Source organism: Cynocephalus volans, chromosome 3, assembly GCF_027409185.1.
Source record: "Cynocephalus volans isolate mCynVol1 chromosome 3, mCynVol1.pri, whole genome shotgun sequence".
NCBI lineage: Eukaryota > Metazoa > Chordata > Mammalia > Dermoptera > Cynocephalidae > Cynocephalus > Cynocephalus volans.
Window position 1 is genome coordinate 20,276,927 of NC_084462.1, and position 70,546 is coordinate 20,347,472.

A 70,546-nucleotide genomic window follows, 5' to 3' on the forward strand; every position below is an offset into this window, starting at 1 on the left:
TAAAAAATGGGCAAAAGATGCTCTTGGATTGGAAGAATCAACATTGTGAAAATCTCCATACTACCCAAAGTGATATACAAATTCAATGCAATCCTCATCAAAATTCCAATGACATTTTTCTCAGAAATGGAAAGAGCTATCCAGACATTTATATGGAATAACAAAAGACCATGCATAGCCAACGCAATGCTGAGCAAAAAAAAAATAAAGCTGGAGGCATAACACTACCTGACTTTAAACTATACTACAAAGCTATAATAACCAAAACAGCATGGTACTGGTATAAAAACAGACACACTGATCAATGGAATAGAATAGAGAACCCAGAAATCAACCCATACACCTACAGCCATCTGATCTTTAACAAAGGCACCAAGCCTATACACTGGGGAAGAGACTGCCTCTTCAGCAAATGGTGCTGGGATAACTGGATATCCATATGCAGGAGAATGAAACTAGACCCATACCTTTCACCATATACTAAAGTCAACTCAAAATGGATTAAAGAATTAAATATATACCCTGAAACAATAAAACTTCTTAAAGAAAACATAGGAGAAACACTTCAGGAAGTAGGACTGGACACAGACTTCATGAATATGATCCCAAAAGCATGGGCAACCAAAGGAAAAATGAACAAATGGGATTATATCAAACTAAAAAGCTTCTGCACAGCAAAAGAAACAATTAACAGAGTTAAAAGACAACCAACAGAGTGGGAGAAAATATTTGCTAAATATACATCTGACAAAGGATTAATATCCAGAATATACAAGGAACTCAAACAACTTTACAAGAAAAAAACAAGCAACCCAATTAAAAAATGGGCAAAAGAGCTAAATAGGCATTTCTCAAAGGAAGATATACAAATGGCCAACAGACATATGAAAAAATGCTCAACATCACTCAGCATCCGGGAAATGCAAATCAAAACCACACTGAGATACCATCTCACCCCAGTTAGGATGGTTAAAATCCAAAAGACTCTGAACGATAAATGCTGGCGAGGTTGCAGAGAAAAAGAAACTCTCATACATTGTTGGTAGGACTGTAAAATGGTGCAGCCTCTATGGAAAATGGTATGGAGGTTCCTCAAACAATTGCAGATAGATCTACCATACGACCCAGCTATCCCACTGTTGGGAATATACCCAAAGGAATGGAAATCATCAAGTCGAAGGTATACCTGTTCTACAATGTTCATTGCAGCACTCTTTACAATAGCCAAGAGTTGGAACCAGCCCAAATGTCCATCATCAGATGAGTGGATATGGAAGATGTAGTATAACTACACAATGGAATACTACTTTGCTATAAAAAAAGAATGAAATACTGCCATTTGCAATGACACAGATGGACCTAGAGAGAATTATATTAAGTGAAACGAGTCAGGCACACAAAGAGAAATATCACATGTTCTCACTTATTTGTGGGAGCTAAAAATAAATAAATAAATAAATACACAAATAAACTGGGGGGGGGAGGGAAGAAGACACAACAGTTACAATTCCTTGAAGTTGATACAAGTGAACAGATATGAGGTTGTTGGGAGGGAGGGGGGAGAGGGAGGAGGGAGGGAGGTTTCAGTAATGGGCCACAATAATCAACCACATTGTATATTGACAAAATAAAATAAAATAAAAATAAATAAATAAATAAATTGGGAAACATGGCCAAAAAAAAAAGAGAAAGAAAACAATTCCATTTAAAATAGCATCAAAAAGAATAAAAAACTTAGGAATAAGTTTAACTAAATAAGTTCAAGGATTTTACACTAAAAAGTAAAAACACTATGGAAAGAAATTAAAGAAAACCAAAATAAATGGGATGACATTCAATGTCCATGGATTAGAAGACAGTATTACTACCTGTATTAGTTTGCTAGGGCTGCCATAACAAAGTATCGCAGACTAGGTGGCTTACATCACAGAAATTTATTTTCTCACAATTCAGGAGGCTAGAAGTCTGAGATCGAGCTGTCATCAGCATCGGTTTCTTCTGAGGCTTCTCTCCTTGTCCTGCAGGTGGCCTTCCTCTTCTGGTGTCTTCACAAGGTCTTTCTTCCGTGCCCAAATTTCCTCTTCTTATAAGGACACCAGTCACATTGGATTAGGGACCACCTTAATGGACTCATTTTAACTTAGTTACCTCTTTAAAGATTTTATCTCCAAATATGGTTACTTTCTTTTTTTTTTTTTTTGAAAAGTTAAAAATTCCTTAATATTTTATTCCTGGTACCACTACCACAATTTACAGGGCAATATACCTGATGTAATGAAAAGAAAAAGAAAAAGAAAAAGGTACAGCAGATAAAAGACCCCAGGCATGTACATCTAATTGACACTATGTTGCATTAATCAATAGCTGCACTTTTTGCAAACATGGCTATGACAGTCCTGAACAAGAGGGGTTTCCTGTTTAAGCTGCAGTGACTTTTCTGACTATGGAGCATCGTTCCTTCTGTGGCAGATTTTTACAGTTCCTCTAACGCACTCAGGACGACTGTCTCAAAGTAACCTGCAGCTTTCCTGACGACGCCTCACTCTCTTCCTGCTACGAACTGTAGCCCTTTTCTGCTGTTTTTAGAACCTTCTGCTACCATATCCACCACTTCCGCCACGAGATCCATAACCACCACCACAGGGACTGCCCGAGCTTCTTCCACCAAAACGACCCCCTTTCATGGGTCCATAATTTGATTGCTGCTGTCCACTATAATTTCCAAAATCATTGTAGTCCTCACCACCACCATAGTTACCACCGCCAAAATTTCCTCCCTCATTGTAACCATAGTATCCCTCCACCACCGCCACCATATCCACCACCTTGTTTCCACATCGTGGTCCACCACCACCATAGCCCTCTCCTGCTATGACCAGGACCACTGCCATAGTTGCCACCCTCACCTCCAAATCTATTATATCCAGCATCACCTCCTCCATAACTACCTCGGCTGCCACCACCTCACCATCACCACAGCCTCCTCTTCCACCAAACTTTCCACCACGGCCAAAATTTCCTCCACGACCCATAACGTTGCCAGCTCCACCTCCACGACCTCTTTGTGATCCAGCAGACTGCATCTCTTGTTTAGAAAGAGCTTTTTTCACTTCACAATTATGCCCATTAATAGTGTGGTATTTCTGAACAACAATTTTATCAACTGTATCGTGATCATCAAAAGTTACAAAAGCAAATCCTCTCTTTTTCCATTCTGCCTGTCTTCCATAACTTCTATGGTTTCAATCTTGCCATATTTTTCAAAGTAGTCTCTCAAATTGTATTCTTCTGTATCCTCTTTAATACCACCAACAAAGATTTTCTTCACTGTTAGATGGCACCAGGCTTTACAGGATCCTCTCTAGAAATAGCTCTCTTTGGCTCCACTACACGCCCATCAACCTTGTGAGGTCGAGCACACATTGCTGCATCCACCTCTTCAACACAAGAATAAATCACAAACCAAAGCCCCTGGAACTCTTTGTTTGAGGGTCTCTCATTACCACACAGTCTGTGATTGTGCCCCATTTCTCAAAATGTTCTCTTAAACTATCACCTGTAGTTTCAAAGCTTAGACCACCAATAAACAGTTTTCTCAACTGCTCTGGTTCCTTTGGATCATGGCCCTCTTCCCCCTGGCAGCAGCGGTGGCAGCCGGAGTTGGGTTGGGGGTGAGCAGGCGGTGGTTTTACCTCCATTTTGAGAACAGACTCGCCTCTTCCAACTCGAGTTCAACATCCAAATATGGTTACTTTCTGACATACCGGGGGATGGAGAATTCAACATGAGTTGGTGGAGAGAGGACAAAACTCAGCCCGTAACACTATCCAAAGCAATTCACAGACTCAGTGTAATCCCTATTGAAATCCCAGTGGACATTTTTGTAGAAATTGGCAAGCTCAATCTAAAAGTCATATGGAAATGCTAGGTACCCAGAATAAACAAAGCAATCTTGAAAAGGACAAAGTTGAAGGTCTCATACTTCCCTATTTAGAAACTTACTACAAGGCCGGCCCGTGGCTCACTCGGTAGAGTGCGGTGCTGATAACACCAAGGCCACGGGTTCGGATCCTATATAGGGATGGCCGGTTTGCTCACTGGCTGAGCGTGGTGCCGACAACACCAAGCCAAGGGTTGAGATCCCCTTACCGGTCATCTTTATAAAAAAAAAAAAGAAAAAAAAAAAAAAAGAAAGAAAGAAACTTACTACAGAGCTACATACATTAAAACAGTGTGGTCCTAGCCTAAGGATAGACATATAGATTAGTGAGCTAGATATGAGCCCAGAAATTAGGCTTTATATTTATGGTCAATTGATGTTTGACAATGATGCCAAGACCATTTAATGAGAAAAAGAATAACAAACAGTGCTGGAATAACTGGATATCTGTATACAAGAAAACTACTTAGATCCCTACCTCACATCATATATAAAAATTAAATCAAAATGGATGAAACACCTAGGGCCAGCCCATGGCTCACTTGGGAGAGTGTGGTGCTAATAACACCAAGGCCAAGGGTTCGGATCCCATATAGGGATGGCCAGTTAGCTCACTTGGGAGAGCACAGTGCTGACAACACCAAGTCAAGAGTTAAGATCCCCTTACCAGTCATCTTAAAAAAAAAAAAAAAAAATGGATGAAACACCTAAATATAAAAGCTAAAACCATAAAACTCTTAGAAAAAAACATAGGTGTGAATCTTCGTGACCTTGGATTAGACAGCAGTTTCTTAGATATGATAGCAAAAGCACAAGCAACCAATGAAAAAAAAAAAAAAAAAAAAAAAATAGGGAAATTGGACTCCATCAAAACTTTAAACTTTTGGGCTGAGCCCGTGGCGCACTCGGTAGCGTGCTGCGCTAGCAGCGCAGCGACGCTCCCGCCGCCGCGGGTTCAGATCCTATATAAGGATGAGCGGTGTACTCCCTGGCTGAGCGCCGGTCACGGAAAAAAAAAAAAAAAAAAAAAAAACTTTAAACTTTTGTGCATCAAAGGACACCATCAAGAAAGTGAAAAGAAAACCGACAGAATTGGCAAACATCTGATAAGGGACTAGCGTGCAGAATACATAAGGAACTTTTACAACTCAATAATAAAAAGGCAAATAACCCAATTAAAAAATGTGCAAAGGATTTGAATTGACATTTCTCCAAAGAAGATATACAAATGGCCAATAAGCACATGAAAAAATGCTCAACATCAGCCATCAGGAAAATGTAAATCAAAACCATCATAAGATACCACTTCACACCCAATAAGGATGGCTATAATCAAAAAGACAGAAAATAAAAAGTGTTGGCAACGATGTGGAGAAATTGGAACCCTCAAATATTGCTACTGAGAATGTAAAATGATGCAGCTGCTGTGGAAAACAGGTTGGCATTTCCTGAAAACGTTAAACAGAGTTGCCATATGACTCAGCAATTTTACTGCTAGGTATATCCAAGACAAATGAAAAGAGAAAAACACAAAAACTTGTACATGAACGTTCATAGCAACATCATTCATTATTCACAATAGCCAAAAAGTGGAAACCACCCAATGTCCATCAACTGATAAACAAAATGTGGCATATCCAAACAATGGAATATTAATCGGCCATACAAAGGAATGAAGCTCTGATATACACTATAATGTGGATGAAGCTTGCTAACTATGCTAAATGAAAGAAGCCAGACACAAAATGGCACATGCTGGATTCTACTTATATGAAATATCTTTAAAAAGGCATATCCACGGAGATAGAAGGTAGATCAGTGGTTGCTAGAGGTCAGGGGGAGAGGGAATGGGGCATGACTCCCAATGGGCATGGGGCTTCTTTTGGGGATGATGAAAATGTCCTGAAATTAGACAGTGGTAATGGTATACTTTAAAATGGTGAATTTTAGGGTATGAGAATTTTATCTTAATTTTTAAAAAACTGATTGAAGAAGCTATGTATTGACCAGACGTACCTCTAAAATATAAGTGGCTGGCCGGTTAGCTCAGTTGGCTAGGGCACAGTGTTATAACACCAAGGTCAAGGGTTTGGAACACTGTACCCACCAGCTGCCAAAAAAATAATTAATTAAATATGATAAGTAAAAAAAACCTCACCAAGAAACAGAATGGTGTACATAGCATGCATTTGAACAGGGGGGCGGGGGGAACAGACATACACTTAAGAAATAAAAGCAAAGAGATATTTGTACACCCATGTTTATAGCAGCATCATTCACAATAGCCAAAAGGTAAAAGCAACCCAAGTGTCCATTGATGGACGAATGGATAAACAAAATGTGGTATATCCGTACAATAAATTGTCATTCAGCCTTAAAAAGGAAAGTTTTGCTGGCCAATTAGCTCAGTTGGTTAGAGCATGGTGCTAATAACACCAAGGTCTGGGGTTCTGGCCAGCAAAAAAAAAAAAAAAAAAGGAAGGAAATCTGAAACATGGTATATAACATGTATTATTTTAGACATCATGCTAAGTAAAATAAGACAGTCACAAAAAGACAAATATCATATAATTCCACTAATATGAGGTCCCCGGAGTAGTCATATTTATGGAGACAGAAAGTAGAATGGTGGGTGCCAGGGGCTGGGGGAAGGGGATGGAGAGTTAATGTTTAATGGGACAGAGTTTCACTTGGGAAGGAAGATAAAAAAGTTCTGGAGGTGAACAGTGATGTTTGCATAACAATGTGAATGTACTTAATGCCACAAAACTGTACACTTAAACATGGTTAAGATGGTAAAAACAAAAGGAGAGGGATGGAATATATACTCATGTTTGCTTGTATATAAGGAAACTCTAGAGAGAGACACACAAAACTAAAGTAGCGGTGACCTGGCAGGTGAGAGGCCTGGGTAAAACTGGATGGGTGAGGAACAGCAGTAAGAAAGGGACTTCTACCCCAGGTCTGGGGCTCATCCTGAACCAGCCAGCCGCCAAAACAAAAACAAAAATAAAAAACCAACAACAACAAGAAAAGAAAGGGATGGATGGAGAACCTCTGGATAGCAAACTACAAAGTCGTGTAGGACCGCACTGCAGTGTCTGGGGGCACAGGTGCGTGTGACAGTCACAGAGCAGCCAGGTGGCCGGCATCTGCTTTTGGAGGGTGCGAGGAGGGCGGGGTTGGAGCTTCTTGGGTGGGTGGCAAAATTCTCCTCCTCAATACTTTGCAATAACTCATCAAGCTGTTCATTTTATTTTCTAAAAATGAAAAGGTTACAAGCAACGCAGGACTTCCACGCCCTCCCTGCCAGGCGAGCCCTGCATTGTGGCTTGGAGCTGGGCTGAGTGCCCCCAGGTGTGCTGCCCGGCTGGACAGGCCGTGGCCCTCCGAGGACAAGGGGAGGCTGACTCTGTGGGGTTTGTTCTGGGGAACCAGAGAAACTACTCCCCAAAGCTCATGGCTTCTCTTCTGCTGAAAAACAGCCTGTGCCTTTGAAGGATTTTCTCCAAAACCACCAACGAGGCTTTGTGAGATAACCCCCACCTCCCATAGCCCAGGGACGCCTCCTCACCCCACCTTTTTTGTTTTGGGGATTTTTTTTGGCAGTTGGCCAGTACAGGGATCCGAACCTGTGACCTTGAGGTTATAAGGCTGAGCTCTAATAAACTGAGTTAGCCGGCCAGCCCCTCATCCCATCTTAATTTAAGCACACCTCCAGCACAAGTCTGAACTCATCAAACCTGCTTCTCACCAGCTCCCAAGGGTCTGGCTCCAGCCTCACCTTGAGTAGCCCAGTCCCCCAAAACCCCCTGTTACTAGCCAGTGTATACTTGTGTTTGTCCAGACTTTGCTCTGCACAAACTTTACCAATCTAACCAAGACAAATAATATCTCTCGTAGTGTTCTGCAACTTGCCTCTGGGATCAACTGTGACCAATTCTTTGTTTTACCAGATCTACAATAGATATGATCTACTCTTTTTAACTAATTTTTTTTTAATTTTTATTTTTTGGGGTGATTGGCCAGTTCAGGAATCTGAACCCTTGACCTCAGTGTTACAAGGCGGCATTCTAAGTAACAGAGCTAACCGGCCAGCCCTGGTTTATTCTTTTTAAGAGCTCCACACTGTAACATGTTTTTAACAAAGTAATTTTTTTATTTGCTTTCTTTGTTTTTAAGTGTGTGTGTGTGTGTTTGGGTTTTGAGGATTTGTTTTTTGGCTTTTTTACATCTCAAAATTAAGTTCATCCATGACCATTGTCAAAAACCTGGAAAAAAGCAGAGAATTAGAGAAAAAGAAGAGGTTGCCAGAAATCCTTCCATCTGGAGGGAAGGGTGGCCTGCATTCCCCTCCTGCTGTCCGGGTACTCACCTAATGCATCCTCACTTTGCAGGAAGGATGGGAGAGGCTGCTGGGGAAGCCTCTGATGCTGTATTGGTTCCCCACTGCTAATATTGTGTTAATTATCACAAATGTAGTGCCTTAAAGAAATATAAATTCAGGTGTTGGCTGGTTAGCTCAGTTGGTTAGAGCACAGTGTTATAACACCAAGGTCAAGGGTTCAGATCCTGGTGTCAGTCAGCCACCAAAAAGAAACAAGGAAAGAAACAGAAATTCAATTCCTTACAGTCCTGTAGGTCAGAAGCCTCCCACATGCCTCACCAGGAGGATCTATTACTGGCCTTTTGCAGTTTCTAGAGGCCGCCTGCATTCCTTGGCTCCTGGGCCTTCCTCCAGCACCGTCAGGCCAAGTCCTTCTCACGCTGTCCCCACTGTTCTCCCTCGCCCGCTTCAAGGTCCCTGTTTATTAGACTGGGCCTTCCAGGATAATCCCAGAGAATCTCTGCATCTCAAGGTCAGCTGCTGAGCAAACGTTTGCCTTGTAACGTAACACAGTCACAGGATCTGAAGACTCAGGCACAGACATCTCTGGGAGCTGTTATTCTGCCTCCACAGATGGCCACGGCATGACACTGCCAGGACCCAGGCCCGAGGCCTGTGCAAGAGGCAGGCGGCAAGTCAGAGCCTGGGGCTCCTGGGGGTAACGGAGGCAGCGGCTCAGACCATGCTCTTCAGTGCTGGAAGCAGCCAGCCAGAGGTCGCCGCCCTCCCTGGAAGCAAAAGCAAACTTGGAGGGGTGTGGGGAATCACCTTTCAACAGGATTTATACAAACTTAAATTTCTTTCTGGTTTTTTGTTTTGTTTTGTTTTGTTTTTTGCAGCTGGCTGGTACTGGGATCCAAACCTTTCACTTTGGCATTGTAATATCACACTCTAAACAACTGAGCTAACCAGACAGCCCTATTTCTTTTGGTTTATCTGTATTTCCTAATTTGCATGCCTTAATAATCATTTATTTCCTGGGTAACTAGTAAATTTGAAATCAGGGAACTTAGCAAATAAAAATACCCGTTTGGGGAGCGGTTGGGAGGTAGCCTGCCAGTTCTGATGCCAAGGACCAAGATGTGGGCCAGGTCATCCTGCAGAAAGACGCTAGACCCACACCCAAAATACAGCTCTGCCTCTGTGGTTTCCTAAAGGCTCCTCCCAGCCTTAAAAATACTCATCCCTAGACCCAGTAATTTCACTAATGAGAGTCTCTCCTAAGGAAATAATCCCAAATATAGAAAAACGCTCCGGCGACAGGATATTCAGAGCAGATTTCCTTAGAAGAGTGACTAATTAGAGACAACCTAATTGTCCAACAGAGGGGACGAGCGGGCATATGACAGCAAAGCTATGTCGTTAAGGTGATGGAAGAACTCAAGCAAATGCTGCTGCCATCGCAGTGAGAGCAAAGCAGGCGCCTAAATCGAATGATCACAGCTGATCACAGCACAGACATCTTTAAAGCCTAGAACAAAGACTCAAAAGAACTTTAATATTGGCAGATGCTTTCTCTGGCTGGCGAGAGTCTGGGTGTGAATTTCTTGTTCTAATTCTCTGAACTTTTTAATTTTCTGGAAAGAACTTAATAGAAAAGTTTACCTTTAATTGAACTGGTTGACTGTGTTAACTACCAGTTGTCCCTTCGTGTAAGTGTGTGAGTGTGTGTGTGTGTGTGTGTGTTAATTTTGTGTGAGCGTGTGGCTGTGTGCGACTGCAATCACGTGTGAGTGTGTGAGCGATGGAAACTGTGTGAATGCGTTTCAGCATGTCTGTGTGTGACTGGATGTGTGTAAGAGTGTGCATGTAACTGTGCGAGCACATATGTGCATGTGAGCCAACACGAGCGTGTGAGCACGTGTGCCTGTGCACATAAATGTGGCTGTGTGTGAATGTCAGTGCAGGTGTGTGAGTGAATGTGGGAGTGTGTGTAAGTGCAGATCCACATAAGTGCTTGTGCGTATCTGGGAAAGTGTGAGGTGGGCGGGAAGGGGAACGTGTGTGCTGTGGGTATGAACATATGTGGGTGTGAGCCCGAATGTGGTGTGGAGGTATGGGTGAACATAAATGTGTGGTTGCGAGCATGTAAATGTCGCTGTGTTAGTGTCTGAGTACGGGTGCATGAGTGTGCGGGTGTGTGGGGGGGTGAGAGTGGATGTCGGGTTTGTGCACAAGTGTGTGGGCATGAGCGTGCAGGTGTGAGTAGATGTGTGTGTTGGTGTGTGAATGTGTATGACTGTGGAGTGTGGAGCTGTGAGTGGTGAGTGTGAGTGGCTGTGTGTGAGTGGTGTGAGTGTGTAGGTGTGGGTGTGACTGTTGGCGTGTGTGCGTCAGCATAAGTGTGACTGGTGGAGTTTGTGCTTTCATGGGCAGTGGCGGAGTCCAGGCTCAGCCAGCACCAGCGCCTTCCCAGGTGGGGCCGGGGAGCCCCCTGCACGTCTGGCGCAGTTCAGCTCCCACCCAGGGAGGGGCCTCGGCCAGCCCAGGGCACAGCGTGGCCGGGAAATTGCCTTAGGTAGGTGATGCCAGGAGCCTCCCCCAGAGCAGACTGTCCATCACTCCCAGGATCTGCTAGGCTTGGCCCCACGCTGGACAAGGGATGGTCTGGTGCACAAAGGCCAGACCCCACCTGAGCAGGGGCTGGCGGCCAGAGCAGGGGCACTCAGTGCTGCCCTCAGGTGCCCCGTGGCCCAGGCAGCAGCTGCTGAGGAACAGGCCAGCCTTGGTGCCTGTGTGCATAGGCTGTAGGGGGTCAAGGAAGCTCCCTGCCCCTGCCGCTCCTGCCCCTACCACACCTGACCCTCAGGCACTTGCCCATCCATTCTGCCCTCCCCCCACAGGGATGGAGGGGGTGCCCAGGGCAAGACCCTCCACACACCACTCCCCAAGACAACCACTCTCTCTCACACCATGGAAGCCTAAGCTTCGGTGAAACAGGAAAGCCACCAGCAATATGGAAACTGAGCCTTGGTGAGGAATCATCAAGCAAGGGCCTGGCCAGCAAGTCATTCCCCAGGGCAGGCAAACAGGAGGAATAGCAAACAAGAGGAAGGCTCTTCTGAGAAGAGGGAAAACCCTGGCCCTTCTGCGGAGACCTCCCTGATCCCCAACCCAGACTACAGCCCCTTCCCTGATCCCTGCCCCAACCCTGTCCTGCGGGGGACATCCACTTGCTGAGCCTGGAGCACAGCTCCTTTAATCTCCCAGCATGGCCAGCCAAAGACTGCTGCCCCCTGGAGACAGAGGCGGCCAAGGAAGGCCTGTCAGGCTGTGAGACTGCTCCAGCTCCATGAAGCATCCCTGTGTGGCCTCTTTGAGCAACACCTCACTGATGGCCTCTTTGAGCAACACCTCTCCTTCCCCGACCATCAGGGTGGCTGTGCCAACGTGCAGCTTCACCAAGTCCCCGCTCCCCTCAGCCAACTTGCTCGTTGAGGGCCACCTCTGACGCTGGGGAAGGAGAGACAACATTCACATCTAGCAACTTCTCCAGCAGCTCCAGCCACAGATCTCCCACACGTCTCCTCACCTGGGTGCTGTGACTGTGTAACACACTGATGGGCTGACACTGGCCATGAGGCCTTGGGCAGGGAGATGACCCCTCGAACCTGTGCCTTTCATCTGCAGACCATCAAAGACCCCTCACTCTGACACTAGGATTCTGTAACATTTCCCGCACCCCCTGCAAAGTCACATGCCAACAATTGCTAACTTGCTGTGCAAAGCTCTTGGGGACAATCAGAGCCTCTCATCCTTGCTGTCCCTCCCAACACAGCCTCCATTTCCAAGGCTTCCAGTACAAACCCTCAAAACACATGGCCCTTGGCTTTTTTATCTCCGCTACAAAGAACGGATTTACTTGAGGACGCTTTGATTTCTTTTTTTAAAGGTCCAGCATTTTGACAAAGACCAGGCGGGTTCACACTCCCAGTGAACTCCAAGTGCAGACCCTTGGCCTTTTCAGGGATCCTCAAACATTCATGGCCTCCCCCAGCACAGTGCTCCCCACAAAAGAGGAGCATCCGCTCAGGAGGTGTGTGGGAAACACGAGTTCTCCCAGACTGGGGCCGATGCTCCTGCCCCCACAGTACCCCACAGCAAGGCCACAGCAGGAGCCGGGGCCAGCAGGCCCAGGCCTCATCTCAGGAGGGACAACAGCCTTGGTGGAGATGCTCCTCCCTTGCCATGACCCACTTTCTAAAAATGGCCACAACACTAACTCCCACCCCACGAGGTTTTCTGGAATAAGACCTCAACATGCCTCCCGGTGGGGGGGCGGGGGGCAGTCTATGTCCCCTTCCCTTGAATGTAGTGGATCTGTGTGACTGCCTCCGTCAACAGAGCACGTGGAAGTAATGCTACGTGTTGTCCAGTGCTAGGGCACGTCCTCCTGGTTTTCTTGGGACACTCTCTTGGGACCCAGCCACCATGCTGGCCCATTCATGTGGATAGGATAGGAAGCCCAACCAGCTACGTGGAGAGATCACATGGATAGGCCACATGTGGGCCTTCTGGCCACAGGCCCAGCTGAGGTCCCAGCTGACACCAACATCAACCACCAGGTACATGATTGAAGGCATTTTTAGAAGATTCTGGCTCCCAACTGCTAAATTACCCCCAGTGAAGGCTCCAGACATCATGGATCAGGGGCAAAGCCACCTCGCTGTCCCAGTCTGAATAACTGCCCCATGGAAGCTGTGAGCATCTCAAAACAGCCGTTTTTCAACATGAACTTGGGGAGTGGTTTGTCACACAGTGACAGATGGCACATTTCACGGCTGTTTCTCAGCCTTGGCTCCTCCTCGTCCTTACCTGTAGCCATAATTACAGTCACAAGTGTGGCTCTGAAGCAAAGGCTATGGGGGTTTCTCTCACCTACACCCGTCACCATCTACTCTCCCTTGCTGCGGGACTTAGGATCAGTGGCATGACCCTCCCTTCACGACTCAACTCTCCAACACTGTCCCTTCTGTTTTCTCCCAGCCAGAAGTGAAATGTCATGGGGGTCCCATGGGTGCACGTCAAGCTTTGGGCAACCAGCTCAGACAGAATTGGAAAGGACGGGAGGCTCCTGCCCTGCGCCACTATTTCAGCTGAAGTGACACTCACCTCAAGGACCAAGCCAGCAGGAGGCATCCCCATCCTTGTCACTCTGACGGGTCCTCCCCATCCTTGTCACTCTGTCCCCTGCAGCAGCCCTAGAACCCACCCACTGCTTGAGTCCCTGTTCCTGCCCAGACTCTGGCCAGAGCCTCTTCCTAGAGCCCAGGAGCCATGGTTTCTGCTTCAAACCGATGCAGCAAATACACCAGTCTCAAAGGACAAATACTGCATGATTCCACTTACATGAGACACCTAGAGACAAACTCACAGAGACAGAGAGTGGAAGGGCGGTCCTGGGGCTGGGGCAGGGCACATGGGGAGTTAGTGCTCAATGGGAACAGAATTTTAGTTTTGCCAGATGGAAAGTTCTTGAGAGGAATGGTGGTGGATGGTCACACGTCAATGTACTTACTACCACTGAAAAGAGTTAAAACGGTAAATTTTATGTTATATATACAATTAACCAATATAAAAACAACCATGCTAATGCTGTCCCCGGGGTCCCCAGGAAACACCTAAGCTGACTTGGCCTTGCACTGTCTTTACCATCTGAGCCACACGGCGCCCTCGTGCAGTGCGCAGCCTACACGGCCGCACCGGCATCCCTGCGCCCCTCCCCACCGATCCCATCCTGACCCGAGCAGCCTCTCCCACTCAGCCTCTGCAGCCTGCCCCGGCTGACTCGACCATCGTGTCCTGATGCACGGCCCCACCCCCACAGCATCTGGGGGACCTTTGGGTCTCATGTCTCTATTTGTGCACCTGTTTTGAACCCCTCAGCCCCCAAGCACAACATCTGAAGTGAACGGAGCTGCCTGCCTCAGGCCCAGGGAGGGGGTCACAGGTGAAAGGTCACCGTGTCCCTGCTGGAAGGACCACACAACTGCCTGGCTTTCTAAATCAAGTCCACTTTATTTGAAATTTTCCACATGCCACAAATTTACATGGAAATACCCACTCAGAATGTAGTTTGCTACAGTGAACACTAAGTTCAGGAGCGGGCATCACCGTGCGAAGCCACATGCGGGCAGTTCAACCAGACAGATGGGGACGGGGAGGTTAGTCATCAAAAAGGCAGGTGACATGTAGAACGGTCATTTAGCACCTGGTCACAAGATATAGTGAGACCCCCAAGCCAGGAAAAGGTCTTGCCCCACCTCCATCCCCTAAAATAACACACTGAGCTCAGCTGTTTCTGGGCAAGGTCACACAGAGATGGACAAAAGGGTTGCAATGCAGGGGTTGGAGGGGACACCACCAACAGCTGCAGGTGAGGGGTACGCACACGCACATGAACACACATGTACATACCCGCGCACACATCCACATGAACACCCCTTGCATGCACATCCTCACACCCACTTGCCCTGCAGGAGTACACTCATTCCTGCAGGAGCAACACTTGCACAGCCCAAGGCGGGGGCACCAGTCGTGGACCCTCATCGGCTCCCACGGCCCCACTGCTCTGTGCCCAGGCCTGTGCCCAGCTTCGGTCCCCTTGGTTCAAGTGGCCTGCGGTTCTGGGTCCTAGCACAGGGAGCAATTAAGGGAGGGTGTGGCTGGGCTGTCCAACAAGATGGAGCAGCACATTTTCCATTCCTGAGGAGCTCAGACTGTCGTGGCTGCAGCCTGGGGCCTGAGCAGCAGGCACCCCCTACTGTGTGCACACACAGGCCCACGGAGGGCCTCCTGCAGAGGAGACTTCAGGCCTGTATCCCTACAGGGCCCCTGAAGGGCAGCTCCCAGGCAGGGATAGAACCCGTCCCCTCTGTTGTACAAAAGAGTAAAGAGCTCCCCACCTGGCCTCCCTGGGCTGGACGAGAAAATCACCTGCCCATGAAAATGAGAAAAGCGACCCCACAGCTGAGGGCTCAGAAATGCACCTTTTCCCTGGTTCCCTCAGGTGGCTTCTGACCCAGCAGGCCCAGTTGCTTGGTAATGTGCAGCAGGCTGCAGGATTGCTTGATGCAGACCCACACACCCTGCAAAAGGGTCTGAGGTGAGATGAGCGCACAGGCGGGAGGGGGCAGCGTGGGCGGTCAGGGGTTTTCTCTCTTGAGGAACCAGGGATAAATGCCTGGGTCTCCTCCTTCCCACCTCCTCCCATCTCTCTCTCACATGCACACATGTACACAGCAGACACACACTCACAGGTGTGCACACATGTGCACACACAGGGCACATATGCACAGACACACACGTGCACACACACACACACAGGCGCAGGCATGAGTGCTGACCACGCTCCTCTCAGCAGGCAGCATATGGTCCACTGCTTAACAGCCCGGTGCTGCCAATTGGGGACCATTAGGGTGCGTTCTTTTCCCAATGTAAAATGCTGCAGAATATAAAATGCAATTAACACTGGTGCCAAAATAGCACTTAGCGAAAATAAGCACATTATTAACATCTGGTGAATCCTGTCTCGGATGTAGAAACAGTGGAGATCCTTGCTCTAAGTCAAAGGATTGTTGCAGGGGACACTAAAAAAACAAGGTCTACTGTTGGGGGCTGCTCTCCAAAGCCCTTTGTGCCCCCAGCCTCTCATGAACAGCCCCCTCCCCAGCCAGCCCTGTTTATCGGCATAAATTATGCTACTGGTTAAAACTGCTTGCTCATGAGAACAGGCCATCCAGGCGAGATCATAAAAACACAGTCACAGCGTTTTGGAAAAATTCCTCATGGAAAGACAACTCAAGCTAGGAACTGTTCTGGAGGAAAGGGGGAGAGCACAAAAGCCATGGCACCCAAGCCCCAAAGCCCCCAGGGTTCTGGAGGAAAGGAGAGGACACAAAAGCCACAAAGGCCCCTGAAGGACCGGAATCTTCCAGGCCACCTGCCTCCCTCCTAGGCCGCATGCCCCCTGCCCCTCAGGCTGCAACCAGCCACCCCCTGGCTTTGAGGACAAGAAGCGGTCAGTCCCAGGCAGCCCCACACCACCCAATCTGATCACCCTTGTCTGGTGGCTTCAGGTGCCATTTTAAAGCTCTAAAGAAATGTCCAGATAATGCCAAGGTCCAGGGTTCAATCCCTGTATGGGCCAGCTGCCAAAAAAAGAAAGAAAAGAAATGCTCAGAAATGGGTGAGGTCGAGGGGATATCCCACCACCTTTTGGACCCTCACCTACAGCTATGTGGGACCTTGGCCCTGCCCTGTGGCTTGCAAGATCAAGAAAAGAGGGGACCCAGGTTTGTGGCTCTCAGAGGACACGTCAGGGCTGCGAAGGTGAAGACTTTGGTGTGGGCCTCAGTACAGGGCATTCCTTGGAATCAGCCTGCAGACAGGTCCCTCTGGCAAGGACACAAAGGTGCCTCCGCTGGCTGCAGCCTGGGGCAGGGAGAGGGCGCCCTGTGTTCCAGAGAGGAGGTGACGACCCCACTCATGCAAGAAAAACAGGGTGAGGAGGGAGGAGACCACACCCCACAGATCCACCTGTGCAAAGAGGAGCAGAGCCGCTGGGCGGGGCACAGACTGCCAGACAGACCTGGGGAGGTGCCAGACAGACAAGTGTTTACAGAGGGCTGATCAAAGGCTGTGTTTCCCCCAGGGCTCTGACCCCAAGTACTCAAGCCCCTGCAGTTGTGCATCTGAAGGCATCCTGGACAACCTCAGCCCAGAGTGGGCAGAGCTGCTGAGAACTGCTTGCCCTGAGAACCCAAGGCCCAGTTTACTCAGTTCTTTAACAGCAGGTTAAACTCAGGGACACTGCCACTACTCAGGGTGGGGGCCCATCACCACAGAAACAAAGAAGATGGCGGGCTGGGTCCAGCAGTGACAGAGCAGACGGCAGCCAACAGGGGCACCAACACTGTGAGCAGGGCCTAGTAGGCTCTGCACCCCCAGCCCATGGGGTCCTGGAGAGGCATCCCCTGCAGAGACCAAGGCACCCCAGGCTGGAAGCCACCCAGACGCCACCCGCGGCCTGCTGGGGGCCCATCACCAAGAGGGGCAAAGGCAGGAGTCCAGGTGGCCAGGACCCACCCATGGCCCCTTCAGAAGCCCACCAGCTCAGGGTATGTCAGGCTAGGAGGCTGAGAAAGGCAAAGGCAGCCAGGCTGGGACAGAGGGGAGGCCTCAGACACTGGAAGGTGGCTCTTCATTTTTGGAATAGCTTTAAGTGCTAAATGAAGTTATCTGAAACTGGGTAATTTGGTCACTACTCCAGCCTTAAACATCCTTTCTAGGTTTTAATATTTCAAGTTATTTTAACAAAACCAAATATATGTATTTTTTTTTTTTCCTCCAGAAATACATGCAGACCTTCATGGAGAGCTGGAGTTTCCAAAGCCGAATGCCATGAATCATGTGTGGCCGGTGAGGAGGCCTCTCTCATGAGGAGAAGGCCCTGCTCCTTGGGCTCAACAGCCCCAGGGGGTGCGGGGCAGCAGTCCCAGCTCCAGAGGGTTCCTGCTGGGCCACATACATCATCTGGCTGGAACGTCGCCGAGACATAATTGGGTTAAAATATGTGTTAATGGGAAGAAGCACCCCAAATCTGCAGCCATAAAATTTATGAGCCCCTCACTATGTCACACCTACAGATGGCACGATGAAGCAAGGGGATACTTGGACACATGGTCACTGTCTCAGCAAGGAGAGCACACGTCCACCTAACACATGAGCCGCTGCCCATCCATGGAGCCCGGATGGCGGATGACCACAAACACAAGAGCCAAGGGGACTCTTCAGGACTGAAGCAAGGGGGCAGCAGCCCTGGGCCCACAGCCCTTCCACCGGTGTGCTGGGCATGTGGACAGGGCCGCAAGTACATCCTGGCTAGGCCCGCAGGGCAGCCTGGCTCAGCCACTCCCCACCACGTCGATGGCCCAGCTGATCCCCCTCACGTCATCCAGAGGGTGAACCCTCAACCCAAACTTCACTGACAGCAAGTCCTCACAACAGAAAGTGAGAGGAAACAGCAGGAGCCCTGGGAGCCAGAGTGGGAGCTGCAAGACAGCCGGGAGAGACAGCTTTCTTCCTCCTGTGACAAACCAGGGCTCCTGGGGGCCTGCGGGCAGGCGGAGAGCAGCAGTGGCATCCTCTGGTGACTTAGATCGAAGCAGGCAGCTCAGCCCAGTGCTGGGCCCGGCCCTCTCACCACCACAGGTTTGGAGGCTCTTCAGCCACTCTGCTTTTAAACAAGGTGATCTCGTCCAGGTGCACCATGGGGACATCCCGGATGACGTCGGTCAGGCCTTCATGCAGCAGAGGGAAGATGACGACGTTCAGCGCAGGCCGCTCAGCCTGGAAACTGAACCAGAGACAAGCTGTTAGCAGAGCGAGACCCATGCGCAAGGTCACCTGCAGGAGAAAGACCTGGAGGGACTCGCACCTGCCCTCCCCACTGGCTCACAGGCCTCTCCCTGAGACACGGGCTGTGGGCCTGAGCAAGGGAGGAGGTGAGGCAGACAAGGAGCTGGCCTACAGGGCATCCACGCTGTCCCTGGGTGTGCGGGAGGCCCCCACACTGCACCAGGCACAAGGGTCGGAGGCCGAGGGAGGCCAGCCTGCCATGCGGAGGCAGAGAACAGCCTGTAGGAACAGGCGCTACATTCCAGGCAGTGGGGAGGCCTCCCCAAGGGGCAGCCACGAGGGAGCTGCAGATGCCCTGTCTCTGGCCACACGAGGCCCCATAGCCAGGAAGGAGAGAAAGGACAGGTGGCCAAACCTGCACAGCCACAGACCACCCTCAAGGGGGCACAATCCCCAAGGCAGACAAGGCAGCAACACAGGCTTGGCAAGGAGTGAAAACCAAGGCAGCCTTTCTAGAGCCACATGTGCTTGTCTGACTGTGTGACAAACAACTGGCAGGTGACCCTTCCCTCCTGACCACATCCAGCAGGGGGACTGGCTCTGCTGCCACACTGCAGATGGAAAACTCAAACATACAATTTCCAAGTGTGCTGGGCACTTTGCTAAGCTTGAAAGACCTGACCTCCTTCTGCACTCTCCACGACCCCATGGGACAGCCACAGTCCCTCTGCTGGTCAGAGCCAGAGTGGGGTCCCCTTCCCCATCAGAGCAAAGCCAAGTCAACAGTCCTACCCAATCCACTGGGCCAAAACACAAAGGAAACCCAAGTGCTAACCACAGAAGGGAGGACACAGTGGTGCCCACAGAACGCACAGAAGATGTCCAGAATCTTCCATCCTGTGGGCCTCAAAAGGCACAAGGCAGGAGGTGCCCATACAGAGAACCCTGCCATTTGTCAAAACTAAGGCAAGTCCCCTCCAGCCCCAGCGCCTGCTCAAAGGACCAAGGAAGACGGTGGTCCAGCCTCTCCCTGCAGCCCACCCCTGAGACATATGCAAAGTCATTGCCAGGAAGGCTCTCATAAGACTCAATGTTTTGCCAACAAAGGTGTCAACAAGCACCTCCCGGTTCTGCGTGGCGGTCTGCATGCTGGCAGCCATGTCTATGACCGTAAACCTCAAAGGCAGAGTAGCAGACACGTCCCTGCCTATGAACTTATTGTGCAATTTACTTGATTTGAAACCAAATCTCCCCCAACAGGCATGCAAAGCCTCCTGCCTCCCCCAGCCTCAGGGCTGCCTCACTGAGGCTCTTAACGAGCTGCTGTTAAGATGGGGAAGGGATTCATTTCTCACCAAAGCAAGGAACGCACACAGAGCCCAACAGTCACAGGTGGCTGCAGCTGTGCAGGTGGCTGGAAGGGAACAGCGCTCCAGACACTGGCACGAGGTCCCTGGGCAGGCAACAGGGAGGTGCCACCACCAGAGTTAAACTGCACTTCCTTCTTAGGGCTCCATCTCTAGTTCACTCCTGATGAACTTCGATTTAGACAGTTCCAAGAGCAAACTTACCAGCTTTTTATTTTTAATTTGTAAAATTAAATTATTTAATTTTTATTTTTAATTTGCCTTGGTTCTCAAGGTGCCTCCACACACTGCCTTAGTTGGTATTTGCAGCTGTGAGTCTTGGGGTCCCCGCCAAAGCAGAGGAGGCAGCCCAAGATGTCACGTGGCTAAGCCAGCCTCTCCAAAGTGAAGGCAGGAAGGCATGGGGGAGGAAGACTCACTTCCAAGTGCAGGGTCATGGCATGAAATGAAAGAAATGAAATGAAAAAAAGCTCCTCCCAGCTACTTGCATCTAGAAGCCAGTCTAGGCTGGTGACTGACCACAGGTGACTCTCCTGGACCGCTCCCCTGACCAGGGCTAATCACATCAATAACATAAGGACCTGAGGCTGGCATCCAAGGCGATCCCTGACCTGGACTCGCAGAGAACAAGAACCAAGGCAGTGGGTGCATCTGAACATGTCAGTGTGCAGTGGCCCCCACAGAAGCCTCCTGGGGCCTCAGGGACAGCTCTGTCCTGCACAGTGATGCTGGACAGGGGACACGACTGAGGGAGTGGCCCAAGGCAGGAGTTTGGCCTCCTGGAACTGTGTCTTCGAGGGATCTCTCCCAGGATCCAAAGCCTGGACAGATGGAAAAAAAGGACACTGGCCAGCCACAGGCAAGATCTTCAGAGACCACGCACTTAAGCCCACGCACTGGGGCTTCCCACTCGTTCTGAAACCCAGCACTGGCGAGCTCAGCCACCAGGCTCCCACGGGAGCCAGCAGGAAGTGACAGCTGAGGGGCAAGAGGAGACCAAGGTGTGGGGAGCAGGTCACCCAGGGGGGACAGGGCAGAAAGGCAGCCCCTCCTATAGGTCTGAGGGTGTTCAGATGGGGCTTTATAGTCTTCCATGTAACAAGATTCAAAAAGACAGAGCTTAAGGAGAGTTAACTTATACTTACTCTGTGCCGTTTATAATGCACAAGAAAAATGCCTACCTGGTCGGTGTTATAACACCAAGTTCAAGGGTTTGGATCCCCACACAGGCCAGCCATGAAAAAACAAAGAAACAACAAGCAAACAAAAAAAAAATATGCCAAGGCTATTTGAACAGGGCCTCCAGGCATCCACCAAAAAACTTAGCTACCCAAAATGCCTTCTCTGTGAGCTCCAGGAATCAGAAAAATTTTTTGTTTTAAAATCGTTTTATTTAGAGAGAAAATATCACAGCACATGTACAGAGAGCACCAGCAGCAGTCACAGCGACTCCCAGGACACATGGGGCACAGGCCCCAAGAGGGCAGCACCACCCGCCAGCTCCCGTTTCCCTGCCCGGCCCCTCATCCGTTTCTTTTTACTTTTGTTTTATCCTGTTGTGCGGAACATATTTGCCTACACATATCATAGTCATGTGTAAATGAGTCATGCGTGTTCTATTTCCTGCCGGTCCTTTATGGTTCTTGGTAAGCACGGACAAGATGGGATCACAGCGCAGTCAGGATGGCATTTGTGCTTTGGCTTAATACAAATGCCACACCCAAGCACTTCCCAGGCCCCTGTGACTGTCCTTTCGGATGGCTGGTGCTCAGCCAGCAGGGGTCCCACATTTATTTGGCCAAATCCCTGGTGGGACACAATGAAGGGACTTCATTTTTACTATTATAATGATAAACATTATTGAATACAATATAATTATTTCTGCGTTTTGAAATGTTTTCTCAAAATAAATCACAGACATGGGGTGATTGGTTCAAAAAGGTATGAACGTTTTCACAGCCCAAAAGACAAACCTACAATGGAATCAGATACCCCCATAGGACCACAGTAAGAAGCTGGTTAACGGGCCCACCCCAGTGGGGCTGAGAGCACGCTGCTCAGCAGTGAACAAAAAGGAAGACCTGGGACGGCCTCCCTAACTTTACAAACTCACTCCGCACTTGCCTGAGGCCATCTCAAATGAGCAGAGAGAACTGGCCTGGCCAGCAGGCCGGGCTCCCAGCTCATCACCCACAAGACCACCACAGGAAAGTGACCACTGGCAGCTGCAGCCCTTGGCTGACTGGGCCGGCACTGGGTGCCTCAGGCCAGAACACTATGCACGTTCGTGTGATCCCATGGCAGCCTGTGAGGGCCCTGCTGCACCGAGGACAGAGAGAGGCTCCAGAAGGTTGGGTCCTGCCCAGTTGCCCACGCTGGGACCAGCCCTACATGAGCCCATCTCCACCATGTGAGCAAGGGCGTGGCTCAAGGACCTCAAGGCCTTGGCTGCTCACCTTGTAGTAGTCTTGAGGCTGGAAAGGGCCCCTGGAGGGGCTGGCATGGAACACCAAGCAGAACTGGCTCAATTGTCTGAGAAACTCCCGTCGGTTTTTTGGGGGTTTTTTTTGCATGAAAAACTAGAGAAAAATTCAAGTTAACAGCTTCTTCCCCCCAACAATAAAGGTCTAATGGCAAAGCAAAGTGACATCTTATAGAAGACACTCGTACCATAACAACTACCTCCAAGGAGCAAAAAAGGCAGGCGATAGCCAAGAATGAAATGGCCAACCTGGAGCTGATGAAGGGATCCAAGGTCACAGATGCAACACTGCCTGTGAGCCCAGCGAATGCCAAGGGAGGCCTGAGATAGTATTCGGCATATTTTCTGAATTCCCTGCTAACTCTGGACGAGGGCCAACCTCGAGCAGCAGCTCCTGGAGTCAGCCCATACCCCTGCTTCTGCCTGACAACCTCCCAGCGCTAGGAAAGACACAGAGGAACAGGGAAGGATAGGCCCAGTCAAACGCCCATGTTGGCTGTCGTCGTCCCACTGAGGCACCCCATGTCCCCCAGATACAGGGACAAGTGGTAGAGGCTGCACAGCCTCCAACAATCCACAGGCGCCTTGACCCACCCCACCCACTGTGTTTTCTCACCCAGTCCCCCACCCCAGAGATGACAACAGAGATTTCTCCATGCCCTTCCAGACACATTTCACATATATGCAAGCAAGGAAGTATATTACTCCTCTCTTCTTTTTTTCTAAACACACCCTGATTTCTCAACACTAAAAGACACTCAACATGATGACATATCGAGCTTCCTTGTTCTTGCATCAGCTGCAAATCATCCAGTGACTGGATCATTATAACTTATTTATCAGGGTTGCTGTCGACCTTCACTAAAACCAACAGTGTAGCCATGAGTAACTGTAAAAACCACACATCTAGGTCCACTCATAGAACAAATCCTAGGGATGGGATCTGTTGGGTCAAGGGTGTGGATTTTGATCTGATGCCAGCTCACACTCCACAGAGGTGCGACGATCTACACGGCCACCTACCAGATGACAGCCCCTGTCCCCCACTTCCTCACTAACAGTCTGATTGGATGGAAAATGAAGTACTGTTGTTTTTGCTGTTACCTTTATAATGAAGCATAACACACATGGAGAACATGTGCAAGTGGGTCACGATCGAGGTGGAAGGCTGAGCACACGCACATGAGCAGGACCCACTGAGAGAACACTGGCCACAGGCTGGAGCCCCTCAAGCGGACTCCCACTCACTGCCGCCAAGGACAGTCACAACCTGGGCTTCCAATGGAGTGGATCATTGCCTGCTTTCCAACTTTCTATAAACAGAATTGTTCTCGGCAGAGTTTGTGTTTTTCTTATGGGTGACATGGAGTATTTTCTCTTAGGTTTAGAATTGGCTGTTCCCTTCCTATGCGTTCATATCCTCTGCCTGTTTTGAATGGTGCTGTTTTTGTTCTTATTAATTTCTAGGATACTAATGAAATCAGACCTCTGCCTGTGATATGAGTTGCAGATTATTTTTCCCAGTTTATCATTTTTTTCACAAATGACTTTTAAAATCACACAAAGAGGGCTGGCCGGTTTGCTCAGTTGGTTACAGAGCGTGGTGCTGATAACACCAAGGTCCAGGGTTTGATCTCTGTACTGGCCAGCCACCAAAAAAAACAAAACCAAAAACCAGGGGCTGGCTGGTTAGAATATGGTATTGATAACAAGGTCAAGGGTTCAGATTCCTGTACTGGCCAGCTGCCAAAAAAACACAAAGCCAAAAACAATGGTAAGTGTCCATCAAAAGATGAATGGATAAACAAAATATGGTCCACTCATTCAATGGAATATTATTCAGCTTTAAAAAGGAAGGAAATTCTGATACATGCTTCAACATGGATGTACCTTGAGAACATTATGCTAAGTGAAATAAGTCAGTCACAAAAGGACAAATACTGCATGGTTCCACTTATATGAGGGACCTAGAGAAGTCAAGCTCATAGAGACAGTAAGTAGAATAGAGGTTGCCAGGGGCTGCAAGAGGAGGAACAGGGAGTTGTTGCTTAATGGACACACGATTCTGTTGCGTATCATTTTTAAAAGTTTCGGGTAGATAGTGGTGATGATTGCACAATATTGTCAATGCCACTGAATCACACACTTACAAATGGCTAAAATGATAAGTACCATGTTGTGTATATTTTACAACAATTAAAACAATGACAATGGTAATCCAGTTTTTCACATTTCCAGTGGGCCAAGATCATCACGTTAGAGTATTAGTTTGCCAGAGCTGCTGTAACAAAGCACCATGGAGTGGGCAACTTCAACAACAGATTTGAAGGGCTGGCCGGTTAGCTCAGTTGGTCAGAGCGTGGTGCTGATAACACCAAGGTCCAGGGTTCCATCCCTGTACTGGCCAGCCGTAAAAAAAAACCCACAGATTTGTCTGCTCACAATTCTGTAGGCCAGAAGCCCCTGTGGCAGGGTTGGTTTCTCCTGAGGCTTCGCACCCTGGACCACAGATGGCCACCTTCTCCCTGTGTCATCACCTGGCCTTTTCTCTGTGCACACGCATCCCTGGTGTACCTCTGTGTCCAAACTTCCTCTTCTTATAAGGACATAAGTCAGACTGGATTAGAGCCCCCCCGCTTAACAGCCTCATTTTAACTTAATCACCTCTTTAAAGACCCTGTCTCAAAATACAGTCACATTTTGAGGTACTAGGAGTCAGGGCTTCAACGGATGAATTTGGGGGGCCACATTTCAGCCCATAACAGAGAGTGAGTGAGGAAAAAAAAGGTGCACATGTCGTTGTTGGGAATGTAAACTGGTCACCCTCCCCAGAGGTCCTTTGGCACCACTGGCCAATTTAAACCCATGTCTCAGAGCTGGTAATCCCATTTCTAAGACTGGATCCTGTAGAAATGCCCACACATGGCACAATGCCTGTAGGAGAATGTTTCTGTGGCAGGGGCTTTAACAGTAACACTGGAAATAACCAAAGCACCCATCAATCCACGTGGGGCTCAGTCTAACCAATCACAGTCCGCCAGAAAACAAAAAGCTAACCCTTCAGAGGATTGAGGGGCAGCGCTATTAATACTGAACGTGGAAGAGATGTGCTAGAATCCCCTGCTCTAGGATTAAACATGAGGAAAGGGACAAATAGAGACACAGGTGTGCTTATCTGTGGAAGGATGCAGAAGAAGCCAGTAAGAGTCGCTGCCCCTGGAAGTGGGAACAGAAGCGCAGAATGGGAGGAAACTCAGTGTTATGAATTAAATGTCTACATCCCCACACCCCAAAGTCGTATGCTGAAGCCCTATCTCCCAATGGGATAGATTTGGGGATGGGCCTTTGGGAGGTGATTAGGTTTCGATGAGGGCATGAGGATGAAGCCCTCTCGATGGCATTAGTGTCCTTATAAGAAGAGGAAGAGATACCAGAGCTCCTTCTCTCTGCTCTGTGAGGATACGGTATGAAGAAAGCCAGTCGTCTGCAAGACAGAAAGTGGGCTTCACCAGGAACCAAATCTGCCAGCCCCTTAATCTTGGACTTTCCAGCCTCCAGAACTGGGAGCAATAAATGTCTGCTGTTTAAGCCCCCTAGTCTATGGTATTTTGTTAGAGCAGTCCCCCACAGATTAATACTCATTTTTACTGAACTTTTGGTACTTCATTTTTAAATTTCATATAATTTTTATAATTTAAAAATTAGTCAAGGGCCGGCCCTTGACTCACTTGGGAGAGCGTGGTGCTGACAACACCAAGTCAAGGGTTAAGATCCCCTTACCGGTCATCTTTTAAAAAAAAAAAAAAAATTAGTCAAAACCAAAAATAGACTAGATTATTTAACAGCTTATATAAATTTGGACTTCCCCTCAAATAGTTATGTAGTATTTCACATGGTGAAATGTAATTTAGATTAATTTTATATTTATGGATTTGACTTTTTTTAAAAATTGGGGGGCCCCTCCTAGGGGCCCAGGGCATCAAGCCAGGTACCAGACCCCCCGCCCATACTCAGGCACACCACCAGAGCCAAGGAGCATGCCAAAAACATCACCTCTGTGTGGGTGGCCCACCACAGCCACCACAGTAACAACCATGGCTGCCGTGAAAGTGGCTAGACGCCACAACCACCACACAGATGGTCCACCAGCCACTGGAGTGCACTGACACAAGGAGAGTCACCAGCAGAGACCGAAGAAAAGAAGAGGATGTCTCTCTCCACAAAGCCCGTTCCAGAGTGACAGAAGAAGCATCTGCTCTGTGATAATATTGGGGGACATGAACACACCTGTCAGCATTGGACAGATCATCTAGGCAACAAATCAACAGAGTAACCATTACTCTTTCAGAAGGAGAGAAGAAATCTAGGGTTATCAGTGGTGGGAGGGGGCAGGGAGAGGGGGATAGGGAGAGATTGGACAAGGGGCATAGAGAATAAGTACAATTTGTAACAATATACATACTAGTAATATTGATCTGATCAACATATGTCAACACTGAATCCCAAAAATATGTATATTCAATTATAATTCAATAAAAAAAAAAAATTGGGGGGGGTTATAAGTGGAGCTCTAAGCTGATCCCTAAAGATTCTGACTTTGGCTCTGCCTTGGGTCTAGAAAGATGCTTAATGTCTGCAGCTGCATTTATTTTCCCCAAAATCTCCTTGGGTTGCTCCCCTGAACCAAGAAAGTTCTCCTTCATGGCTTCCAGCCTAAGTTCTCCTTACACGGTAGAGACCCAGGCTAAGGACCCAGCAAGGCAGCAGGCAGTGACAATGTGCCTGCTCAACCTGAGACACACAGAGGGCATCTGAGGGGCACCTCCAACCACTAATCGGCTCCAGAAGCCCACCCACCTCCTGCCCCAGAACCCAAGCTCCATCACGAGAGTTGATAATCTGACTGAAGACAGCTCTGACTGTACTTGAAACAGGCATGTCTCAGCCTTGGAGCCTCGAGGAGGACACCAGGGCTGAACCTGCCCACTGCCTACCCAAGAGCCCCCAGCCTCAGGCAGGTGTGTCCCCAGGAAGCAGAGCAATTCAAAAGACAGCAGACAGAGGCAGCATAGGTGTCCATAAGCTGATGAATGGACAGACAAAACGGGGTCTGTCCATCTACTGGAATACCATTCAGCCTTAAAAAGGAAGGAAATTCTGACACATGCCACAACATGGGTAAAGCTTGAGGACATTATGCTAAGTAAAATAAGCCAGACACAAAAGGACAGATACTACATGACTGTCCTTCTATGAGGTACCTAGTGTAGTCAAACTCAGAGAGACAGAGGTAGATGGTGGTTGCCAGGGGCTGGGGAAAGGGAGAGAGTGGGGAGTCAGCGTTTAACGGATGGAGAGTTTCTGTTCGGGATGAGAAGAGTCTGGGTACAGACAGTGGTGATGGGTACACAACACTGTAAATTTAATTAATGCCCCTGAACCGAACAGTTGCAAATGGTTAAAATAAATGACAAATATTATGTTAAGGACACTTTACCATGATAAAAAGAAAAATTAAAAGAGCAGAACAGAAAAACAAGGGGGGGGTGATGCTCACCACTATAACCCTGGTGACCAGGCATCACCCGACCGTTAGCCCCACAGAGCTATTGTTACCAGTCTCTAGAGTCCCAAAGCCAGCAGCACCCACGTCCCATTGTTCCCAGATCTTTACTCAAACCATTCCTCCAAGAGACTCCTAAGAAAAGGGAGGTACAAAGACCATGGTAGAGAGAGAACAATGGAACAAAACTGCTCTCTAGTCACAGAAGAAAAAACAGCCACTCTGCTGCATCTTCCCTGAAGGAGCACCTGCCACTGGCGCCAGGAGGTCCTCGACAATGTCAAGTGCTGCTGTGGCACGTGCCCATGTGGAGTCTGGCCACAGACCAGGAGCCCTCGGGCACAACCCGAGGCTGCCCACTGAGCCACAATGTGATCTGGGCCGTGGATTCCTTACCTGGAAAACAAGGGGCTGCGGTGGCAATGGGAGAATTCCCAGCGACCCATCTGCTGCTCTATACCCAGATCACCAAAGAAAGACTCCTTGATGGCAGGAAGTCTCCTACCAGATGTGGCCAAAACCCATCATAGGGTGCCCCTCTGGTGGCCTGGACAACACTGACCACAGGAGATCTCATCAGCAAACATCTTTCATGCACTCAGGAGTAACCAGGGGCCACAGTCCAGATCTCTAAGGTCCTTTCCTGACCCCCACAGGCAGCAGTCACTGCAGGTGTCCCACAGCACCCTGGCCCCTCATCCAAGGCCTGCCCATTCCCAGATCCAGCCCCTTGGGTATCCTTCACAGAGCCAGAACTCACCAGCCACGAAGCTGTGAGTCCAGGCCATGGTTTCCCCCATTGAACCCACAGAAGCAAGGCCCCGTTGGTCTTGTAATTGCTGGCGTGCATTCAGGTGGGCATTCTGGGGAGGAAGGACAAACTGCTCCTAGAACCTGCCACAAAACAGCAGTGAGCCAAGTGATTCACGCCGGACTTCAACCGCCTCCTTTAGAAGCAATTAAGGCTACAAAACAGCACTAAATCCATTTTTCAAAACCTACTTTCAACTCTAAAGCTCTCAGTGTTTGCCAGACTTAAACAATTTATTGCTCCATCTGTAAACTCGCTTCTGGACATGTTTGTACAAAAGGCACAGATGCAGTTCTCTGGGTTTTCCTGGCATAAGTGGCACGTCTGAGCAGGAGGCCCTCAAGCCACAGGCCCCAGACCTGTGGCCCTGAGCCCAGGAGCTCACCAGGAACATGCCAGCAGAGTCAGGAGCCAGTGCTTACAGCTCTGGCAAACCAGGAACATGTGGCAATCATGTGCTTCATGTTATGCAGGATGAGCCTGAGGCTGGCAACGTGTCTGTCAGGAGCACAGGGCCACATGCCTCACAATACCAAGCTGAGAAACACACTCCAGGACCACTTTGGGGAAGGAATTTCCACATGGGTCTTAGAGACAAAGAGTGATGTGACCCGTATGGTGGGACGTTAGACCCGAGTAACCCCATCCTGTCGGGAACTAGAGGACCTTGCCTCCTCCCACCAGGGGAAAGGGGCTCCTGAGCATTCTGGAGAAAGGAGGCTGCACAGCTCCAACAACAGGCCTCTTGGGCCAACAAACCAGCAGTGGTCATGGACAAGCCAGCATGCAGTACCTGGACCTACTGGGAGGGATGGGCCCTGACCAGGGAGCGGAAGGCCGTGGTGCCCTGAAGGTATCTGGCCCGTGAAGTATATTATTCCTGCAAAGCACCGGCCCACCTTCAGAGCTGGCACGTCCTCTCCATGAATGGCCCTGCTGTAACATCCATTCCCTGGCTCAGGCCCCTCTTACAAGGTCTGGAGACAGGAACTGGAACATCCCAGAAGCAGGATATGACTCTTAGAGACCCTAAGGTCCCTGATTCAGAGAAACCTGGCTGCAGGAAGTAGCTGCCCCTTCCCAAGCCCCATCCACACTGTCCTGCCCAGGCATGGGCAGGGGTCACTGTGAAGAAGCCTGAAGTCATGCCTTCCAGGAGCTGCCTCCTGGCCCCTGACCCGGGGAGTCTTTGGCACAGTCTTTTCTGCCCCACCATCCTGCTTCCCTGAAGTAACTGCCTCTCCCGATCGGACAGGAAACCGCGGTTTATTACAGAGGCACTAGAAGGAGGTGTAGCAGGCCACACACGGCACCACAGACCGGGCAATCCTCAAAACCTCTCAAAGCTGGTTTCTTCATCTGCAAAGTAGAGAGAAGGCGCTGCCACCACATATGGTTGGGGGGACCACCAGCATTCACCCAGGGTGGGCAGAGAGTTGGTGGTGATTCCACCACCAGGTACAGCAGTGCCTCGAAGATGTTGCTATTTCACAGTAGGAAACAGTGGCTCAGGGAAGGAAGTGACTCACTCAGAGTCACAGAACCAGAAAGCGAGGGAGCCCAGCCTGTGGGCTTTGAGGTGCGAGGCTGGTTTAACCTCAGCAGGATGCCACATGGGCCAAAGAGTCTCAGTTGTTGTCACTCCCTGTAGGAAACCAAAAGAAACCCACGGCTGGTGACACAGTGCTCTCTCCCCCACCCCAGATGCCACAAAGCCTGGTAGGACACATTCCTAAGTGGGACAACCCATGAAAACCGGGAATGTTCTGAACTTCCCCTTGAAGGGTCCCCCATGCAAGCAGCATCTGGGCAAGGCGGGTGGTGAGGTGAGCAGCCCTGAGAGGAAGAATGAAGGATGGTCCCTCAAAAGAGGGCCACATGCTCCTGCCCCAGTCCTGACACTCCCCACTTTGGCCCACGTAAATAGGCAGGATGGCTGCACCAAATTAACTCAACCATAACGGGACACCTCGGGGGGTTCTCAGAGAGACAGGAAGAGGATCAGACAGAGAGGCTGCTGAGGCCACTGGGCAGGGTGTCCCTGAGGTCAGGAGGGAGGTGGAGGCGAACACCCCAATGCGAAGGATGTGGGGTATTTCCAGGGCAGGGAGTGGGCAGGTGGGAGAGCTTTGCCTCGCTCCACAGAGAGGCCACAAAACCCTCTGGTGCCCACAAGGAGCTGCTGCTCACTGAGGCATTTCCCCAACCTCTAAATCCAGACCTGGCGCAGGGGTGACTGAAGAGGCCCAAGGCGGGGAGCATGCAGAAGAAAGCTGATCCAAAACCCAGCAGGGGCCAAATGCTACAAGAAGACAGAAAAGGTCCGGAGATCTAAGTGGCACTTGAAAGAACCAAGTCAAGATGCAAAACGTCAAGAAACAGAATGACTGTTGTTTGAGGCGCCTTGCTTAGTGCTTCCCCCACACACCTCCCACCGCCATGACCACCAGCAGTGTCTCACACTGGCCTGACCACCGAGGACACAGAGGCAAGCGCCTGAGGCCAGCTGCCTCCCAAGAGGTGGAGCCAGGGCCCAAAGCCAGGTCCAGTAGGGCCAGAGCTGTGGGTCTTGGCACCAAACCCACAAAGGGCACGACCACGGGAAGCAACAACTGCCCACAACCCCATCCTGATAGGTATGTGAAGGTAAGTTTTGGGCAGTAGGCAGGAAGGAGCTGACAGTGAAAAGAGGCAAGATGAGGCAGCAACAGGACAACAGATGCGACATAGCCCTGCTGGCCAAGTCATGGAGAAACAGACGAGACCTCAACGCCACACAAGTGAGGGCACAGGTGAGCAACAGAAGAGCCAGGGGCCGGGTCTTCCCTCTCACTCAATAATCCTCTGACCTCTCAAGGCAGGGAAGAGGGTGAGAAAAAGAAAGGCACTGGAAAAAGTGACCACAGATCCCAGCTTTTTCCCTTTCACATCATCCCCTGGTGGAAGGCGGGCCTGGAAGAAAGAAGAGGCGGGGCGGGCTGCTTCCCGTGAGCCACGGCGCCACCTCCCGAGGCCCTGCGGAAGAACACCTGGGGCGCAGCTGCCCACTCCTGAGTCCTGCTGTTCTGGACAAGGGCGAGGACCTGACACCAACAGCAAAGCTGCAGGTGCCCTCGTGCCGGTAGAGTGCCACCACAGTCCCAAGCCATGCAGAGCCAACCTGGAAAGCCTGCCACAGACCATGCTGCACAGCTAGGACCTGCAGTGGAGCCAACAGGACAGACAACTGGGAGCCAGAGCAGAGCCAAACATGGGTAGCAGAAGTCACCAGGAAGATATCGCGCAGCCGCCCATGGAAGGGGCATCTTCCATTGGCTTTGGATCTATATCTCAGCCCTGCCAAATGCCAGCACAGCTGGAAGAGGAAGGCTTTCAGCAAACCTGGGTCTGAATCCAGCCTATGGGAGTGCAGGAATTTCTGTAACCCTGTGAGCCTCTGTCATCTGCAGAACTTGGGGGCTCAGAGTGAAGGGGAGATCCTAACACAGTCATGCTCGCAGGGAGTCCAGTGGCCCCCAGAGAATCCCTTATACCACCCAGCAGGGGCCCTTCCCTTTCTGGATGAGAACTTCCATCTCTCCACAGCTGGCTCCTGGCTTCACTGCTCCCCATCTGTAAAGCAGAGCTGATGCACCTCACAAGGTTTTTGTGAGGTTTGAACAACGGAGGCAAGTGCCTGACACAGGGGAAGGACTCAGTAAAGAAGCCCTATCACAGCCCCCTCAGCAGCCAGGACAGGGGCCCAGGGCAGGTGCTCAAAGAATGTCTGCTGGAGAAGCACAGAAAGGGTGCCCCACTGGGAACACAGAGAGGGAGTCTCAGTGCCTCGTGCTGGAGAGCACCCTCAACACCCTCATCCCTCTCAGTCAGCAGCGAGCACTCCATGGGTCCCCCAATGTGCCAGGTGTGGGACATGGGGTCTGAGGGGAAGGAGACAGAGGCACAACACTGCTTCCATCCAGGAAGTCCAGGAAGCCTCGGATCTGGCCTCAAATATTGTGCACCAAGCATCAGCGATCAACAGCCCTCCCAGGTACTGACACCACACCAGCACTCCCTGTGGCCACCAGCGAGCCCAGCACCAGGCCCGGCTTGTGCTGAGGCCAGGGTCACAAAATGCATAAGGAAAAAAGAGCTACTGAGCACCAGGCCTCCAAAAACTAATTATCTAAAGGGGAACGCAAAGACCTAATGCTTGGTGCTTCGTTCCCTAAAAAAGGGACACCAGAGGGGGGAGTTCATGGCCCTCAGGGAGGCCAGGGTGGCTTCGAGGGAAGGCGGCACTTCAGTGGGCCATGAGGGCAAGCAGGCAGGCCGCAGGCATAGCAGACAGGATGGTGCAAACAGAGAGCGAGGGCAGGGACTGGCATCCAGTGCCAAGTCCAACCAAATGGCCTGAGCATGGTGTTGAGGATTCTGAGGATCACAAGGAAACACAGCCTCATCAGCTTGATGCCTGTGAGGGAGGAGGGGATGTTCAGACCCTCGTGGTCCAAACAGCTGCCGCTGTCACAAGCACAGTGCTTCTGGACTGCTTGGTGACCCTCAACGTTCTTCGCTTTGGAGAAGGCTCCTGCATGCGCACACAAGTGAGAAACCAGCAACTCCCAAAGCAGGTCCCATCTCTGCAGAAAAAGTTACCCCTCAGGGCTGAGAATGTCCCGTACAGGCTGGGTCTGAGAGCCCATGACTCTTGGGCAACAGGAGGGAGCCAATGGGCCCCACTCAAAGCCCCTTTAGCAGAACACACCCACACAGGTGGTGACCACTCTGGGCCACACAGCCACAGCCTCCCACCCAGCTGCATCTCCCAGTGAATGGATCAGCTGCAAGCATATGAGGGTGAAGAAGTACCACAGCTCTTCCTGGCAGCCAAAAGGGCAGAGCTGGGAGCAAAGCTGTCCGCATCTGCTGCACCTGAGAAAACCAACCTTTGCCGCTTTGCACACCAGCAGGGAAGAGAGCAGGAGGCAGGACAGCAGCTGTACCACCTGCCCCAGAGCCTGCTCGGCTAGGCGGTGCAGATTCCGTGTTCCATTTAACACTCCTAAAACCAGGCACATCAGTGGGCATCAGCTCCATCTCACAACACAAAGACGCCGAGGCGTGGAGAAGCGATGGCAAGCGGCTGAGCTGGAATGTTCTCGCCATAGCCAGGCCTTCCCTGGGTTCCAGAGCTGGAAAAATCGAGGTCTGAAGCAAAGGAAAATTAATGCCACAGCAACAGGGTTACTTGTGACGGCTGCAAACCAGAGCCACCCACAACATCCATATCATGGATTCCAAAGAAGCACAAAAAAGAATAACTTACATGGGCTGGCTGGTTAGCTCAGTTGGTTAGAGCACGGTGTTGATAACACCAAGTTCCAGGGTTCAATCCCTGTTATCAGCCAGCCGCCAAAAGAGAATAATAACAATAACGTATAGCACAAAAAGACATCCATGATGTAGTGTTAAAAAAAAAGTCAGATCACAAAATAATACGTGAACCCAAGCTCAGTCAGGTCTGCTGGCCATGCCAACCACCAGTTGATAGAACCATGGGGAACTTTCACTTAAAAATAGCTTGAGGAGGCTGGCCAGTTGACTCAGTTGGTTAGAACGCCATGTTGATAACACCAAGGTCGAGGGGTTTGGATCCCCTAACCAACCAGCTAGCCGCCAAAAAAAAAAAAAAAAGCTTGCTGCAGTCTAAACTTTAAAAAAAATTTATAAACACCCATTGTTTTTACAATCAGTGAGAGAAAACCTTAGCTAGGATTATTCCTGAGTAAGCCAGCAGCAAACCAGAATCAACAGCCTAATATAAAGTCTGGCAGCAGGGCTGTAGGAGCCCTAGTACTGGAGACCTCTTGGCTGATGGCTCTTCTCACAACTCTTGAACAGCTGGGGCCTCCTTGCTGTCAGCTCTCCCCACCTGCAGGGACACAGAAAACTAGGGAGGCAGCTGCAGCCCTCCTGGCCAGATCAAACCTCTCTCAGAAGCCCTGCTTACTCTCCTGGTTGGTGGCCTTTCCTCATGAGAGGTCTTCAAATGCTGCACTCCCCCAAATAAACTGCCACAGCCAAATTCTCTCCAGGCATTCTTCCTTTTGACTCCAAAATTCAAATTAGATGAGAATTCAAATTCTGGGTGCTCATCTAATTTCCTGCTCAATAGCAGAGGGCAAACTCCAGGAACAGCATGCTCGTGAGGGGAAGCTGAGGCCCTGGTTACAGGGAACAGCAGAAAGGAAGACCCAGACCTGCCACAGAGGGGAGGAGAGCGAAAATGCTGCCCCCAGGAAGAGAAAATAGTTACATCTACCGCCTTTACCCACAACCATCCAAGTAACACTGCTTCTAAAGCTAAACAAAGTGCAGAGACATGAAAAATTCTGAGGTAAAAGAGCTTTGCATAAGTTCACAGAAACAGAAAGTCAAATAACAGTTGCCAGGAGCTGGAGAGAGGGAGGAATGGAGAGTTATTGTTTAGTAGGTGCAGAGGTTCAGTTTGTGAAGATGGAAAGTTCTGGGGATGGTTGGTTGTGATGGCTGCATGACACTGTCAATGCACAATCCACTGCATTAATGCAAGCCCAAACTTATTGGGCCTATTAGGATTTCTGAGGCAATATATACTTCATTTATAAATTTGAATTACTTACCCTTTGTCCAAGCTCCTGAACTGTACATTCAGAAATGGCTAAAACAGTAAACTTTACGCTATATGTATTTTAGCTGTATGAACTGATGATGATCCAAGATATAACATCAAGGAAAAAAAGCAAAGCACGTGTAGGAAAGAAGGGGATAGGGGACAACATTCATGTATCTCATCTGTGCAAAAGAAACACAGAAGCGATAAACAAGAACTAATGAGACTGGTTTAACCACAGGGGTGGGTGGCGACAGGTGGAGAGAAGGGGGATTGGGAGCAGGCAGGAGGGATGAAGGAGGGACACTTCTCCACGTGCACCCATCTGTGCAGCACTGATGCGTAGAACTAGATAGTAAGGGTTCACATACCAAAAAAAAACAAATAAATAAAATCAACTAGGATGTGGGGTGAACACAAAATGAAATATTAAACAGTAACACATGAACCTACTACAAATGAGGAGGTGGAGAAGAAAAGAACCATCCTATGTAACTTTGGAAAACAGTCATTTTGACTGCATACTGTGAAGCTAAAGACAAAAAACTGTACATAATAATATACCCCAATGAGTAAATTTATTTCTCACAGGGATATGGATTAGCAATTCTGCAACTGCTTCACGCATACACCAGGCTGGAACAAATCGGTAAACGTGTTGTGGATAAAGAGAGCCAGGTTTCTCACTGACGGAGAAAGAAGTTACAAGTGAGGAAGGGCCAGGCTACAGTGAGCTCTGTGATGTTGGGCTGGAATCAGAGGGATTGGTATGAACTTCTTATTTTTAATATAAATGTAAATGGACAGATAGAGAAATAAATACAGCTCTGTGTGTGCTAATATGGAGGTATTTCAAAAAGTTCGTGGAAAAGTAGAATTAAAAGATAATATGAATCTTTCTGCAAACTTTTTGAAGACCCCTCATATGCACAGATAGATTTCCTACCTCTGTCCACTCAGAGGACCTAGAGGCAGTGACAGACACTCCAGTGGCAATGAGCACACCCCCTGCCCGGATCTTCGTTTCTAAATGTTACTCTCCAATAAAAGGAACCAGATTGCTTGGAGAAATGGCTGATTTCAGGGATGGGGTGGCAAAAGTACAAGATGAGCTTGGAACATCTTGTAGTGCCAGAAGTTAAGGAAGAGCTCAAAAAAAGAAAGGGGCATGTTCAAGAGGCACAGGACCCAATGTGAGAGACAGTCCAGTGGCTGAATCTGGGATAATTTCAACAACATAAACAGTGAGAGTAGAGACTATACCCATTGAATAAAATAAATGTCCAAGAATCCATACTGATATCTGATATAAGTAAATAACTGAATAAACAAATGGGGAGAAGAGACAGGTCTTTCTCACAGTAGAGTTCCAGTTATATGTAAAAAGAATGAAGGAAACAGAAAATCATTAGGCAAATATCACAGTAATAACTCTGTTATGAACTGCATGTTTCCGCCCCTCCAAAATTCCTATGTTGAAACCCTAACCCCCGGGCCAGCCCGTGGTTCACTCGGGAGAGTGTGGTGCTGAGAACACCAAGGCCCCGGGTTCGGATCCTATATAGGGATGGCTGGTTGGCTCACTGGTTGAGTGTGGTGCTGACAACACCAGGCCAAGGGTTGAGATCCCCTTACCGGTCATCTTTAAAAAAAAAAAGAAAGAAACCCTAACCCCCAATGGGAGGGACAGAAACGTGCTGCACATAACAAGCAGTTATGAGAGGTCATGAGGAGCCTTCATGATGGGATTAGTGCCCCTATAAAAAGAGATAAAGACTAGAGCACTCTCTCTCTCCACAAGAAGGTGGCTGCCTGCAAACCAGGAGGTAGGCCCTCATCAGAAACCTTGATCTTGGGCCGACCCCGTGGCGCACTCGGGAGAGTGCGGCACTGGGAGCGCAGCAGTGCTCCCGCTGAGGGTTCGGATCCTATATAAGGATGGCCGGTGTGCTCACTGGCTGAGCGCGGTGCGGCCGATCACAAAAATGACCAAAAAAAAAAAAAAAAAAAGTATTAAAAAAAAAAAAAAAAAAAAAGAAACCTCGATCTTGCACTTTCCAGCCTCCAGAACTGTGAAAAATAAATGTCTGTTTTTTAAGCCACTGAGTCTACGGTATCCTTGTTACAGTAGCCCGAGCAGACTAAGACAAGACCCATCAATGGATGCTAAAATTACTGGGCAAAGTAGGATGAGAAACAGGGTATTCACATACTCTTGAAGTATCGCCCCACAAGATACTCATTAATTAGAAAAGGAACAATAGTAACTTCATGGCAGAGAAACCTGGTAGACACCACCTTATCAGTGATCAAGGTTAGCATCACCAGTAATGAGATATCATAATACCACGTAGACTTAACACACCAAGGAGGACACAACATCTCCTCTGTGGTTTTCTTGCCAAAATTGCAAAACTTCAATCTAAACATAAGAAAACATCAAACTCAGATTGAGGGACACTCTACAAAACAACTGACCAGTGCTCTTCAAGAGTGTCAAGGTCACAAAAGACAAGGAAAGACTCAGGAGCTGTCACAGATGAGAGAAGCTACAGAGACAGACAACTAAACACAAGGAGGGGGCTGTCCAGTTAGCCCAGCTGGTTAAAGCATGGTGCAGATAACACCAAAGTCCAGGGTTTGATTCCTGTACCAGTCAGCCACCAAAACACACACACACACACACACACAAAAAAAAAAAAAAACACAAGGAGGGGCTCTGAATAGACCCTTAAACAGAAAAAGGGCACTTGTGGGAAAAGTGACAAAACTCTGAGATCACTAAGCTGGTTAGAAGTACCGCACTGCAAATTCCACCTTTTGATAACATACTGTGGGTCGGCTTAACGTCACATTAGGGGAAGTTGGGTTAAAGGTATTTGGGAACTCTAATACTTTTTCATTTTTTGCAACTTTTCTAAAATTATTTTAAAATAAAAAGTTAGGGAGGAAACAAATTCAGGGGTTTGTATTTTATACACTAAAGAAAAATTTATGATAAAATGCAGACAAATAAAGAATACTTTTGTACTTGGGAGAAAGGGGCTTGAACGCTCTAGCACATTCACCATGTCGCCGGGACAATGCCCAGGGAGATATAGTGCTGCTACAGAAGACCAAACCCTCTGCTCTCATTCCATTACTGCCCAGTGTTCTTTAACTCCTTGACATCACTGGAAGGCACTCAGAGAAGCCGGAGGAGCAGCAACCCAGATCCCTTTGGGACCAGGTCGTGGGGTGGTGGTTCCATCCAAGGCCTTCTGGCCAACCCCAAGGCCGTGCCCAGCCACGCCACTCACCTGCGGAGAAGTGACTGCTGCAGGCTCTTGCAGGTGGCGAGGGACTCCCCGGTGAACAAGTGACACACAACAACATGCAGGCAGCGGGCCATGAAGGCCAGCACAGCGTCAGGCTGCAGGGTGCCGCTGCGGGAGACCAGGCACAGGCGCTGCAGGGAGGGGCACTGGCCTAGCGCCTGGAAGAACTGGGCGTTGGCACTGAAGTAGGGCTGCTCCAGCCTGTGGGGAGAGAGGACGGCATGAAATCCCCATGGAGGGACCCTGCACACCATGCTGTGAGTGGGGGCCTCCTGGTTTGGGGCCTGACCCAGCTGTGCCCATACCTGTCTACACCACAAACCCCTGGAGGGCTAAGGGACTACTCAGAGCCCTGGGGTCTCCCTGGGAGATCCTGATTTGGGGGACCCATTGGGCCTGATGCAACCAGCCTGCCACTGTCTCCAGACCCAGCTAAGGACACTGGCTCAAGGTCACCAACCTCTTTGCCCACAGCCCATCTCAGGTTCACCATGCTCCCAGAGCACAATCCTCACCCCACAGACGCCATTTAATGAATTTCATCCTTAAGGACACAGGGGAAGAGTCCCAATGGCCATGAGCAGAGCAGATGCCTCTCAGGGATATAAAGGTGGCCATGTGGAGTTTTAATTCACCCTCACCAAAGAAAAGATAGTCACCTAAGTCAGGCAGAGCCCAGACAGCTAACAAGTGGCATTCCTATTATCGATTTGAATTTTTAGCTCATTTTTCTCAAGAAAAATGTTTGAACACACTACTGGGATCTATCTTTAAGGTAAGCATCCCTTTTCAGATCTGAAAGTGGGAAAATGGGAAAAAGATACTGGAAGCACCATTACTGTTGAGCTGCACAGTCACCGTGGCTGTTCCCAGAGCAGCGAGGAAACACTGGGACCAGACCACAGGGGATAAAAATAGGAAGGAGGCTGAGGATGGTTGCTGGACGCCTCAGCCACCAGGTGGCGATGCAGGTCTGCACTACCCGCCTAAGATCTCCCCTAGACCTCCTGTGTGTGGGTGTGGATGTGCGTGTGCGCACGCGTGCACACGTGTGATTGCATGTGTGTCTGCATGTATATACACACACACTTTAAACCTTTTTTCAGCTCAGCAGACACTTCCAGATTCTTCTGCCCTGAAAAGAGTCACAGGTGTTCAGGGTGGGGGCAGGCCTGGTGGAAGAGTGTCTTGTCCACTCGTGGGGGTGGGCAGCAGGTCCAAACCTTCCACCAGCTCCAAACCTTCCACCAGCTCCCCGCCCCCTGGCACAATGTGCAGGAGGGGCCCAGTATACCACCCAGGATGGTTGGCAGAACTGACCTAAGGGGAGGGGCCCACAGCATCTGCAGGTAGGGCAGAGGATGGGGAAAAGAGATACACTGCAATTGGCCCCAGCTTAGGAGGCCCGTGGTCCTTCCTCTCCTCATCCCTCGTCCTTCCCACCAATGAGAATCTGGCCTCCAAATCCCGCTGAGGGGTGACTTGGGTCTCCCCGTGAATCTGTGGATACAAGACAGCACTAAGATCACAGTGGGGCAGGGAACCTCTCTGCTGGCCACCCGAGCAGCACCCAGGCCTCAAAGGTGTTCCAGGGACAGCACGCCAGGGACTGGCTCTGATATAGCTCTTACTTCCGCCCAGACACTGCCCTGGTTCTGAGGTCACAGCATCCCAGAGTGACTCAGGGTAACGCTCTCCCCGTCCCTCCACCACAAGGCAGGGCTTAATCAATCTTGCCCTTTTCTGCCCGACCTGTAATCCTCTCACTACCAAGGTAGGCCACGAATCCAGAGCCGTGAGGGCCCCAGCCAAAACGACTTGTTCCTGCACCACTTCCTCCCACCAGGAGCCTGGCTGGCATAAAGCTTGGGTTCATGATGGTGAGAACATGATGGCTGACAGCAGCCAGCTGGCCAGCCTGAGGTCCCAAGGTCTGTCATCTCAGGAACATTCCACCAAGAAGCGCGGGAGCCCTGGCAGCTCTGGCAGTGCAGGGAGGCAGCCTAGAGAACAGTGTGCCCGGCCCCTGGGTCCAGAACATCATTTCCTCTGTGCAGCTCCTGCCCACAGGCCAGTGAGTGCCACCTGCTCCTTTCACTCCAGCTTCCCTGGGCCCGCTTGCCACAGAAGGCAGGAATCCAGAGGAACGGAGCCATTTGGCTGCATTCTAGAAACTGGTGTTTGTTCTGAACAGGCAGTACCCAGCTCAGAGCAGACATGGTTCTCGGTGGCTGTTGGGCACAGGCTCGATTTATGAACAGAGGTGCCATTATGAGCAGCAGTCCAGTTCTCAGGTCGCCCTACAAAACTTACTCATCCCAAGTCCCATGGGCCTCCCCACAATGCAAGCACGGCCCTGCTCCTGGGGAAGATGCTCTGTCACAGGATCACATCCCACACCCTGGAGTCCACTCAGTGACCCCTAAATCCTGCTGCGCTGCCACATTCAATGCCCACTCGTCTCATGTGGCAGGAAACACTCCCAGCTGCGCACAAACTGGCTGTATGACCTGGGCAAGTTCATTAACACTGAGCCTTCCTTTCCTCATCCGCAAAGTGGGAAAACAGTAGCTACACTCATGGGGTTGTTGAGAACATCAGAGGGGTCAACACCTGTGGAAAGCTCGTAGAAAGCACCGGCAGACATCACCTGAGCTCAAAGGTACACTCCAACCACGGTGCGGCCCTCCCCCACCTTCAGCCCCCCGTACTCCTCCCCGCCCCCCTCCAGGGCCTCCTTCACCGACAGCTCCTGCTCAGTCTCTTCTGCTGATTCTTCCTCCTCTTCCTGACTAGTTTTCATCAGGTGGGCCATGGCCCAATCTGTGGGCTCATCAGTTCCATGGCCATCTGCCATCTACATGCTGAGGACTCCAGAACGACTCCCTCAGGCCAGCCCTCGCCCTGGGCTGGCAGCTCAGGTCCCTCTGGATTTGAGGCCAGGGCTGGCAGCTCAGGTCCCTCTGGACTTGAGGCCAGGGCTGGAGGGAGCCTGCTGGGTTTCACTACATGCCTTTTAGTACTCTGGCTTTTTAAATTAGGAGAATGTAGTAGTTTATTCTACCTTCACCAGTTCCTGTTTTTGTCAAACACTCCCTGATAATGACCAAATGGTTTGGCTGTGGTACAGTCAGAAAAAGAGCGAGGTTTAATGTGCCAGCAAGCAACAAACTGACGGCTACACTGACAGACCCAGAAAGCCCTCGGCTCAGAGTTTAATCAAGTTAGAACTCAAATGCTCGCTTGGGCTCCCCGAATTTAGGAATTATTTGATTCCCAATCACAGGAAGTGAACAGGGTGACAGGGTAGCAAACTCTGGATGGCTTTTCATTTGCTAAATGTATTTTGTGATGCATTTGCAGCTTCAAGACCATGCATCAGCACTCCAGGAAAGGCCAGGAATGTGACAGTCAAGGCACAGAAATAAACAAGATGGCAGGAGACACAGGATGAGATGAACCAGCAAGAAAAGTGGGAGCTGATGCCTGGATGGCTGCAGAGAGAGGCACAGACGAGGAGAAAGGCATCTGCACCCCTCAGAAGTCAGAAAGTCTCCTAACAGGAGCAAAGGGGCTGACTGCTGTGTTCAGAGCCTGGAACTCTTGGATATGTGTGGCTACGACATTTTCCCTTCATGCAGAAAGGAAGCCCCAAATTTACATTAACTTTGACTCAAATTTTGAACCCAGGGGGATTCTGAAAACTCAGCAGTGTGGTTCTGAAAGCACCCGTAACTGGGGTGCACAGTATCAGAGCGTGATCTGAGACATGGCTCTGCGTTTGCTCAGCTGCCGATAGAAGCTGCACATTCAGGGTGTGTTGATGCAACAGGGCAGGAAACACAGGTTTCTAGCAATCTGCTCTGCCATTTGGAGGCCCAGGATTGATCCTGAGCTTCTTGACCCAACACTAACAGGAACTCAGAAGCCTCAGCAGGGCTGTGCTTGGAGGAGGAGGTGAGGGAGGGCAGCAGCTGCCTGGCTGAGCCACTCTGGGAGGCTCCAGGGTGTGAGCGGCAAAGCACTCTGGAGGCTTCCACTCAGTTCTGGCCCATTTCCTGTCATGTCGAAGCCTTCAGAGGGAGAGAGTGGAGGTTTACAAAGGACACACTTGTCTCCACTCAGCGAGGCTCGAGGGCCAAGGTCAAGTTCTGGCTTTGGATTAGGTGAGACTCAGCTCCTCCCCTGAGCTTCCATGGCTTCATCTGTGAAATGGGAATGAAGATACCAATCTCATCAGATTGTGGAGATCACTGGTACAGTGCCCAGCCCACAGCAAAGGGCACCACGTGAACACTAACTGTTCTGAGGACAATGACACACATGCCCCAAAAAAAGCCCCTTAGGCTGAGACATGACTTCATGTCCCTGGTGTTGCTCCCTACTCATCCACCCAAGCTAAGGACCCACAGAGAGACCAGCCAATTTATCTAAGCCCTGCCTCCACTCTCTCCCCGGACCTGAATCCCTTGTAGAGCTGAGGCTCACTGCCTTCACTACATTTTGGGTAATTTTGCAAGATCAGATCTATCTGCCAAGATTTTCAAATATGTCTTAAGTTAACAAATTCTTATCTTTTAAATATTGGGACCTCATGAGAACACCCTTAGCTTCATAGCATGATTCAGTGCGAATCCATTTCAAGCTTGGCTGTGGCTTGTGGGTTCTACTTCCTTCCACTCTCTTGGATCAGTCCTGCCTCCCTGCTCCAGGCCACCATCGTCCTCCAGGAGTATGTGGTCGCCACTCTGAGCCAGTCACTCTGTCTTCTCCACCCTGTCCCCCTCCAGTCCACATGGGATGCCAGCAGATCACCCCCCTCCTGCTTAAAGTCCTTCGGCACCGTCACCTGCCTGCCTCTCCTACCTCATCTTCCCTACTCTTTTCCACCTCCCGCTGTGCCTTGGCCACCCTGAACCAATTGGCTTTTGGGCACATTTTCAAGCCTCTGGAGCTTTTGCCCATGCTGCTTACTGTTTCAGAAGGCCTTGGCCCCACATCCCCTGGGTAACTACCATACATCCTTTGAGAAGTGCAAAGTTGGGTCAGAACGCCCTGAGTTCGAACCTGCCTCCCCCACGTACCAGCTCTGCTGTATGGAAATAACAGCCACCTTGCAAGACCATTACAAGGATTAAATAAGATTATACAACAACAGCATCGTATAGAGCACTCACTCAATAACTACAAGAAATAATGATGCTAAGCTTAGGTACTCCACCAACTGCACCCCACTGGGGCTCTGCTAGATACTTCCCCAAAGCCTGCCTGAGCACTGTATTGTACACAGTGAGGCCCCCACCCCCAGCCTCTGAGCTCAAGACACCTGTGTTGTGTCCTTCTCTGAGCTCCACCACCAGCAGGCCCAGTGCAGGTCTGCAAATGCATGCTACTCGTTTTCCCTCTGCCAGCCTCTAAGGGCCTCCAGAGAGCCAGCAGAGGCCACAGTGGTGTCACCAGGGCCCCTCACCTGAGGTCCTTCAGCCGCTTGCAGTGCTGCAACATGTCTGAGAGGGCGGGCATATAGACCACCTTCCCCATCATGCCCAGGTTGGCCAGCGACAGGGACTGGAGCTGTTGGCACTGCAGGCCGATGCTGACCAGCCCAGAGCCTGTCAGGACACTGGGCAGCTGGGCTAGCGTCAGATGCCGCAGGAAGGCCAGCTGTCCAATAGCAGCCACCTCTGAGTCCCCGACATTTTGCGCCCGGCTGCAGGGCGGGAGGGAGTTACGGATGGCAGGCTCGTTGCGTGGCATGGCAGAGGAGAAATTGGACCCGATCAGCTCAAGGTGTTCCAGAAAAGGCAGGTTCTTCAGCAGAGACCAGAACACAGAGGAAGGCTGGGGGACTGTCTGGCCCGAGAAGGGGCTGGGGTAGGACTGCACGCCAATGCGCACCTTCTTGCCAAAGCCGCGGGGCACAGCATGCATCACAGGCTGGGCAGGCGCGCGGTCAGCCCGTGGCGCTGAGTCAGCGATGGAGCAGACAGGCAGGGAGAGGGAGCGCAGGTGGCGCAGCCGAGCCAGGAGCTGGCAAAGGTGCCTGCCCAGGCCCTCGGAGCTGTGGTGGTGGGCAGCCGAGAGGTTCAGATGCCGCAGGTTGCAGCAGGACACCACCAGCGTCTCCAGGATGCTACTATCAATATCATCCTCTGCCTTGCGGAGCAGCGAGTCCGGAGAGAGGCAGTGGACACAGCCGCTAAGATTCAGGCTGGCTAGGCTCCGGAGGTCCTTCCCACCATTGATGACCCGCTGGATCAGGTGGCCACCGGATAGGGTGCACCGGCTGAAGCTGAAGTAAAAGGGCTTGTTGAACTGCATGTGTTGGAGGAGGGACGAGCCGTTCAGCCAGGACTTTGGCAGCTGCAGGGCATCCAAGGCCACATTGCGGGCCATGGAATCCAGGAGGTTCTTGGTGGCTCCACTCTCAGCGAAGCTGCCAGGGACAGAGATGAGGAAGGCATGCAGATTCTCGGGTGTGCGGTCACTGAGCACGGCCAGGTACAGCCGCACCACCTCCTGGTTGATGTAGCCTGGCGCCAGACGAGCATAGAAGACCCGCAGGTTCTGGTAGTGGGGCACATTGCTCTGGCCCACCATGAGCTGGCCCGAGAGGATAGCACCCTCACGCGTGCGGTCCAGGATCTCAAAGTAGAGCAGCAGCTTCTCGAGGCTGGTGCAGCAGGGCACCACACCGTAGGAGGGTGTGAACAGTGTCTGCTTCAACTCCCGCACACGGCTCAGTGTGGCCTTGCACTCACCGCTCAGCTGGCTGGCATCGAAGCCCGGGCTCACATCGATGGCCAGCGAACGCAGGTTCTGCAGGGCCGAGAGCATCTTAGAGAGGCGCAGGGAGGTCAGGTGGCAGCCAGAGAGGTTCACTTTCACCAGGCTGCGGCACCGGGCAACATGCTCGATGGTGGAGCCCGACAGCCAGTAGCAGCCAGCCATGTTCAGCTGCTGGATCTCCAGGCCAATCTCCTTCACCAGCCGCTTTACCTTGTCCTCGCTCGCCTGTAGAACAGGGACAGGGCAGGGAGAGGAGGAAAGGGACTGAAGTCACCCAGGTGTCTCCTCCCCCATCTGCATGCACACTCTCCAACAGTCAGGGAGCCAGAAGGCATCCTGCAGAGGTATTCTACTCCAGATAGGGGGAGCCGGCCTCCTGCTCTCCATTCCCACATGCTCACCTTAAGCCAAGCAGCAAGAGTCCCCAGCTAGGTAGGAATGCAAAATGGTGCACCACTGTAGAAAATGGTTTTTGAGGGTTCCTCAAAAAGCTAAGTACAGAATTACCATATGACTGAGCAATTCCGCTCTCAGGTATATATCCAAACGAACTGAAAACAGAGACTCAGAAAGATACCTGTGCACCCATGTTCACTGAAGCATTATTCACAATAACCAAAAGGTGGAAACCGCCCAAGTGTCCATCCACAGATGAATGGGTAAGCAAAGGCAGTCTAGCTATACAATGACCTATTATTCAGATATAAAAAGGAAAGAAGTTCTGACACATTCTGCAACGTGGATGAACCTCAGACACATTATGCTAAGAAAAAGAAGCCCAACACAAAAAGTCAAATATTGCATGATTCCATTTATATGAAATACCTAGAATAGGCAAATTCATAGGAACAGAAAGTAGAAAAGAGGTTACCAGGGGCTGGGGGAAAAGGGGAATGTACTGCTTAATGGTTCCAGAATTTCTGTTTAGAGTGATGAAAACGTTCCAGAGATGGACGGTGGTGATGGTTGCACAACATTGTGAATGTACATAATGCCACTGAACTGGACACGTAAGAATGGACAAGGCAGCAAATTTTATGTATTTTTAAACCACAATTTTAAAAATGGTTAAAATGACAAATTTTACATTATATATATTTTACCACAATTCAACAAATATACCAAAAACCATTGACTTGTACATTTTAAACAAATGAATGAATTATACAGTATGAGTCATATCTCAATAAAGCTGTTTAAAAAGAAGAAGAAAGAGTTCCAGCTATAAAGGAGCCCGACCACCCACAAAAGCCTCCTGCCGGCCAAGTGCACGGAAAGGCCACCTGGGCAAGGTCCCCGTCTCTTTAACACACACTGCAAAACTGGAATCAGGCCCTACGAAGCTAGCTTTGTTGGTTGCTTTCTTTCTCATCATATGCATTTTCTCATCATTAACTATTCCTCACAGAATAGCTTGGACTGGCTTAGGTGAAACACAAGATACCAGGTAGGGGAGCACAGCAGGTGGTCACCCACAGTCAAACACTGCAGCCATCTCCAGCGGGGTCCCATCATACACAACGCTGCATAGAGTATCCATGTAACAGAGGCATCGGTGCATTGGATTCCTTCCCTAAGGTAAAGGTCTATACACAGAACTGTGTGGTCAGAGCACAGGCACATTTTAAATCCTCTGCATATACAATGATTGGCATTGTCCTTGGGGTGCCCACCCCTTCCTCTACAGAAGAAAAAGCTTCATGAACAGGACGCCTGATGTCAGTGCTCTAGGGAGTATGCTCAGCCTCTCTTCCCCAGATGGGCCCTCTAGCAGAAAGAGCAAATGCTCCAGTGGGGCCTCACTCTGGTACCAAAGGCTCCACTTCATAACCAGAAAGAACAGCTAGGAGCCCTTCCCACAGCCTCCTAAAATATGGATTAAGGTCAACGCCCTACAGAACTCTGTTTCTTTTTACCTTTATTTAAAAAAAAAATTTTTTTTTTTAAAAGATGACCAGTAAGGGGAACCGGCCATCCCTATACGGGATCCGAACCCGTGGCCTTGGTGTTATCAGCACCGCACTCTCCCGAGTGAGCCACGGGCCGGCCCCTCTTTTTACCTTTTTTTTTTTTTTTTTTTTTTTTGTCATTTTTTCGTGACCGGCACTCAGCCAGTGAGTGCACCAGTCATTCTTATATAGGATCCGAACCCGCGGCGGGAGCGTTGCCGCACTCCCAGCGCAGCACTCTACCAAGTGCGCCACGGGCTCGGCCCCTCTTTTTACCTTTCAAATACATCATCTTTGGGCCGGCCCGTGGCTCACTTGGGATAGCGTGGTGCTGAGAACAGCAAGTCAAGGGTTAAGATCCCCTTACCAGTCATCTTTTAAAAATAAATAAATAAATAAAATAAAATACATCATCTTTGGTTAGAGCACAGCCTCAAGGTCACAGGTTTGGATCCCCATATCAGCCAGCCACCAAAAAAAAAAGACACATCAACTGATTCTTAACAAAGGTTCCAAAGCAATTCAATGTGGAAAGGATAATCTTTTCAATAAGTGGTGCTAGAACAACTAGATAGCCATATGCAAAAAAAGTGAACCCCGACCCTGCCTCATACCACATACAAAGGTTAACACAAAATGTATCATAGACTTAACTGTAAGAGCAAAAATTATAAAACATCTAGAAGACAACATAGGGGAAAATCTTCATGACCTCAGGTTTAACAAAGATTTCTTCATTATGACACAAAAAGCATGCACTCAAAAATTCAACAAATTGTACTTCATCAAAATTTAAAATGTATGCTCTTCAAAAGACAGTTAAAAAAAATGAAAGGCAAAGCCAGACTGGGAAAAAAATATGGGAGATAACATTCGCAATACATATATCTGACTGGTACCTAAAATATACAAAGAACTCCTACAACTCACCAAGAAAAAGACAACTCAATAATGAACGGGCAAAAGACTTGAACAGTCACTTCTGAAAAGAAGATACGCAAATGGCCCAGGCACTTCATGCAAACATGACAGGCAGCATCCTTCATCAGTTAAAGCCACAATGAGATACCATGTCCCACCCATTAGAATTGCTGAAACTGAAAAAACTGACACCACCAAGTATTGACAAGGAGGCAGAGCAACAGGAACTTTCACACATGGTGGGGTGTGAAATGGCACCCTCCCATTGTGCCACTGGACAGCAGTATGTTTCACTTTACAAGAAACTCCCAGCACCTCTCCTGGACCCAGCAATTCCACTCCTAGCTATCTACCAGAAAGTGAGACTCTCCCCTACCCACGTGCCTGAGGCCCTAAGTTCCCTCCCAGAACAATATCTACAAATATCTGCCCCCGTGGCATAACACCCACACTTTTCTGCCCCTTATATTTGTCATTTAATGTATCTTGGAGACTGCTCCAGGTAAGACTTCCAGTGCCTGCCTCCTGATTCATCAGCTGCACAGTGTCCCACTGCAGGGCTGTGCCAGTTGTCAACGACTTACCTGTAGGTTGATCCTAATCTCCGGCCCCCACACCTGGCTTACCTGATAGTCCTTCTGCAGCAACACGGTGTGAACGAGGCTCTTGTCAAGGCACAGGGTTGCAAGCTTCCGGCAGGTGCGCCGGACATTCAGAATCAGGTCTGTGCTAGGGACGTGGTTCAGGATATGCAGGAGGATCTCGTCAGAGAACCCCAGGAGATGGGCACTGCCCGCCATCCCAGCTGCTGCAGGGTGTGAGTCATCATCGTTGGACATGTCCTGAAAATAAGGGGGACACCGAATTCCCACAGGACCTCCAAGAGCAGCCGTCAGCCTGGCTTCCCCAGCTAGAGAAAGAATTCAAGAGAAGCCCTCACCATAGATCATGGGAAAGAAGGAGTTTTTACCAGAAATCTTAACTACATAGCAAAAAAAACCTCACGAAATTGTTCAAAACTCCTTTTTAGATTTGTGAACTAGGATCTCTCTTCAAATATAAAAGATTAGAAAGAAGATCAATATGTGTTTAAAATATTTTGTGGGCTGGCCAATTAGCTCCCTTAGGAGAGCATGGTGCTGATGACACCAAGGTCAAGGGTTCAGATCCCTGTATGGCCAGCCACCAAAAATTAAACAAACAAACAAACAAATAAATAAAATAAAAGATTTTTCCTCCGAAAGGCCTCAGTCATGTCTGGCATGTTTTTAGACTCAACAATATGACCATTCACCAAGATTCTCCACTGCTGAAAACTACCACTCCCCGACTCTAGCCCAAATGTCAAGCTACATTCTTGTAAACTCGTGGGTAGGGGAATTCTTACCAAGAAACTTATTAAGGACAATAAGAGTGTCTACCTCACAGGGCTGCTGTAACAGCTAATGGAGTTATTGCCTATCTAGTCCTTAGACAATGCCTGAGGACAGTAGCTCCTTTCAGCACTGTCATTAATGGTAAGTAAAACTAGAGGAACCACCATGGAGAATGAAACTACACAAGTCCTCATAAAGAAAAAACAGCACCTAGCAGACTAATAATGTTTTTATTTTTGGGCAGCTGGGTAGTGGTTCTTTTAAAATTTAAAATAGAGAGCTGGCTGGTTAGCTTGCTTGGTTAGAGCACGGTACTAATAACGCTAAAGTCAAGGGTTCAGATCCCTTACCGGCTAGCCACCCAAAAATACAAAAATAAATAAATCTTAAAATCAGTAGCGAAGGGCCGGTCCGTGGCTCACTCGGGAGAGTGCGGTGCTGATAACACCAAGGCCCCGGGTTCGGATCCCATATACGGATGGCCGGTTCGCTCACTGGCTGAGCGTGGTGCTGACAACACCAAGTCAAGGGTTAAGATCCCCTTACCGGTCATCTTTAAAAAAAAAAAAAAAAAAAAAAAAAATCAGTAGCGAATAACAGGGATAGCACAACTTTTCTCCATTTTTCAGACTTCCTGGTTTGAAGCTCATGTTGGTATGTCCAATAAGACACTACACATCTCATTTTGTTTTGAAGCTCATGTTGGTATGTCCAATAAGATACTACACATCTCATTTTGTTTTGCTATACATAATCTGGCAAACTACAAAGTCTTCTTCCCAAATGTGGTACTTAGGTCCAAATGCTCAATGCTTTTTTGATTTGTATGACTAAGAGGGAGAGAAGCTCCACCCATCCTAATGTGACATGAACTCCCCAAATCAAAGACAAAAGAATGCAGAAGACTATACTAAGTGGAGCATGGCAGGAGGAGGGAATCCCTGTACCTGTCCCAACGCTCCCAGGAAGGGACCCTCCTGCCTCACCCAAGGAGGCTCCTCTCTCTAATGACCACTCCCAGGAGACGGCGCCCAGAATCACTTCTATTGCCTTTTCCAGTGATTGTGTCTACAAGACCCTCCTTCTCCAGCCTGCCCCTTCTGCACTCTGCTTCTTATACATATTTGCACGGATGGCAGCTTTGAGTTTGTGAAAGCCCTGCTGCTGCCATGGCAACCGTGAAGTCCATGGAGGAAGTGCCTGTCTGCAGGCCCCATGCAAGCATCAGAGCTTCCCTGGGAACTCTGCCTGTGACATCCCTTTTGCCCTGTCCTGACAGGCTGTGCATCCCGCCAAGCCCTCACCAGGTCCCAGACTGATGTCTGGGAATGTTTCCCACCTGCTTTTCCCTGGGAACAAAGAAGCGTCCTCCAAAACAGAAAGCTGCAAAAGGGCTGGCCAGCTAGCTCACTTAGTTAGAGCGAGGTGCTGATAAGATCAAGGTCAAGGGTTTGGATCCCCATACCGGTCAGCCAACGAAAGGACAAAGCCACAACAAACACCAAAGAACACCAGGTCAGAGAGTATATTTATCACGAGGGTCAGAGGTGCAAGGTCTTATTGCGACAGCATCAGCCCTTCTACCTTCCCTTCCTCAGGAAGAGGCAACAGCCAACGTGCCTTCCTTTCTCCCACAGTCCCATCTTTCTACTTCCACCATTACAAGGGCAGAAGGAGGCTGTCAGACCCAACTCCACAGCTGCACTGTGTTGTTGTATGTTTCTGAGCACAAGTGACTTTCCCTTACCACAGTATTTCCCAGAGACAAATCATGAGGATCACCCAGACACCTCTTAAAAATCAAATTCCCTGGGCCGAGCCCGTGGCGCACTCGGTAGCGTGCTGCGCTGGCAGCGCGGCGACGCTCCCGCCGCGGGTTCGGATCCTATATAGGAATGGCCGGTGCACTCACTGGCTGAGTGCCGGTCACGAAAAAGACAAAAAAAAAAAAAAAAAAAAAAAAAAAAAAAAAAAAAATCAAATTCCCAGACCCTATCCTAAGCCTGCAAAATCTATCCCCAAGGATGGCCGACCCCGTGGCGCACTCGGGAGAGTGCGGCGCTGGGAGCGCAGCAGTGCTCGCGCCGCAGGTTCGGATCCCATATAAGGATGGCCGGTGCAGTGACATGTGGCCGGTCACAAAAAAAAAAAAAAATACCTACATTTGGGCCGAGCCCGTGGCACACTTGGTAGAGTGCTGCGCTGGGAGCGCGGCACCGCTCCCGCCGCGGGTTCGGATCCTATATAGGAATGACCCGTGCACTCAATGGCTGAGTGCCAGTCACGAAAAAAAAAAAAAAAAAAAAAAAACGACAAAAAAAAAAAAATCTGTCCCCAAGGGAAAGGCTCCCAAACCAAGGAAATCCCTATCAGAACCAGGGACAACGGCTGGCCAGTTAGCTCAGTTGATTAGAGTGTGGTGCTAACACCAAGGTCCAGGGTTCAATTCTTGTACTGGCCACCAAAAAAAAAAAAAAAGAACAAGGAAAAATCCCTATCAAACTAGGGACAATTCTTATCAGAACCAGGGACAATCCTTATCAGGGCAACTCTCAGCAAACAGGGCTCTAGAGAGGGGATGGGGCCACAGAGGAAGGAGTTGTGAAAGCGGCCTGAGGTTCACCCCTTCTGATCCCCAATTTGTAGCTTTGTCCAAGTCAGAATGCCATCACAGAGTTCTTGGTAGATAACAGTGAGAAGACAGGGCAAAACACATTTTAAAAACTCCAGCATCGTATAATTTACACAGTTACACTACTACTCTGAATTTTTCTTTAAAACCACCTAGAAATCACAAGAATTAAAAAAAAAAAAGAAAAAAAAGAAAAAGAAAAAGAGCCTGGAATTGAGCTCCAGCTCCCTCCATCCAGTCTCAGCACATTCCACAAGTTCATTTTTCCACATGCTGTGCCCCAAATAAAAGAGAAGGAGCGTCTCAGGCCAGATCCCTAGTACTGCCATGGGGTCAGCACCCCACGTGCTAGGGCAGGTACTTGGGGGGTGGCTGGCCTGGAGGAGAGGAGAAGCTGGCCAGGCAGCACCCATAATGGTCCCTCACCACCCCCAATCTCCTGCTGGGTAATCCGGGGAGGTGGATGTTAGGTTTGCAACGGTTGAGTCATTTCCCTACAACTTCGGCTTCCTGAGACAACTTTGTAAGTTAACACACCTTGTACCCAGGAAAGGTGGCAGGCTCTGGAGAAGCAACAACAAACCAGTGGTGTCCACCAGAAGGGAGGGAGTAGGCCTCTCCAAGTCTCTAAATCTGTGAAATGAAAATGTGGCCACCTCCACACACACCCAGATAAATTGGCACTCCCTTCCATCTGACTCTGGGACAACATGTTCTCAGACACTGGGGAAACCAAGGCAGATGCACTTTCATCTTAAAAGACTTAGAAAACTAGCCCAAGGCCAGAGGGCAAGCAAGGCCTAAGGCAGAGCCTGATCTGCTGAGCCTGGAACTTCCCTCCACCACCAGGAAGGGCTGCTGGAGCTTCCTGATAGGTCCCGAGGAGGCACCCAATTTCTGGAGTCTCCTGAAATTCCAGTTGAGGTGTAAGGAGCAGACCCTGGAGTATACTTTTAAAAGGCCCAGGTGAGGGCTGGCCCATGGCTCACTCAGGAGAGTGCGGTGCTGATAATACCAAGGCCACGGGTTTGGATCCTATATAGGGATGGCCGGTTAACTCACTGGCTGAGCGTGATGCTGACGACACCAAGCTAAGGGTTAAGATCCCCTTACCGGTCATCTTTATTTAAAAAAAAAGGCCCAGGTGATCCTTAGAACTGGATAATAACAACTTGATCATGATTTAAAGAGTTTTTTTTTTAAGTTTATTCACTAAACTCTGTTTTACGTACTTTTCAGAATGTGTAACATTTCACAATTTTTTCAAAAGCAAAATTAAAAACTGAAACCTCAGTACCTGCCCAGAAAACATCTCCTCCCAGAAAGAGCCCTAACCTTTTTACCACCCAGGCACCTAAAGAAATCACAGCATTCACAAATCAACTGGTGAGCTGTCTGGGATGTGTTTTTAATAATCTAAGGGGGATAAGAGAGTGGGGAGGAGGGCGGAAGACAGATGAAACAACAGGTCATGGGCTGACAAGTACTGAAACCACACAATGGGTATGTAGAAAGAGGTTCATTATATCATCCTTTCACAAATGTGTGGAATTTTACATTACAACATTTTTTTTTTTTAGATCACATGAGTGATTTTAAGGTCTTCATTCTTTCTCTACTGCCCCTCTTCCTGGGTCTTTGCTTGTCTCGTTGGCATTTTCTGAGCTGCCCCCTGATACACAGCAATCATGCCTCCAAGCCTTTGCACAAGCTGTTCCCTCCAGCAGACATGCCACCAAGTAAGGGGAACTGCTACACCCCAGAACTTCAGCTCAAATCCTCCTTCCTCAGGGAAGCCCTTTAGTATTCCCCAGGCACACTAACTCACCCTCCTCCCCCACCTCCCATCCCCAGTCTCATCAGACAAATTGTAATGGTTTCCCCACTACACCTGGAATGGCTTCTGAACAGGGATCATTTCTTAATACCCAAGAGGAAGAGGCACTGAACCAAGTGAAGCGATAGACCACCTGCTTCAGAATCATTTGAAGTGCTATGAAAAATTCAAGACCCTACTCATCAGAAACTGGAGTAGTCCTGGGCAACTGCATTTTAAAGTCACCAATGACTTTCAAGATCAGACACCCTATTCTGGAATGAGATAGTGGAGATGGCTGCACAACCTTGTGAATATAGTTTAAAAAAAAAAACTCTTAATTTTATACTTTTTTTTTTTTTTTTTAATTTTTTTTTTTTAATTTTATACTTTTAAAGTGTGAATTCTGTGATATGTGAATTATAGCTCAATAAATAAATAATTTGACCATCCCAGAAAAACGGACCTTGATATCCACATTCAGGGTAGAACTAGACTCCCCTTTCTCAACCCAAAAGATGCCCACAATGCAATAAGAGGCAGGCCTCACTGGCCAGCTCACCCACATGTGCTTCAAGGAACAGAGGGGACTTTGAGCCTAGACTCCATAAGACGGAGGTACCAGGCCCTCCCCCGACAGATACACACAACTAACTGGAATGTGCTAACGCAGCCAAGCTCCTCCAAAACTCTTCCTCCAGGAGCTGGAGGTTTCTGGCTCTTCAATCCTATTATCAGTCTGCATTTGGGCCACATACTCTTCCCTGTCAATCCAGGAGCCACAGGGGCCATTTCTGGGCCAAATTCACTTCAAATCAAGAGAAGCTGTCAGCAATTCCCAGCCATCTTCCACACACTCATGCCCCATCCACTCTGAGGTAAACACTTGAACCTCTCACTCCTGTTCTCTAGAACCCAGGCCAGCTCCTAAGAGTTAGACGTGCGCCCAACGACCTGAGTCCTGAAAGATGATAACATGTAAACCCAGGTACGCATAAAGGTAGGCAGGAAGCAACAAAAGAGAAGCCACTAGTCAGAGTTCAGGTACTCCCTAAACCTTTGTCTACAGAGAAAATACCTTGCACGTTACAGGAATGCAATGGGATTCTCCATCGGATCCAGATTTGTGGAGTGTTAGGGAAGGAATTACAGCGTAAATCGTAAGCTCCCTAGGTGAAATGGCTTTTCCTCCATCACCCCCAAACACACACACATACACACACACACGCAGGCTCCAGAGAGAAGTGGACTGGACTGAAACTGAGCATTCAGATAGCAGATGGGGTGAAACGTGGGTACGGCAGGGGAATGTCCCAGACCTGCAGAGACTGTACCAAGGCACAGGAGCATGGGAAAGGGACCTGGGAGGCCCAGAGGAACCTGGAAACTCAGGGGGCAGAGAGGCGGGGAGCAATTCTGACGATCAGAAATGTAGAGCTAGGAAAGGAATGGAAAATCGCAGAAGACAGCCTGTCCCTTCGGAGGCAAGGCGAGGGCCTAGGGGGGCGGGACGGGGCAAGGATGGGACCAGGAGCAAGGCCAGGGTCTGGACAGAGAGTACTGGGCGGAACAGGAGTCTGGACAGGAAGGACGCAGGGGGGCCGGTGTCTGAATGGGAAGGATAGAGGGGGGCGAGGCCGCTGAAGCAGGAACAGAGCGGAGAGAAGCGCAGGCCGTACCTCTCCGGAGCTGGCCATGTCGCGGGAGGGCCGTGCCGCGGCCGCGGGAGCCGCAAACCCGGGGCCTCCTGCCTGCCCGGCCAAGGATGCTCGAAGCCGGCGAGTCCACCGCTCAAGAGTGACGCCGGCAAGGGGCGGGGTATACCACCACTTCCGGCGCCCGCCTCACGCACTTCCGCTCGCCCGTAGGCGGGCCCAGCACAGCGGCCATGTTGGGTGCGGCGCCGTCCGGGGGCGCAGCCTGGATGCTAAGGATCCTGGAAGGTCTTCGCTGGCCTCTGCCTCCTCTCTGAGCTCGTTCCGCAGCCTCCCCGTCTTCTGCACGCCCCTTTCCAGCCACCCCGGCCTCCGCCTGCCGGCCCAACAGGTTCCCGCCGCAGCCTTTGCATTTGTCGTCGTTCCCACTGTCTGCCGTGTTCAGAAGCCACACGTCGGAGGATCCCTGAGTACCCTGCATAAGATAGCATTGCGTCCTCCCACCTTCATACACGCACACCCCTAAATTTGCCCTCATCCTGTGTTGTTTGTGTTTCTCTATAGCTCATTGCACCTTCTGGCATATTTTTTTTATTTTTTTGGTCCTCGCCCTAGTAAATTGTAAGCAGGGACGGGATTCCCCAGTACCTATAACTATCCCTGGCATGTAGTGGGCACTGAATAAGTATTTACTGAGCAAATGAATGTATGAATGAGAGGCCCTTACCGTTAAGCGTTTGCATTTAAAAATAGGTTACTAATAAAAATCCGTGGGGAAAGCTCACGCTCTGGAGTCAAGAACAATGGGGTTTGAATGCTGGTGCTGACTTCTGGTTGACCCTAAGCAAGTATTTCAGTTTTCTAGAGCTGCCCTAACAGTACCACAAACTCTTGTTCTCTCACAGCTCCACAGGCCAGAAATCTGAAATGAGGACGATGGCAGGGTCATGCTCCCTCCGAAGGCTCTAGGAAGGATACTTCTTTGCTTTTTCCTAGCTTTCGGTGGTGGCCAGCAGTCCTTGGAGTCCGCTGACTGGCAGCTGAATCACTTCAAGTTCTTCCTCCGTCTTCATGTAGCCATCTCCCTACCATGTGTCTCTGTATGTCCTTTCTTCTCCTTATAAAGACAGCAGTCATGTTGGACTTAAGGGCCTACCTTAATCCAGAATGACTTCACCCTAACTAACAGCATCTGCAAAGACCCCATGCCAAATAAGGTCACATTCTGAGGTTCCAGGAGGACGTGAATCACCCCATTATATCAAGTTTTGTATCATTCCCCCCAGGCCTCATTTCCCTCCCACTTCATAGGGTTGAGCCACTTAGTAGTATCAAGAGGACTCTGATGAGCTCCAACTGTGGCACAGTCCTTGCCTTCAAAGAGCTCATGGTTTAGTCCACAGTTAAGTGCAACTTGAGACAACGAAAATGAGAGTTAGTGAGGGTTCCCATTGTTTACTATTGGAGCCCAATTCTGGCCCAGGCAAGCATCTGGGGGAGTTTCACAGAGGTCCAGGCGGGTCCTCCGGCCCTCCTGATCCCTGCCTGTCCTCTCCCCATCTCCTCGTCTCCTCCCTCCACCCCTCCTAACCTCCCCAACCAGCCATTGTGTCCCTGTGATGGTGATACACTCAAAGTCTCACCCAGCCAATGTGCATGCTCCTCTGGGACATGGTTCCAGCTGTAACTCCAATGTCATGTCCTCCTGACAGATCTTGCCTGGAATTCTCTTTCCAAGCTTCTTTGACCCATTCCTTCTTTTCCCCCCATGATCTGTAATTAGGTATGTTTTTCACTGTGGCTGACTTGTTTATTTTCTGTCTCCTGTTAGAACAGTGCTTGGCAATACCAGGCCTTTGATAAGTATTTGCCAAATAAATTATTGATTAAATGAGAACATGTCCATTGCCAAGAGGTGATTCAATCAACGGAAGCTGTTACCACTATGATTATTATTAGTTCTGGTGAGTAAAGAGTCCCACATTTCATGGGCAACCCCAATTCTGAGGACAAGTTAGAAACCACTGATTATTGAGCTCAAGGACCCCGGGGGCAGAGTCAGTTCCAACACTTTACTGGTCTCACCCTCTCATGGGCCTTTCTGTGCATGGGGAGCCAGAGTTGGACGACACTTCCTCACAGTGTCCTCAACAGCTTATGATCTGAGAGCCCACTCTGCAGCAGCTAGCTGACGCTCTAGCAGACAACGGCACTCTGAAGCCAGGGCAGAGTGCTAGGCTGTATGAGTTCACCAAGAGCTCCCCAGGGTAGAGACTGGAGATGATGCAGGCCATGGCAGTGGTCTCTTTTACCCACACCTTCTTCCAATTCATCTAGAGGTGGGGTCTAGAGAAAAACAGCTCTTTCCTAATATAAATGACAACAGCCATCATTCCCAAGTCGCTGCTTGTAACTGGCACTTTCCATGTGAGATCACACTGGAAATGTCACCAAGCCCTGGTGGCGTATATCCAATTATCACTCCTTGCAGAGGAGGACATAGGTCCAAGTGAGTAGTAAAGCTGGGATTTGAGCCCATTGTCTCTATTCCAGAACCCACTAGGAGAAGCAGAGCAAGCCCTTCAATCCAGTGTCCTTAACAAATGCAGGCAGGAACCAATGGGATGCTGCAATGAGAGATCGATGGAGCCTAGTGAAGGTGAGGCAGGGCCTGAGATGGAGCCTGCTGGCTTAGGTGCCACACCTTCCCAGGGGTGGCTCTTCCTGTGCCAGACACAAGCCACTATCAAAGTAGTCCCTGTCCCCAACTTTGGAGAGAGCTTCCTACCCCCAGAAGCATTTTTGAAGAGGCCATCACTTTCCCTGAACTCCTCCCACTGCAGCCACCAAATCCGCAATGACCTTTTAAAACTGCATATCTAGAGTTGATAACTGTCCACACAAAAACCTGCACACGGATGTTCTATAAGCAGCTTTATTCATAATTGCCAAAACTTGGAAGCAACTCAGATGTCCTTTACTAGATGAATGGACAAACTGTGCCATATCCAGACAGTGAAATACTATATTCAGTGCTAAAAAGAAACGAGCTGTCAAGCCACGAAAAGACATGGAGGAAACTCAAATGCATATGATTAAGTGCTGAAGAGGCTACATAACTGTTGGTTCCAACTATAGGACACTTTGGAAAAGGCAAAACAGTAGCAACAGTAAAACAGTGGTTGCAAGGGATTGGTGGGGAGGGAGGGATGAACAGGCAGAGCACAGAGGATTTTTAGGGGAGTGGAATTACTATGTATGATAGTATAATAATGGATACATGTCATTATATATTTGTGCAGACCTATAGAATGCACCACACCAAGACTGAAAAGTGGACTCTGGGTGATAACAATGTGTCAGTGTAGCTTCATCAGTTGTAAAAAATGTAGCACTGTAGTACAGGATGTTGATAGTGCTGTGGGTGGGTAGGGACAGGGAGTATATGGGAACTCTCTGTACTTTCCATTCAATTTTGCCGGGAACCGAAAACTGCTCTAAAAAGATAAAGTCTATTAATTTTTAAAACTGCATATCTGGCATTCTCACTCCCGAGGGACCTCCCACTCCTATCTGCTCAGGGCCTTTGCACATGCTGTTTGCTCTGGCCAACGGCTCTCAATGCAACTCTGGCTAATTTCTCCTCGTCCTCCCAACATCCCTTCTGCAGAAAGCCTTCCCTTCCCAAGACCAAGTCACAGTCCCCTGTTCTATCCTCTACCACAGTCTCTTGGAATGTTTTTAGATGGCATTTGTCACAGTGGATAATTAAGTAGTTCATCAGAATGAGTTTTTGGTTTTTTGTTTTGTTTTGTTTTTTGTTTGTTTGTTTGTTTGTTTGTTTTAAAGATGACCGGTAAGGGGATCTTAACCCTTGACTTGGTGTTGTGAGCACCACGCTCAGCCAGTGAGCGAACCGGCCATCCGTATATGGGATCCGAACCCGGGGCCTTGGTGTTCTCAGCACCGCACTCTCCCGAGTGAGCCACGGGCCGGCCCTGTTTTTTTTTTTTTTAAAAGATGACCGGTAAGGGGATCTTAACCCTTGACTTGGTGTTGTCAGCACCATGCTCACCCAATGAGCTAACTGGCCATCCCTATATGGGATCCGAACCCGGGGCCTTGGTGTTATCAGCACCGCACTCTCCCGAGTAAGCCACGGGCCAGCCCATCAGAATGAGTTTTTGGTTAACATCTGTCCTCCCATGATGATGGAAATATTCTATATCTGTGCTGTCCAATAGCCAGCCATGTGGCTATTGGACACTTCAAATGTGGCTTGTGCAACTAAGGAACTGAATTCTTCATTTTAATTAATTTAAACTTAAGTAGCCACAGATGGCCAGTGGCTCACATATGGGACAGTGCAGTAAGACTATATAAGCTTCATGAAGGCAGGGACAATATCTGCATATCACTACTGTGCCCCCAGCACTTAGCACTGTGTGGCTGCTCAAAATATATGTTGAATGATGAATGACAATGAATGAAGGGACCAGTCAGAAGCATGAAGCCCTGAATGATGCCAGCCCCTATGTCCCTTGGGTGATTCCAGGCCACTTAGATATCCTTTTCTCTGTGCCCTCGCCAAAGAAGGATCTTCTGGGTGGCCACCCCTCTGTCCTGCCTCACTGCCTGCCCCTCTCTTGGTGCTAGGCTGACAAACTCCTCCTCTGGCCTGGGGTCCCAAACCAGAGCTTGTGTTCAAATTTTTTTTTTTTTTTTAAAGATGACTGGTAAGGGGATCTTAACCCTTGATTTGGTGTTGTCAGCACCACGCTCACCAAGAGCTAACCGGCCACCCTACATAGGGATCCGAACCCATGGCCTTAGTGTTATCAGCACCACACTCTCCCAAGTGAGCCACAGTCCGGCCCTTGTGTTCAAAATTCTGATGCTGCCACCTCAGAGCTGTCTGATCCTCCAAGCCAAAGTTTCTGCACAGGGAAGATGGCTGCCTTGCCACAGTGGAAGTTCTCTGGCCCCAGTGTGACCACCAGCAGGTTCCCTCCATCCTCATCACTGGACTCATAGGTGTCAGGACAAGGGAAAATCTACAGTTCCAGGGTCCCTGCATGTGCCAGGACTCCCCTTCTCTGAGTGTCGGGGAGGGGTGCAGTTCCATCCAAGCAGGGGGTGTTTTGCAGGGAAGGAACATTCCAGCAAGGTAGGATGCAACTCATTAGAGAGGTGAACTTCAAGTGGTTAGAACTGCCTCACGGGGAGCCAACCACCTGAAAAAGCGTGGAAGCCTCCTGTCCCAGGGCTAGAGCAAGCAGAGACAGAGTTGCATTTGTTGCAGAAGGGGTGGGGGTTAGGATCCCTCAGCCCTTGCAGAGCAGAGGGTCAGGTTCAGAGGTTCCATATTTAAAACAAGAGCATCACAGGTGTAAATCATAATTTTTCTGGCCTATTGATCTGTCCAGGGAAGCAGTGCAGAGGGCACTGCTCAGGCTTCATAGGTATTAGGATCAAATACAAACTGGTTCAACTCCAGCCTTTTCACTTCCCAGGTGTGGAGCCTGGGGCCAGCCACCTGTCCTCTCCAAGCCTGTTTCCTAGCCTGTAAAATGGGTGCTGAGAGGAAGACAGGAGGCAAAATGGCAGAATGCCTTAGCCTTTGCTCCAAGCCAGGCATCAGATGGTCAGCCCAGCTCTGGCCCAGGAGAGAAGGGCAGGGCCGAAGGATTCTCAAAGCCAAATGTGTGTCTGGGCTGCACTTCTGGAGCCTTTTTTTTAAAAAGGAAAAGACTCATGGAGCACCTGCTCACACCCATCAGCCCCTCAGGTTGTTACTGGTGTGTCCATTTCTCAGACTTCCCATGGCCACGTAGATTAGACATCTGGCAATCAACCAAAGTCCCATTCTGCCCCAGGGGTTATGTCTCCTCTCTAGACCTCTATCGCCAATGAATCCTTGCCTCTGCCTGAGACATGCATGCCACACCACCTGCCAAGGTGACTCTCCTCTGATCTTAGGGCCAGCTCAAGCATCCTCCCCCCAGAAAGATTCCTGGCTGCCTCCCTGCTTCTAACTCCCCAGTCTGCCCAGTTCTATGATCCTTTATTCCTTTTTATTTGGGGCCCAAAAAAGGCAAAATGATTGTTTTTAAAATCTGCATTTTGGGCCGGCCCGTGGCTCACTTGGGAGAGTGTGGTACTGACAACACCAAGCCAAGGGTTGAGATCCCCTTACCGGTCATCTTTCAAAAAAAAAAAAAAAAATCTGCATTTTTCCCTTTTTCCACTTTATTAAAGTACAACCTGGTAAGTTTGGATATCCACCAGTGAAACGACCACCACAATCAACATGACGAACACCTCCATTACCCCATGGTCCTGTATTATTTATCACAGCTTCTGCTTTTTCTTCTCATTATCACAGCTTGTAACTGTATCCTTTGCCTACAGTTTTATATTGCATCTTCCCCATTAAACTGGGCACCTCATGAGGCCAGGGAACACGTCTGGTGTGTTCCCCACTGTACCACCAGCATCTGGCTCAAATAGTGGTGGAATGAACGAATGGCTGCTTGTTTCCAGACTGACAGCTCACCCAGAGCAGGGACTTCATCCCAGCGTCTCAGCAGCCTCGGTCGGGCTAGCATACAGCGGACACTCAATGTCTGCTGAAGGGTTAAGTAGCCCAGGTGTAATCTTACTTGCAGCTTTTGGAGTCCACAGCTCACCTCCTGGGATCAGAACAAAAGAGCTAGAACTGTCCCAGGAGGGCCTCTCCTTAACAGACCCTTCTGGGGGTCCTTAAAGACAGCACAGGAAGGGGGCCACCTCCTCCCTTCCAGCAGCCACTGTGCACAGGTGAAGCAGTCCAGGACCCCCATGGGGACAAATACTATGCACCAGGTGTGGTGTTTTAAGGAAGGGGAACCCCCCATGGGGAGCCTCACCCCCTTTCCTTCCTACATCCTGTTGATGTCAATTACAGCTTCTAGTAGAGGGGAAGCCAGGCTGTGGTTTCTTTTTGGAGGAGTATATAACTCAGAGCCCTGGAGGACAAAGTCAGAAACTGACCTGCAGCGCCGAGCAGACCCTGGCCTCCAGGGGCCTGGCCGCTTTCCCTGCACCACCTTGGGCCAGGACCTGGACTTGAAAGCTGGGCAGAGAGGCCACAAGACCTTACCCGCCAACCTCCTCTCACAAGGCAGAACCCAGACCTTGCCCTATAGTTTGTCCAAAGATAACTAGACTTGGGGCCAGCCCGTGGCTCACTCGGGAGAGTGTGGTGCTGATAACACCAAGGCCACGGGTTCAGATCCCATATAGGGATGGCCGGTTAGCTCACTGGGTGAGCGTGGTGCTGACAACACCAAGTCAAGGGTTAAGATCCCCTTGCCGGTCATCTTTAAAAAAAAAAAAAAAAAAGATAACTAGACTTGTCTCTGCCAGCCTTGACATAGCACTAATTACTCCCCACCAGGTGCTGCCCTGCACAACCTTAGGGTCCGAGTAAGCTGGCAGTAAATGATCAGCTCCTCCCTGGGCTCGTATGACCCTTGGCCAACCTCAAGGTAGAATGACAGGAGAAAACCCAGAAATGAAGGTGAGGATGGAAAAGGTATGGGGGCCAGGAGCCCCCACTCATACACCCCCCCCCATCCCGAGAGAACACTAAACTCAGACAACCCTCCCTGAGGAAGCCTCCACTCACAGCAAGTACAAAGGTGCCCACCCAATCGCAGAATGAGGCATGGCCCTTGGCTCACCAGACTCCCCCAAACATAGCCCAGGTGATCTTGAAGCATCTGGACCTCAGAACTCAAGAGACAGGGATACCTGGAGGACCCACGTATGGGCCAGGTCAGGATATTTCCCTTTAGAACAAGCAAGAGGCGAGGCCAGGACCCTTAACTCCTCCCACCCTGCTCAATGGTAGTTAGAAGCACCTTAGCCCACCCCAACTTTAGATAGGGATGGCTTGGCCTCCACAGCCCTGGCCTTTCTCCCAGCTGCACTCTGCTGTCCACACACCCAGCCAACACCACAAAGTCACGCCTTGCCTCGCTTTAAGGTGTGCACTTTTATTGAACTGGTCTCAAGTCAGTGTACAGGTAAGCCCTGGCTGCCTCCACACCTCATCCCACCCCCAGGGAGACCAAAAGCCTTCATACATCTTAAGTTGAAGGAGAAAAGGGAGGGCCACGATGGCTGATCATTCAAAATAAAACAAAATAAAGTATTAAGGCGAAGATTAAAAAAATTTGCATTACATAATTTACACAAAAGCAATGCTGTCACCTCCCCTGTGTGAACTCAGGTGAGGACTGGGCCATTCTCCCTTGGGAGAAGTGGGGTGGCTTTTGGGAGGGCAAGGGACTTCCTGTAACAATGCATCTCACAATATTTGGAATGACTATTAAAAAAAAGAACAATGTACAATCAAAGTCCTCAGCCACATTGTAGAACTTTGGGGATGCTCGCTCCAACCAACTGCTGTCACCTTCACCGTTCCAGTTTTTAAATCCTGAGTCAAGCCAAAAAAAAAAAAAAAACAAAAAAACAAAAAAACAAAAAACAAAACAAAAAAAACCAAATAAAGCCATGCCAATCTCATCTCGTTTTCTGCGCAAGTTAGGTTTGTCAAGAAAGGGTGTAACGCAACTAAGTAACAGTCCGCCTAGAAGCATTTGCGGTGGACGATGGAAGGGCCAGACTCGTCGTACTCCTGCTTGCTGATCCACATCTGCTGGAAGGTGGACAGCGAGGCCAGGATGGAGCCACCGATCCACACAGAGTACTTGCGCTCAGGGGGAGCGATGATCTGAGGGAAAGGAATAGTCATTGAGGACTCTGGATGTCACACTCTCCATACTTTGCGGGGCCACACCCCACGACTGGGCCAAGACCAAGCTGGGTGGATACTCACCTTGATCTTCATGGTGCTAGGTGCCAAGGCGGTGATCTCCTTCTGCATCCTGTCTGCGATGCCTGGGTACATAGTGGTGCCACCAGACAGCACTGTGTTGGCATACAGGTCCTTGCGGATGTCCACATCACACTTCATGATGGAGTTGAAGGTAGTTTCGTGGATGCCACAGGATTCCATGCCTAAAGGGAAAGGGCCAGTCTTAAATTCCACCGTGTGGCCCTAGAGATGACCCTTGTGTGGGGCAAGGCCCAGGAGGTCATCTCAACTCACCTAGGAAGGAAGGCTGGAAGAGAGCCTCAGGGCAGCGGAACCGCTCATTGCCAATGGTGATCACCTGACCATCAGGCAGCTCGTAGCTCTTCTCCAGGGAGGAGCTGGAAGCTGCTGTGGCCATTTCCTGCTCGAAGTCCAGGGCGACATAGCACAGCTTCTCCTTGATGTCACGCACAATTTCCCGCTCAGCCGTGGTGGTGAAGCTGTAGCCACGCTCAGTGAGGATCTTCATGAGGTAGTCTGTCAGGTCCCGGCCAGCCAGGTCCAGACGCAGAATGGCATGAGGGAGAGCGTACCCCTCATAGATGGGCACAGTGTGGGTGACCCCGTCACCGGAGTCCATCACGATGCCAGTGGTGCGGCCAGAGGCATACAGGGACAGCACAGCCTGGATAGCCACATACATGGCTGGGGTGTTGAAGGTCTCGAACATGATCTGTAAAGAGAAGTGTAAGTCACATCATGCTCAGGAAACCGCCAGGGGCAGTCAGGCCAGACTAGGGACATGCAGAGTGCAAGGAACATGACTAAGTGTGCTGGGGGTCTTGGGTTGGGGACTCTGTTCAGACCTACTGTGCACCTACTGAATACACACTCCAAGGCCACTTTACACCAGCCTCATTGGCTTTGTCACACAAGCCAGTGTTAGTACCTACACCCACAGCACTTTATATTTTAAACACCTAGTCAGAAAAGCAAACACAAGAAAAAGAGTTCGTTGGGGAAAAAACAAATAGAACCTGCAGAATTCCAAAGGAGACTCAGGTCAGAGAAGAGAGTCCTACAGAGAACGGCAGAAGAAAGAACAAGTGAGAAAAGGAATGGCACAGGAAGGGAAGAAGGGAGACGGCTGTTCACGGAAGGCAGCTGGCCACTGACCTGGGTCATCTTTTCACGGTTGGCCTTGGGGTTCAGCGGGGCCTCGGTCAGCAGGACGGGGTGCTCCTCGGGGGCCACACGCAGCTCATTGTAGAAGGTGTGGTGCCAGATCTTCTCCATGTCGTCCCAGTTGGTAACGATGCCGTGCTCGATGGGGTACTTCAGGGTCAGGATGCCTCTCTTGCTCTGGGCCTCGTCACCCACGTAGGAGTCTTTCTGGCCCATACCCACCATCACGCCCTGCAGAGAGAGAAACAAAAGCCCTCAGCCATGAGAACTGCCGCCACCGACCTCTACTCAGAAAGGGTAAGACCACCCACACGAAGAACGGGCCCGTGGCTTCCCCCTAAAGGAGAGTCCCCACCCACCAAGTTCCATCCAGGCCGGCCACCCTACCTGGTGCCGAGGGCGCCCCACGATGGAAGGGAAGACGGCCCGGGGCGCATCGTCGCCCGCGAAGCCGGCCTTGCACATGCCGGAGCCGTTGTCGACGACGAGCGCAGCAATATCATCATCCATGGTGAGCTGCGAGCAGAGCGGCGCCTGAGCCACGGGTCGCGGGTGGGGCCGCCCCCGCCCTGCCCACTTCCGGCGCGCGCCCGCCTCTGGCCGCCAGGGGGCGCCGGCGCGCGCCCAGATTGGGGACAAAGAAAGCCGGGCCAGCCGCGTTATTACCATAAAAGGCAAACGCTGTTCGGAGGCAGCCTGCGGCGCGCGGCAGGAAGCCAGGCCCCCGCCCCCGCCCCACCGGGCGCCGGCCCCGCCCCCCCGCCTCGTTCGAACAACGCCCGGCGGGCTAGCGCGCGCAACAGCCACACCCGCAGGCGGCCGGCAGCATAGGCAGGAAGTGAGCGCATGCGCCCGGGTAACGCGACGACCCCACCCCTTCCGGCCGGCTGGCCGGCCACGCCCTCACCTCAGCACGGGTCGCGACGCCGCGGGTCCCATTGCGCACGCGCGCGCGCACGCGCAGCGGCGCCCCAGCCCCCACCCGGCCCAGCCAGTCGGCCGGCCCCACGGCGCCCACCCACCCATCCACCGGTCCAGCGAGCAAGCAACCCGCTCGGACAAAGACCTGCCAGCTGTCCCGGCCCCGACAACAGTACCGCCCAAACGCGGCTCCAGGGCCCAGCCCCGAACCCCCTCCGCGGGGACAGGATGTAACCCGCAGCCCTCCATGCACCCAGTACCGCGGACTGGGTGTTCATGCGCCCAGCACCGCGGGCCGGGCAGCTCTGCGCCGGCGATGTAGCGGGGGCCCGAGGCGGCCGGAGCCGGGGCGCCGCTTGCCCGGGGAGGGCACGGGACGCGGCCCGAGGCCAGTCGGCGCGGCGCTGCTGGGCCTTACCTGAGTTGAGGGTGTGAACCGGCGACGGCGGAGCGGAGAGGGCGAGAGGCCTGTGCTCGCGGGCTGGACGCGGTCTCGGCGGTGGCTGCGCGTCGCGCCGCCGGGTTTTATAGGGCGCCACCGCGGCCGCTCGAGCCATAAAAGGCAACTTTCGGAACAGCGAGCGCTGATTGGCCCCGCGCCGCTCACTCACCGGCCTCGCCGCACAGTGCAGCATTTTTTTACCCCCTCTCCCCTCCTTTTGCAAAAAAAAAAAAAAAAAAAAAAAAAAGCTAGAGAGCGAGAGCGAGATTGAGGAAGAGGAGGAGGGAGAGAGTTTTGGTGTTGGCCGCCCTTGGGTGCTCAGCTTATGGGCCGGGGTTGCGTGCCGTGGCCCCCGCCCCACTGGGCTGTTCTCGGCCCGGCCCTGCGTGGCCAGCCTGGACCCAGCCTGCCCTTCTCTTCTCTTGTGTCCCGCCACCCAGCGTGGGACCCTGTGGGTGTGGATGTCGTTTGAGCAGTGGGGGCCCAAGTGGGCCAGCGTCAGCACAGATGCCAAGGACACTGGTTGCTATGGGCTCAAGTTCAGAGGAGCCTTCCTGGGGCATAGAGTTGGTCAGAGAGTCACTCCCCCTTGCCAGCCTTAGCTCAACTGTGCAGAAAGCCTGCCTGGGAGCCTCTGGCTGGGGGCTCAGCCTGCTAAGTGTGTGGGAGGATTACTACTCAGACCTGCGGCTAAGGAGTAAAGTGTAGTGTTGGGAGAGTAAAGGGGGCTTAGTGCTACAGGGCTACACTGTCCCGTGGACAGGTCAGGCCCCAGAGGCCCAATGGCTGGAGGCAGCCTGTGAGGAAAGCGGCAAACCTCCTCTGCCACAGGCCTGGGAAGAGATTGGGCTCTACAGAGCAGGGAAGCCCTTCCTGTGGGGCCAGGCTGCTTTTGAGGGCTGCTTGGTCACACACACACTCAGCCAAGGCCAGGCCGGCGCCGTTAGCTAGTGACCCAGGCAGCTGCCAGGCACTGCTGGGCTAAGGCTGGCTCCACACAGCTCTGGGCCTGGGGCCCACCATCCGTTGTCTGTCTGTCATGTGTAGCCACAGCTGAACTGCCCTGCTGGACCATCTGGAGGCTGCCACGGACTCTGGGGAATGACATTCAATGTGTTCGAGAGAAGTTGGGGGGCGGGGCCAGGAGCTCAAAGCCAGCAAGAGAAGATCTTCTAGTCACCATTCTTGCCCTAGGTCTGTCCACCTAATATCAGGCGACACCTGGGTGCCCAGGAGTGTTCTGCTCCAGGAGCTGCCTGTCTGGCAGGAAAGCAGAGCCCACACCCAGATAGTGGCCACACAATGAACAGGGGCCGTGGGATCCCACAGAGGCATCTGGCTCAATCTAGAGGAAGATGTGTCTCCTTGGCAGTGACAAGAAACTGGATTTTAACATGAAGAAAAATGGGAAGGTTGGTCCAAGTGGGCACTAGTCCAAGGGGCACTGGCCCGTCACCACTAGTCTATCTCCATGCATACCAGACCTGGCCAGGGCTTTGCGGCACATAGTAGGTGCTCACTGAGCATGTGCTGAAACTGGTGAATGATTAGTCCATATATGGATGAGGAACTTGTGGCCAGGAAAGAGGCAGCTTGGTCCAGCTCACCATCCGAGGCTGGTGGCGGGGCACTTCGAAGTTTTCAGAGGCCACACTGGGTGGGAAAGGGTGACCACCCGGCACACAGCAGAGGCCGTAGGCTCAGAGCCACGTGCTAGCATTCCCAGTGAACTGCCAGAGACTTGCTGAAGCTCCCCCCCGCCAACAGCCCTGGGACTGGGCAAATTTTCCCAGCCCGTCTACTCCCTGCCTCCGGGGGATGGGACTGCCCTGTCCCTGGCCTTGTATCTCTCCACTGTGGGCGTCTTGCCAGCTGCCTCTGGACCTGCCAACCCTGCAATTCACCGGGCTGGGGCATGGGGGTGGGGTGACCCTTACTGCTGCCTGTTGATGAGGGCTGCTTCTGGCGGTTCACTGAAGCTGGCTGGGTGCTGGGGAGGATGGAAGGCTCTCAGGTGGCTCCAGGCAGCCACATGGGGTGGAGAGCAGAGCTGATCCCCAAGCGGGACCTGTGCTGCCACTTTGCGCCTTCTCAACCAGGGGCTGGCCAAGGGGCAATAGCTCCAGCCCCACCCGACTTAAAGATGGAGCACTCCTGGCCTGTCCTACAGTTTGTGATTCTCTCTGTCTGCAGCAGCCAGTTCCTGTTGCTCTCCTACGTATCCTTCACGGTCCATACCAGAAAGCCTTCCTTGGGAGAGCCCTTTAGCATCTGCAACACACACCTTCCTCCCCACTTCAGGCCAAGGCACTGGGCCGACATTGATAACTTGGCCTCTCCCACCAGGCTGCAAGCCCCTAGAGGGTCTCTGTCACCCCCACTTCAGGGCTCTGCTCCATTGAAGGAATAAGTGACTGCCTGGTGTCCTCAGCCCTCAGGAAGGACTCTGAGGAGATGGTGACTTGGGAGAGGGGTTGCTGAGCAGCAAGCCTGGGGTGGGGGTGGGGAGGAGCCAAAGAGAGAAAGCAAGCAGGGACCCAGAAAAGAGGAAGTGGAGCAGGGGTGTAGGGGGAGGGGCCGGCGGGAGAGGAAGTGAACAGGTTCTTCTAAGCTTGGGAACTCTGCCCTTGCAGGAAGTGTTCAGAGCTGTCACTTGGGCAGGCGCAGGGCCACAGGGAGCCCTTGGCCGAGCTCAGCCAATGGGATTCCACCTGCTTTTCTGGTACTTTTTGTTTCTGTCCCAGACTTTTCTTCCCATTCCACCCACCCCCACCCCCACCCCCACCCTGCAAGGCCTCCGGACAAGGAGACATTTACAGTCCATACCAAAAGACCCCTCTCTTGCCCTCTTCCACAAAAAAACCACCCAGCCACCTTGCCCTGGGCATTCAAGCCCCTTGACTAAGCTCCTGGAGGGACCCCAATCTCCATTTTTCAGAGGAAGAAACTGAGGAGGGGAGAAGTCCCCTTCTGTGCTGGAGTCAGTTCACTCAGTGAGGGGTGACTGGATGAATGAGGCTGACTGAAACATTCCAGAAAACGTACCCCCTTTTCACAGATGATGAATGGAGGCAGGACTGGTGAGGCGCCCAGGGCCGCGATCCAGGGTGGAAGCCTCTAGGTTCAGGGCCCCC

General features: G+C 50.4%; 2 protein-coding genes and 1 pseudogene across 5 annotated transcripts; all 3 read right to left on the reverse strand.

Annotated features, from left to right (window-relative positions):
• Window positions 1-2,582: 2,582 nt before the first annotated feature.
• LOC134373616 (heterogeneous nuclear ribonucleoprotein A3-like) lies at window positions 2,583-3,698 on the reverse strand (annotated as a pseudogene).
• Window positions 3,699-14,342: 10,644 nt separating this feature from the next.
• Window positions 14,343-56,126, reverse strand: FBXL18 (F-box and leucine rich repeat protein 18). 3 transcript variants are annotated; one of them, XR_010022955.1, is made up of 6 exons: window positions 56,026-56,126; window positions 49,149-49,364; window positions 44,334-45,877; window positions 38,846-39,064; window positions 28,859-28,992; window positions 18,606-18,684 (listed from the first exon to the last, which is right to left on the reverse strand). XR_010022955.1 is itself a non-coding variant. In XM_063090877.1 (5 exons), exons 1-5 carry the CDS (start codon window positions 56,041-56,043, stop codon window positions 18,528-18,530), a joined length of 2,154 nt encoding a protein of 717 aa, XP_062946947.1. In that variant the 5' UTR covers window positions 56,044-56,126; the 3' UTR covers window positions 14,343-18,527. The 3 variants fall into 3 exon arrangements, 2 of the variants coding, with proteins under 2 accessions (XP_062946947.1, XP_062946948.1); XM_063090877.1 differs by lacking the exon at window positions 28,859-28,992 and having other exon boundaries at window positions 14,343-18,684; XM_063090878.1 differs by lacking the exon at window positions 28,859-28,992 and having other exon boundaries at window positions 14,343-18,684; window positions 49,149-49,432; window positions 56,026-56,109.
• Window positions 56,127-64,020: 7,894 nt separating this feature from the next.
• On the reverse strand, window positions 64,021-67,460 carry ACTB (actin beta). 2 transcript variants are annotated; one of them, XM_063091773.1, is made up of 6 exons: window positions 67,389-67,460; window positions 66,437-66,565; window positions 66,041-66,280; window positions 65,159-65,597; window positions 64,886-65,067; window positions 64,021-64,780 (listed from the first exon to the last, which is right to left on the reverse strand). In XM_063091773.1, exons 2-6 carry the CDS (start codon window positions 66,557-66,559, stop codon window positions 64,637-64,639), a joined length of 1,128 nt encoding a protein of 375 aa, XP_062947843.1. In that variant the 5' UTR covers window positions 66,560-66,565; window positions 67,389-67,460; the 3' UTR covers window positions 64,021-64,636. The 2 variants fall into 2 exon arrangements, with proteins under 2 accessions (XP_062947843.1, XP_062947844.1); XM_063091774.1 differs by lacking the exons at window positions 66,437-66,565; window positions 67,389-67,460 and adding an exon at window positions 65,902-65,942 and having other exon boundaries at window positions 66,041-66,090.
• Window positions 67,461-70,546: the final 3,086 nt, after the last annotated feature.

What these genes read in the sequence shown, in the direction of transcription:
- ACTB (XM_063091773.1), bottom strand. Translation starts at nt 66,559, where the DNA reads ATGGATGATGATATTGCTGCGCTCGTCGTCGACAACGGCTCCGGCATG. An exon ending in ACCGTGAAAAGATGACCCAG is followed by an intron (nt 65,598 to 66,040) that starts GTCAGTGGCCAG and finishes TTCTCTTTACAG; the next exon opens with ATCATGTTCGAGACCTTCAA. An exon ending in CTTCCAGCCTTCCTTCCTAG is followed by an intron (nt 65,068 to 65,158) that starts GTGAGTTGAGAT and finishes CTTTCCCTTTAG; the next exon opens with GCATGGAATCCTGTGGCATC.
- FBXL18 (XM_063090877.1), bottom strand. An exon ending in TGCTGCAGAAGGACTATCAG is followed by an intron (nt 45,878 to 49,148) that starts GTAAGCCAGGTG and finishes CCTGTTCTACAG; the next exon opens with GCGAGCGAGGACAAGGTAAA. An exon ending in CAGCAGTCACTTCTCCGCAG is followed by an intron (nt 18,685 to 38,845) that starts GTGAGTGGCGTG and finishes TCTCTGGTTCAG; the next exon opens with TTTCCAGGCTGAGCGGCCTG.